Source organism: Canis aureus, chromosome 13 (assembly GCF_053574225.1).
Source record: "Canis aureus isolate CA01 chromosome 13, VMU_Caureus_v.1.0, whole genome shotgun sequence".
NCBI classification, from domain to species: Eukaryota; Metazoa; Chordata; class Mammalia; order Carnivora; family Canidae; genus Canis; species Canis aureus.
In genome coordinates, this window is record NC_135623.1 from 9,191,865 (window position 1) to 9,263,953 (window position 72,089).

Sequence of the window (72,089 nt, forward strand, 5' to 3'; positions counted from 1 at the left end):
TGCACCTGTTACTTGCTGTTGCCCAGCCACAAGGAAATTGTCCTTCTTCCTGTTGGACTATGCAAACTGTGACTAGTGGTGCTTAAGTGAGGGCCCTCCCTTCATGGCTTCCCAACTCCAATTTGAGTTAGGTTTCCTTAACACATTTTCACAAAGTTATATAAATATATCGTGAGCCAGTGCCTGTTAGGTACATGCTCTCACAAAGTATTTGTGTTCCAGAAAGATGAAGTCATTTTATCATCTTGAAGAGACAAATGGGGATTCTTCTATGGGAAAACCGATGAGCTTCTGAGTGAAACAGAAGGTGTTTTGAAATCATTGCCCATCTCTTCATGGAACTGAGAAAAAAGGAGAATTCAGTGACCCACTCTCAAATGACTGACAATTAATAGCTGCTGTGGGTACTTGTCAAAAATGTTCATCGCCAGGTCTCCTTGTGCATAATAAATATATTTTATTCAAGACATCGTAACTGCTCATATTTTCATTACAATTCTCAGTTCTATCTCTTAGAAACACCTTTTTTTTAAACCACCGATTTATGATAGAGTCAAAAGGAAATTAATGTTATCAATAGTCAGGCCCCATTCCAATTTACAATGATATAGACTTTTACACATTTTCCATGACAAATGATTGTCAACTTCCAGCAGAAGAATGCTGAAGAGAATGCAGAAGAAATCCAGGCTAGCACTCAGAATCATCTATACTGTCCACACTTCCAAGCTTTTTTGATGGAAAATGTAGTTACAGTAGCTAACGCAGTCTGTGTCCTGTGCATATTCTTCAGACCTTCCAGTGTGCTTCAGTGGATGTCAGCTGCCAGCGTCTGCACCTCTGTGCCTGAAGCTGGGCTGCCTCCAATGCCGGGGAATTAACACTGACTACCCTCCCAGCACCCAAACACTAGCCCTCAACCAAGGACTCTTGGCGTTAGTAAGAGAATGCCCAGTCTGCTCACCACTAGGTGGCATAATTCTGAGGTTTGTATTTTGCAGTTTCCCAGAGTTTTGGTGAGACTAAAACTACAGTGGTAACTAGCTTACTAGCATGATGTACTTTACTGTAGGCTATCTTCTTTGCCTGTCTGATTCCTCCAGCTTCCCGATTGGTATTTCCTGTGCTTCCCAAATACCCTACTTGCACTCCACCCTTGTCTCAGAGTCTACTTCAGAGAGAACCCAGATCAGTCATTGAAAGCATGAACAATGATCCCATAAGTTACACAGTCCTTGTAAGGTGAGTTATCATGCCTTATGAGGCATGATTACCCTAGTTTCAAGCAATACTCTTAGAACTGCCTATATAATGTACCAGTTCTAATTCTTCTAGTACACATTAAAAAAGATACATACACAATTCATCAAGCTATACATTTATAACATGTGTGCTTTCCTATATGTAGGATACACTCTAATTAAACAGTTAAAAAGGTTAATAATAACAGTTAAGATTGTCACAGTACCCCTAGCTCTGATTTTCTGCTTCCAGTGAATTCATTCAGCTTATAAGTCATCTTGTCACCCCACTTAAATACTCCAGAATTTTGCTGAAGTCCTTTCTTTTCGGGGAACAACCTTCATTAATATATGAGAGTAAACAGAAGTCATTATCTCTTTTCTGATCTTCTCTGGAACAATCTCCAGAGTTTTATGTTTACAGCTACTGGTTTCACTAGAGGTGGGTACTCAAAGATAATGCCCCTTTTCTATCCTTGGAAACAATGGGACGGAACAAAGTCATCTTCATCTTGCTTTCCTTAAGCCCCAACCCCCAAATGAATAAACCAGACACTATAGTTGTGACAGTTTTTATGGAAGAGTAAGGGAAATTCAGAACTCAATTTGTAATTAACTTGAAATCTCTTAAAGAGAAAGTACTTGACAACATGGGACTTCTCAAGGACTGTGGTCACAACCCATCCCGCCGGTGCCCTTTGTTTTGAGGCTCTAAGTGTGCAATTAATTCCCTCCCCTGAGAAAACAACACACCAACACACCTTCACAAAAAAGGGTCTCATCCCCTGCTTTCTACCTCCCCAGTCTTTGTCTCTTGGTCTTACAGTCTAGCTAAAGGCAACAGATGCAATGCATGTATTTGTCCCCACTCCCTCACAAGATCCCAGCATAACAAAGAGAAAGGGATTTGAAACCAAAGCCATAAACTCACAGGGACAAATTGAATGGAAAAGAGAAAAACAACAAAAAATTTTCAAAACTAGAAAACAGATGGATGAATGATGACAGAGTTATGAGTTCTGAAAAGGCTGGATCCTAGGCAAGCAGTGGAGAAAGCCAAGAAGCAATCCAATTTATATTGCAGAGTCCCAAAAAGCAAAGCAACGGGTTGCCTGGGGAACTTCTGAAAACGAGGAGTAAAAGTGATGCTAAAAAAAGAATATTGATTGCAAATCTATTGCAGAGAGAGTTAGATTTCCAGCACTCCTACGCGATTTAGTCAAGTGACTATCCTTCTTTCACCTCTCTGCAGGAGACTGGAAGAAGAGTCTCAGAAGAGGATAAAACAGAGGGGTCTTTGGACAAAAGGACACCAGGCACACCTGAGGCAATGGAAGAGGAAACGGGGCAAGGATATATGAAAATGTACACATTGACCTTGAGAGTCCCAACCTTTTTTCCAGAATGCTTCCAGCCAGGTCTATACTCTCTGGGCAACAGATTGGGGTGGGGGAAGTCTCTAGTGACTCCAATCAGCCTATGAGAAAAAGATCTAAGTATATTGACATTGAAGGTTCCCCAAGGATATGGTTCAGGCAGACCATCGCCCAGTTCACGCTGGGCAGCTCTGGTTCCATGGCACCTAGGTCTCATGATCTGGGAATCAATCCCCACCAGGGCCAGGTGGGGAAATAGTCACTTGCCAATCAGGGCATAGCTTCAAAAACCATAGTTGCCTCCTTGGTGGTTCTTTAATTGAGGTGGTGAGGGTCTCCACACAGATCCTGATCTGCTACTGATGTAATGAATCATAAGGGCTAAGGGCAGAGCTGCCTGTAGCATAAACTAGAAGAAACATCTCTTATTCTGGGTTTTACTTGAAGTAGGACACTTTTCAGGTCAGTCCAGTAATTGGCTGGGCACCACACCCAACCACAATATCTGTGTTTATCAAATCCAGAGACTCACCAAGTACTATACTTCTCTTTTAATACTGAGGGTAGAGAGTTCAGAACTTTATTATTTTTTTTATTTATTCATGATAGTCACACAGAGAGAGAGAGAGAGGCAGAGACATAGGCAGAGGGAGAAGCAGGCTCCATGCACCGGGAGCCCGACGTGGGATTCGATCCCGGGTCTCCAGGATTGTGCCCTGGGCCAAAGGCAGGCGCCAAACCGCTGTGCCACCCAGGGACCCAAGAGAGTTCAGAACTTTAAAGGGGTCTTCCCAACATATCTAAAATAATTCATTGATGTGGCTGGACTTCCCTATAAATTGGATTATATTACAGACTACCTATTACTTCCTGCTTAAAACAACAAGAATCATTTACAATCTCTCATAGTTTCTATGAATCAAGAATTTAGACAGGGCACAGTGCAGACAGTTTCTCTTTGCTCTATTACATTGGGAGCCTAACTGAAAAACTCAAAGGCAAAAACTGGAATCATTTGACGTTTTATTCATTACCAAATATGGTGGCTGAGCTTGAAGGGCAAGAATCCTGAGGGAGGGGTAGGGAGTCATAAGCCATATTGCTGTTTTATAATCTAACCATGGAAGTCACATTGGGTCATATCTGCCGCATTCTATGTCAAGGCAGTTATAAAAGTCTACTCATTCAAAGGGAGAGAAAATGACCCCACCTTTCAATGGAAGAATACCAACATCACCTTATAAGATGAACATGTGTGATGGGATATGCACTGGTGTGGCCACCCCTGGAAAATATAATCTACCATAGTTATGCAGTCCAAGCCTCTATAGACTAAATTTGGCATAGATCTAAGAACCGGCATATTCTCCAGATGGGATGGTAAACTTCTATCAGGTGGAGCCAAACTGCTTCTAATATTTTTATAAAAAAATATACAAATAGGAAAAATATATACACAAATAGGGATAGATACCCCCCTCCCAAATTATCATGGTAATAGATGTCTATCAGGTGTCAGGTGCTATCCTGATTTGATTCAATAGGGAAATGACTTTCTGGAATAGCAGCTATAATGGGTATCACTGTTTGGAGCTCTTAGTATGATTAAGTTAATGATAACCTATTGCCATTCTCCTAAACCCATCCATCTGCTGCACCAGCTAGACTGACAAGTTAAATGGACATATAATAGGAATCATCACTGCTGCATCTGCTATGTCTCTCTGGTAACACTAATCTCTACAACTCCTCCCAGAGATGTACTACTGTTACTGATTCATTAGTTTGGCAGAGAAGAGCTCTAGGAGCTTCCTCTTTTTTATTCATTTCTTAACAGTTCTTCACAGATCAGCAAACCAATGTGGGAATTCCATCAGTTGATAAAGACAGCTTTTCCAACTAGACACCCAAGAACTTAGGGACTTAAGATTCTACTAGGCCCTATGGTGAGGTTGAGTTGGGTCAAAACTCCATTACTTGATCTTCATATGCTCCCACTCTAACTTGTGGACAGTGACATTTTGGGGACTTAGGAATTAGTGAGTTAACAGCTAGTATCCAAATGCTGCCCAAGTGCATAGTTGCCCCAATAAAATGGTAATGGGTCCCTTTGGGGAAAGCCAGAAATATACACTTACAGGGCTCTTATACTTAGCTCCCTCCTCAAGGATACCTGGCCTCTGCATTATTCAGTAGGCTCTAGATCTGTGAACTAGAGCAGATCTAACAACAGAATGCGGGGCTACATTTCTATCTTGATGACATCTGTCTCTAAGCCTGGAGAAATGTTGGCTAAACAAATAGGACTTAAGTGTGTGGCCATTTATTATCAATTAATCACCTCCAAAGATCTTGGTATCCATTCTGATTATCATAAACTGCAGACAGGTCACTATTAAAGACTTCTGTTTTGGAATATCTTAACTTCACCAAAAATAGGAAGTCATGACACTACCATTTTTGACCTACAGGGAACACCTAAGTCATGTTTTAATGATTCTAGTACTCCTATAACAAAATATGCCTCAAGCTTTTGGTAAAGGGAGTATCTCCAGGATTCTTATAGGGATAGGTTGGGAAAAGGGGTGACATATTTGGTCCAGAATTCCTCAAATCTTGGATTCTTTTCTCCACAGTAGACAAAGAAATTCCATCATCTCAGCTTCTTGGATTGGTCAATATTATGTTTAGTTTTTATCTATAAAGCATGCCCAGATACTAGATCCATGACATTAAATCTAAAATCTGTGGTAGGTGCATCCATATTAATAAATACCCCCATACTGTAAATTATATCCTTCTCTTCTTGATTGAACACTCTCAATATTTTCATATGAATGCTTTTTTTTTTTTTGCCAGTGACTATACAAGTCCATTCTTTTGGGTATTATTTTCTCCCTGGTGTACTAAGGTGTACTCAAAACAAACTACAAGATAGTCTCACCAACATATTTAACCTGAATCTAACTGGGCCTCTAGACCTAATTTTTTTAGTTTCCAGGTAGATCAAAAATATAGAACTTTCTACCGATTGTTTTGAGCCCTTCAAAAAGTCAATGCCATGGGGGAGAAAAGCTGGCACTGTTCCAAACTAAAAGAAATCAAATAGACATAGTAATTAAATGCAATGCATAAACCTAGATTGCATCTTGATTTTTAAAAAAAGGCAGTAAAAGACATTCTTGGGATAAATGGCAAAAATTGAATATGGACTGAATTGGAAATTTTTGGAATATGGACTGAAATATGAACTATTAACTTACAATGGTATGAAAATGGCATTGTGGTTATATAGGAGACTATATCATTCTTAGTGGGCATGCTCAAATACCTAGGGGTAAAGCATCACTATGCCTACAAAGCATACTTTCAAATGATATAGTAAAAAATGTGTTCAACATGAAGTTTGTGAGATTCCTTTCTGTGGCTGTATAGAACTGTAGTTTGATCATTTCCATTGCTGTTTAATATTCTGTTACATGAATTTACCACAGTTGATTCATTTTTCTGCTGATGGACATTTGGGTGGTTGTATCCATCTATACCCCCACCAGCTGCATAAGAGAGTTCTTATTGCTCCACATTCTTGTCAACATTTGTATTATCTTTCTCCATTTTAGCTACTCTAGTAGGTGTTTAGTAAAGTCTCACTGTGGTTTTATCAGTATTTCCCTAATTACTAGTGAGATTGGGCATCCCTTCACATATCCGTTAGTCATTTAAGTCTCTCCCTGAAGTGGTGTCAAACTTCCATTGCTTAGTTTTCACTAAGTTGGCTGTCTCTTTATTATTTTGCAGGAGTTTTTCATATATTCTGGATACAAGCCCTTTATCATGTGTTTCAAATATATTCTCCAATCCTGTGGAAAGCCTTTCCACCGTTTTAATGGAATCTTTTGATAAACAGTTGTTATTTTTAATCTAGCCAACTTAAAAAAATAATAATCTAGTCAACTTTATAAACCTCTTCATGAGTAACGCTTTTTAACTCATGTTTCAGTGTTTTTCCTTCTGCCATGAAGAAAATATTCTCTATTACCTTTTAGGAGCTTTACCATTTTGTATATCACATTCAGATGTGCAATCCATCTAGAATTCATTTTTGTTATGGTGTGAGGTAGAGGGCCAACCTTCACTTTTTTTCTATATGTATATCTATGTCCCAGCATCCTTTATCTGAATGACTTTTCTTTCACTGTTTTGCATTGCTACTTTCATAAATCAATGTGTATGGGCCTGTTTCTGGGTTCTGTATTCTATCCTGTTGGTCTATATGTCTATTTTGCAACAATTCCTCACTGTCTTACTCCAGTTTCATAACAAATTTTAAAATCTGGTAGTAAAATCTCTCCAAATGTTTATTCTTTTTCCAAAATCATCATGCTATTCTAGGTCCTTAACATTTCCATATAAATTTTAGAATCAGGCTGCCAGTTTCTACAAAAAAAAAAAAAAAAAAAAGCCTGGTGAAGATAGTTTTATGCAGTGATGGTAGATTGTCTCTTTCTCCTTGAAGTTCTATAAATTTTCGATTCTGAGGTTTTAAAAATGCATACTGGTTTAGAATTCTATTTTCCTTCTCAATTGAATCTTTATTACATAGAAATCCTGTTTCTAATAATGCTTTCTCTCTTAAAGTCTGTTTTGTCAATATATTGATCTCTGCTTACTTTTGATTATTTGTCTGCTCTTTCTTTTCGTTCTTTTATTTTAGATTTTCCCATCCTTATGCTTCAGGCAAGACTCAAAGAGGCCTTCACTAAAGGAACTTCCAAAAGATATACTCCAGTTGAAGGAAAGCAGTCTTAGAAGAAAGGCCTATGATGCCAGAGAATGGATTTTAATTATCCAATTTGATCATCTCAATATTTTCAATATTCTATTTATTGTATTTTAATTTTTAAATTCTATTTGTTCCACTTTTTTTTGTTCCACTTTTCTATGCTTACTTAAAAAAAAAAGTTTTATTTATTTTAGAGAGAGAGAAGGGAAAGAGAGCACGTGTGCTCAAGTGGGGGGGAAGAGCAGAGGGAGAGGGCAAGAATCTCAAGTAGACTCCATGCTCAGTGCAGAGCCCAAAGCCAAGGATCAAATGCTTAACCAATTGAGCCACCCAGGCACCCTTCTATGCTTACTTTTTATTTTTGCTTTGCCTGACAGCTTAAGGAAGAAGTTTGATATTTTTGCTTATTTGCATTTTCTTTTTTTAAAGTATTTTATTTATTTATTCATAGACACACAGAGAGAGGCAGAGGCACAGGCAGAGAAGCAGGCTCCACGCAGGGAGCCCAACGTGGGACTCCATCCGGGGTCTCCAGGATCACACCCCAGGCCGCAGGCGGCGCCAAACCGCTGAGCCAGCAGGGCTGCCCGCTTATCTGCATTTTCTTATTCCAAACCTCTTCATTGGTTTGTGATTTACACACTCTATTTCTATTCTTAAGAGTAGCCCTTAGGGGGCACTGGGGTAGCTCAGTGGTTGAGCATCTCCCTTTGGTTCAGGTGTGATACCAGGGTCCTGGGATTAAGTCTCACATTGGGCTCCCCACAGGGAGCTTGCTTCTCCCTCTGCCTAAGTTTCCTCCTCTCTCTATGTGTTTCTCATGAATAGATAAAATCTTAAAAAAAGAAAAAGAGTAGCCCTTAAAACCTACCATGTATATTTAACTGAATACAGCCTGTTTCTCTACCTTCTCAACTCCTTCAATTCACTCTTCAACCCACTATTTCCCAGCTTCTGGCCCTACCATTCCACTAAAACTGCTTCTCCAGAAGTTTCCAAATGCTGAATTCCACAGTCCTTTTATAAATCAGTATCTCAATGATTCTCCTGCTAACTTGATACTTGTGATCATCCCTCCTTCTTGACATTCTAATACCTAGGGTTCCTTGACACTGCACTTTCTTGGAGTTTTTTTGTTTTGTTTTGCTTTCCATAATTCTCTGACACTTCTCATTCTCACACCACCTCCTCTCCTTCTTGGGCCTTTCCTCCTTAATCCTGATTAGGAATTAATATTTCCCCCAAGATTCTGTGCCTAGCCCACTGCTCTCATTTTAAAAATCTATCTTAGGGTGCCTGGGTGGCTCAGTTGGTTAAGGTCTGCCTTGGCTCAGGTCATGATTCCAGGGTCCTGGGATTGAGCTCCACATCCAGCTCCCTGTTCAACAGAAGAGTCTGCTTCTCCCTCTCCCCCTGCCCCTGTTCATGTGCTTGCTCTCTCTCACTTTCCATCATAAATAAATAAATAAATAAATAAATAAATAAATAAATAAATAAATAAAAATAAATAAATAAATAATCTTTTTGAAAATCCATCCCATATGATCCCCTCCACTCCTATGGCATCAATTATCACCTCCAAGGGGCTGATTCTGAAATTCAATTCTCCATCTTAGCTTCTTCCTTGAACAAACCTCACACTCAATTCCATTTCCAGCTGGTCAATCAGACCTAAATATATCACAGGCATTACAAATTCAACATGCTTAAAACCAAACTTCTAATTTTCTATATTCCTCCCTTGTGAGGTAAAAACCAGCTTCTCCTCCTGTAACTTCTCACACAAGCTAGAAACGTGGGAGATTTGATTCCTTTCTCTCCCTCCATCCCACATCTCATCCCTGTTCTACTTCCTAAAATATTTTTTTTCTGGTTGTTTTTTTCCAAATAGTATTATGTAATTGTTAGGTATTCCAGAAAAAAATGGATTTCATGGAAAAATATGTCTTGATAAATGCTAGAAAACCATGGGGAAAAAAGGTCTTTACTCAAGAGAATGAGAAGACAAACCATAGCTTGGGAGAAACTCCTCAGAAAAAAAAAAAAACACAACTCTGAGAAACACTCTTTGGACTGTTATCCAAAATACAGATAACCCTTAAAATTCAACACTAAGAAAACAATCTAATTTTTAAAATAAGCCAAGACCTGAACAGACACCTCACCACAGAAGGTATACAGATGTCAAGTAAGCATCTGAAAATATGTTCAACATCAGGTCACTAGGAGATTGCAAGTTAAAACCATGACATACCACTACACACTTCTTAGAATGGCCAAAGTAAGAAAACACTGACAACATCGAATGCGAAGATGCAGAGCAATGGGAACTCTCACTCACTGCTGATGGGAATGCAACATGGTTCAGCCACTTTGGAAAAGAGCTTGGTAGTTTCGTACAAAAGCAATCATACTCTTAAACTTATATCCAGTGATCATACTCCATATATTTACCCCAATGAATGGTATAGTTGTGTCCACACAAAAACCTGCACTTGGATGTTTATAGCAACTTTATTTATAATTGCCAACACTCGGAAGCAACCAAGATGTCTATTGGTAATTGATAAACTATGGTACATCCAGACAACGAAATACTCTTCAGTGCTAAAAAGAAATGAACTCTCAAGCCATGAAGAGACATGGAAAAATATTAAATGCATATTTCTAAGTGAAAGAAGTAGATCTGAAAAGGCTACATGTTCTGTGACTCCAACTATGACATTCAGAGAAAGGCAGAATTATGGAGACAGCAAAAAAAAAAAAAAAGTGTATGTGTGTGTGTGTGTGTGCACGCGCACGTATCAGTGGTTGACAGGGTCTAGAGAAGAAGGAGGGATAAACAGGAAGAACACAGAGGGTTTGTACCACTGTGGCATGGGATGAAGGTCAACAGTGAAGGAGGTTGTGGGAATGGGGAGCAGGGGGCATATGGGAACTCACTGTACTTTCTACTCAATTTTGCTGTAAACCTAAAACTGCTTTAAATCATGTCTATCAATTTTTTTGAAGCCTTTACCACAGGACTTTCCAGAGCCATTACTATGTGAATATTATATTCTAGATGCACAAGAGGTGATAGAACATGCAGTCTTTCCCAAACTTATTTCAGGGTATTTGTGGAACACCTTTTAGCATCTCATATGCCTCATAAGCAGCTCATGAGCTGCTGCTCTGAGCCACTCCATTCTCCCCTATCCTTCACCTACCAGGGCCCTAGTCCAGCTTTTGCCATCTCTCTGGTCCCCTAGGTCTGGTCTTATTCCCTCAAACACATCATCCTCAGCAATGCAAGAGTGAGCTGCCTAAAACTCAACTCAGATGATGTCACTCCACCATCTGTAACACTAAGGCCAAACCCCCTCCTAGGGTATGGGAAGCACCCATGGCTTGGCCATACCTGTCTCATCTCTCCCACATCAGACCTTACAAACATTGCACTGCTTGTGCTTCCCCAAACGGGTTATGCTCGTGCAGATGTCTTTGTCTTTGTTCTCACAGTGCTGTCTGGAATACTCCTTTCCCCACTCCCATCCAACCTGTGGGTTAGCTCCTACCTCTTCCTTAGGACTCAGCTCTAACACCCTTATCTTTAGCGAAGTTCCCCTGACTGCGCTAGGAGACCCTTAGCTCCCATAATTTACTGTATAAGCAATTCTAAGTCTGTTGCCCTGTGAGACTGTTTCTTGAGAGCAGGAACTATGTCAGATTCATTTTTCCTCATCTGTTCTTCCCAAATTCTAAAAGCTGATGGGCCCCCAAGGCTCCATCCTCTTCTTTCTCCTGAGGCATTTCATCTGATCTCACAGCTTTACATACCATCCATAACTCTGATGACTCCCAAATGGACACCTCCAGCCAAACAATTTCCAATGCAGACATGTACACTTGCTCCATTCTTTTTCCAGATCTCTATGCAAGTGGCTGCTTATTCAGGTTTCAGTTCAAATGTAACTAACTTCCTGACTACTCCATCTCAGCGGTCCTATCTTGTATCTGAAATTAAATAGTTTACTTATTTATTTGTCTCTCCTACCACACCATCCCATGAAATTGGGGAGTATTGATTCATTGCTTTATTCCAGAGCCTATGACAGTGTTTGGCACATTGTAAAAACACTTATTAAATATTCATTGAATGAATTAATGCCCAACATAGGTCTGGCACATAATAGTCAACATTTGAATGCCAAGGATCCCCTACTGTGCAAAATGTACCACAGGAATAGCTTCATTTGACCTCCAATATGACCATAAGCTCCATTTTACACTGAGACCCAAAGGTTCAGTGGCTTGCCTGGGAGGGGACACAAATACTGGCAGCCTGATCCAGAGCTTACTTTCTTCACCACTACGCTATCCTCTCATTTGCCTCTGGAAGTATTTAAAAAGTACACTCAAAGGAAAGGAGGGGTGGGGATGAAGGGAGGCCGGTCTCAGTTTCTCTATCTGGTGGGGGAGAAAGGGGACTTCAAGTTTCAATGTTCTGTGGCTCTAGCAGGAGCAGATATCCACAGTTCCCTCAGCTCACAACTCCAGACACCACTGGACAAAGGACATAAAAGGTGCCCTTTCTGACTGCCTGAGCCTGGGTCTGGTCCTTGGCATTTTCAGTATAAAATTTTTTAAGATACAGGAAGTAGGGGACCTGTTCCTGGAAAGCAGAAAACGTAGGTGCAACTCATCCTCCATGAGTGATACACAGTAACAGCCAAGCAAAGGGTCCTTCCCTGCAATATTTATTAAGGAATATACACATACACAGGAGAAAGGCAACCAGGAATTGTGGTTCCCACAGGTGAAATCTTTGAAGCAAAGTTTTCTTGTTTTAATTTTCAAGTAGGGTGAACAACGAGTGAGAGGAAAGCTATCCAAGCTCTCCACCTCATACACCTGCAGAAGGTGGGGAAACAGCAGCCTGGGATACATAGGCATGAAAGAGTGATTGGCAGACTGGGAGAGGGAGGAGGAGGACGGGAGCTATCCATGAGATTACAGTTTTTTTTTAAACTATAAGAAAAAGTCATAACAGTTTTAGGCTGTTGATAAATTAACTCCTCTCTGTGTAAACCTAAAACAAAAACAAAAACACCCAGAGCAGATGGGGAAAGAGTGGGAGGTGAAATACACATACACACACACGCACACACACACAAGCAGTACACACGTTAAGCTCTGCATTCCCACTGGAGGGGCTGGTCCTCCAGCCATAGAGCCAGATTCCACTGCAGGGAGGATGGAGGTGGGGCAGGGTGTGTGTTCTTGTATGGGACCTTCATAAAGTCTTTGGTGCTAATAAAGGCTAACTGAAGCGACAAGTCCTGAAGCCTCAGGTCCAGAAAGCAAGTCAGGGCAAGGAGAATATTTTTGCTCATCCTCACAGGAGAGGGTTTGCCTCGGCCCAGGGCTAGGGCCAACCTGATCTAAAACCCAAGGTATATTTAATCTGATTTCAGTACTTTCTTCATTCCCATAATTATGGGAGCATGACGTCTCCCTCTTCAACCAAAAATTTAAACATGTAGAAATAGCTTAGCAACACATACAGAAGTACCTCTAAAGCTTCCCCACTTTGCCTAAAAGAACCACACCTCCAGACCTTTCTGAGAGTCTGATAGGAGGTTTAACCTAAAGGAAAAGTACTCAAAGGTGTGCACCTTTCTCCCACAGTGTAAGTGCCTTCTGCCAACAATTCCTAAGGTGCTGGTGCCAGGAGAGGACTGGGGTTGAGGCTGCAGAGAGAGTCGGGATGGCTAGGGGACATGTACAACATAGAGCAACAGAGAGGTCTGCGTGTCCAGGAAGTGGCTGGGCTGGGCAGAATGCCAAACCCCAGGCAACAGATTGAGCAATTTCTAAACCAAACAGAGAGGTAGGAAAGGGAATGGGATGGGGAAGTTGGGGAAGGAGGAAAACTGGGAGAGAGGGGGCTGAGGTGAGTGGGAGCCATACAGGTGTTTTGTTTTTATTTCCACATCTGAGGGCTGAGAGTCTGATTCGCTGCCTGTCCATTTCCGCCGTTCATCGACTGTCCATAGCTCAGCATGCCATGGGCTCCACAGAAGTTCATCCCAGCCATCTGCTGGGTCATCTGAAAGGGAGAGAGGAGACTTTCAGACCAGGCTGTGGGCATGCAGCCAATTACTGCAAAAAAAGCAGGGTAGGAGTCCTCCTGTCTGTGGGGAGGGGGAGAACAACAGGACAAAGGGAAACTGTTATGGCACAGATCTGCCCTGAACCTTAATAATAGATCATTTTGAGGGCTCCAGACCACGTAAATAAATGAAGGACTTCTCAGAAGGGAGATGTTGACAGAGACTAATGCTCAGGGAGGGAAAGGAGTCCTGGAGCTAGTCAACATAAAAGCAGCATGAGACGTTATTCTCTTCTTTTCTGGTCTCTCATCCTAAAAAGAAGGGGCCTATTGTTAACTTGCCAGCCCTGAGAGTACACAGATGAGCCCCTGTGGCAGTGCTCCTGTCTTATCTCCAGCAGAGTTATTACTGTCAGGGCCAGTGAAAGTGCTCGTGCACGCTCAAGCGGAGAGAAAAGGAAAAAGACACTGGGCTGTTCAGAATGAACAAAGGCAGGCAAAAAAAGAAGAAAAAAAAAAAAAAAAAAGACCAATGGGCCTTCAGTGTGTGAGAGGGGAAGTTGCTGGGAGAAAAGAATCAGTGGAATAAGGTCTGGGTGGGGCCGGGGCCTCTATGAATGAGACTGAAAGCCTGGCCTCTGGCAGTGAACAGAGGAAACTATTTATCAAGAAAAATGCCTTAAATCTCCCAAGCCCGGTACCTTTCTGTGTAAGTTCTTTTTCTTGAGGAGAAGGTCTATTTTTCAATCCCACCAACTTCTTTAAAGAAAACCTCAAGCTTATAGAAAAGTTGAAAGAACAATAGAATGAAAAAAAAAAAAAGAATAGAATGAAACCCATATATCCTTCTTTAAATTCTCAGTTGTTAACACCATGCCCCATTTTCTCTCTGAGATTTATGTATCTTGTGTGGGATCTTCATACACATGTATGTGTAAATGTTTGGTGAACATGGAAAACTGCAGGTATCCTGACATTTCACTTCTTAGTAAGGCAGGAGGCATCTCGTAGGAAAGAGTACTTTCCTAAAATCACAATACAAGAAATTTAACATGAATACAATATTCTAATATAGGTTACATTTTATTTTCATATCCCCTTTGTCTCCTAAGTTTAATATAGAACAATTCCCCCACCACTTTTTCTTTCCTGACATTGTTTTTATAATCCAGGCCAGTTATTTGGAGAAAATCTTTCAATTTGGATTTACCTCATATTTTCTCATGATTGGATCCAAGTTAAACATTTTAGGCAGTGATATTGTGTCCTTCTTAGTACAAGATACCAGGAAGCACATGATGTTCATTTGTCCCATTGTTGGTAATCTTATGTCTGAGCACTTGGCTAGGGTAGTATCCACTGTGGGCTTTTTCACTGTAATTAGTAATTAATCTAAAGGGTACTTCTAAAAGAATATGTGAATATCCTGTTCTTTCTACAATTACTAGTTGCCATTCTTCTATAAAGAAGGCTTTCCCTCCCTCTCTCCCACACTCATTTCAAAAAATATATCACTATGGACTCATGGATTTTTTTTTTCCTTTGGTGTTATAATTCATCAGTGTCATTCCTTTTGATGTTCAAATTGTCCCATATTTGGACAGTGGGAGCCTCCAGAAGTTGGCCCATGTGTCATTTTGACATGTTCTCATCAGTTTTATAGCACTTCATTGCGTATACAGATAAACATGGAGGACTGAAAATAAGTGAATTAAAATCCCAACTATGAAAGCTAGAAAAAGATCAAAGTAAGTCAAAAGGCAGCATACAGAAGGAAATAATAAAGATAAACCAGAAATTAAGGTCAAAAACAAATAAAAAATATAGAATAAATAAAACAAAATCCTGTGGTATATATGTATATATATTTTTTGTTTGTTTTAACAGAATAGACCACTAATTAACCTAGTTGAAAGAATGGACAAGGAGGAAGGAGAGCACAAACATACAAAATAAGACATGACAAGGGAAAAATAACCACTGAAACAAGAAACTTTAAAAAAATCATGAGATAGACTGCTTGCTTGGCTTAACCTTTGATAAATGAATCTGAAACCCTAGATGAATTAGCTAATCTACGTAAACAGAGTTTTCCAAAGCTGTCTTTCATAGAACAAAGAGAGAATGCAATCAAAGAATTACTACACAAAAAAGCACAAGGCTCATACAATTGCACATAAGAATTCCACTCAATCTCCAAAGAACAATACTATATAAATCATTCCAGACTATAGAGAAAGGAAAACATGAAAATAGTTTTCATACAGCGGGTGAACCTTGTCACCCAAGCCTGAGAAAGACATGCACACGTGTGGGCACACACATAAGCCATTCCAACAATACCTCTTTGTCCATTTCTTTTTTTTTAAAGATTTTATTTATTTATTATTTATTTTATTTATTTATTTATTTATTTATTTATTTATTTATTTATTTATTTATTTTTATTCATAAGAGACACAGAGAAAGAGGCAGAGACACAGGCAGAGGGAGAAGCAGGCTCCATGCAGGGAGCCCAATGTGGGACTGATCCTGAGACCCCAGGATCATGCCCTGAGCCAAAGGCAGACACTTAACCTCTGAGCCACCTAGGCGTCCCTGTTTTCAGACTTTTGAATCACTTTGTTTCAGCTGGCTTTGTTTGTATGTAGTATAAAATTAGGCATTGCTTTGTGAGTCAATTTAAACATCTTTTTCTTTTCATAGGAAAGCTACCTGATGATATGACTGATATGTTTGTTCTTAGTTCTATCACATTACATTTTTACTGTGTTTATTATATTTGTTATACTTCATAGTCTATGTATTCCATTTTATTGTAAAATATTCCTTAGGTATCTATAAAGTTTTGTTTTTTCTTCTAGTGGATACCTTTATACTAATAATTTCTGTCTTTAGTTTCCTTTATCCTGTCCTCAAGCTTCTACCATTTGGTATGTCACCTTATTACATCGTTTAACTTCCACCTTTTCCTGTACAATAATCAATTTATCCTACCTCTTCCTTCTTACCTTCTCCCTTTACCTTCTCTTGTTATGTTTGTTTGTTCTAAAAAATATATGCACAACATATATTTTTTCTATCCTTTAGATTCTCAAACATTTAGTCACCATCAGTTCTTTTGCCAAAATGTCCTCAGTCATCTCTTAAATGGATGTAGCTTAAGTTCTGGTACATTCCACAAGAAAGATATAAGTATGATATTCTCTGATTTCTTGCATATTTAATATTTTTTAAAATAGCATCAATCCATACTTACCTGGCAGGGGAGATACCATGATCACAAAATAGCCTCAATCCTTGAAAGATAGCTTGTCTGGCTATACTTGTCTCACATGTACATGAGTATCTTGAAAATACTACTCCCATTGCTATGTTTTATGTTGCTGTTAAAAGTCCAATGTCCAAAAAAAAAAAAAGTCCAATATCAATCTGGGTGTTCTTTTTTCTTTAAAAATAGCAGGGGGGCACCTGGGTGGCTCAGTGGTTGAGCCTTTGACTCAGGTCGTGATCCTGGGGTCCTAGGATCAAGTCCTGCATCGGGCTCCTCACAGGGAGCTTGCTTCTCCCTCTGTCTCTGCCTCTCTCTTTCTGTCTCTCATGAATAAACAAAATTTTTAATAAATAATAAATAATAAAAATGGCAGACCTGGGGGTTTGGGAGGTAAGGAGATGGTTAGAGCTCTGAGAATTTTTCTTGTTCCATAAAGTTTAAAAGTTTCCTGGAACGTATGTTAGAATTTACCATTCTGGGTCAACCCTCCATACATACTCAATGGACTCTTTCAATATTATATTCAAGTCTTTTATTTATAGGAAGTTTTCTTGTGTTATAGATTTAAATATATTAATTCTGCTTTACTATTTTGTTTTTCTTGGAGAGTCTCCAAATATATTTATGTTAGGCCTTCTTTGCTTAATATCTGTATTACCTTCACTTGGATTTATTTTCCTGCTTCCTATATTTAGTTTCCATTCTCTGACCTGAGTCAAACATTTCTTCAATGCCAAATATATTTTCAGTTGAATCTATTCTCTTCTGGCTAATTTGTAATTCAGACATTTCTAAGACAATTGTGTCTTTTTTCAATTTCTTTCCTGAATTCAGTAAAGTTTCATTTCATAACTTCCAGTTTTTTGTCCATCTTGGTTCTAAGTTTTTAAATTTCTGATTGAAGCTGTTTTGTCTTCAAGTGTTAAAGGACATTTCATTCAGGTTGGTGGTTTGTATAACAGTTTTCTTCTGCTCATGCCTGTTTGGGGGGTGGTGAGAATTTTCTTTCTTAATATGGTTTGATTTTTTTTTAAGATTTATTTATTTATTTATGATAGACATAGAGAAAGAGAGAGAGAGAGGCAGAAGGAGGAGGGAGGCGGGAGAAGCAGGCTCCATGCCGGGAGCCTGATGTGGGACTCGATCCCGGGATTCCAGTATCGCGCCCTGGGCCAAAGGCAGGTGCTAAACCGCTGAGCCACCCAGGGATCCCTGGTTTGATTTTCATTTTCTATTTAATTCTCATAGCAGTTCTGTATAAATGTCACCCGCCACTTTCTGTATATTTTGTAGTGCCTTATTTTTCTGAATAAGGAATAATAGAAGGTGTGAGGGTTTGGGGAGGTTTACTAGATTTCTTGGTTCAAGAGCGCCCTCTTCTGTTGGTATAATAATATGATTATATGGAAGGAGGGACGAGGATGGTTTATCTTCTCATTTTGTGATTCCCTTTTCCACTTCTCATTTCTTACTTTCCTTTCATCATCAGGTCCCCCCAGAGCACCTTTTCCTTCTAAGTCATCCCCATAGGAGGCGCCTGAGTGGCTCAGTCAGTTAAGCATCCAACTCTGCGTTTTGGCTCAGGTCATGATCTCAGGATCTTGAGATCAAACCGTGCATCAGGCTCCATATTGCTGGGTGTGGAGCCTGCTGAAGATCCTAAGTCACTCACATGACCCTAAAAGCAAAGCTTTTTCCAGAGCTATCATCTTTAATCCTACATATTTCAAGCTCCTCATTTTCAATTCTCCACATAACAAGAGTTCTAATTGCCAAGTCTCAGACCTCTTCTCATCATGCTTCTGGTCAAGGTAGGTCTTTCCAGGGGGTGATTTTGTCTATGCTCTGTCACCTTCAGCCCCCTGCTCCCTCTCCTCTTTCTACGTAGTTTCTCTGATGCTGGCTCTGCTGGATTTGGGTGTTTACTGCCATGTAATTTGAAGTTTGCAGTATTATGCCTACTAGATGTGGCAGTCGTAGGTTATGAGGGGCTTTATTTGCATTCCTTATTTACCTATATAAGTTGCTTTTGTTTTTGAAGATTGTGTGAAGAAATTTAGATTGAGGCAATTACCCTCATTCTACATAGTAACCCAGAACTCCTCAGAAAGTTTGACATTAGGTAGATCTTCTACAAAAAAAAAAAAAAAAAATAGAGAAAGAAAGAAAGAAAAGAAAAGAAAAGGTGGGGTGGGGTAGCAAATCTAAGAATGTCTGCATTATCACATTTACACTGTAAGGGTTCAAAGGATAAGGGAAAGATGAGGTGAGACAGCCTTGAGGAAGGCTCAAAACTCTTGTCCCAAGTAAAATGGGGTAGCTTACCTGAGTAAGGTTCCACTGCAGCTGCTGAGCTGGCTGAACCCCATACATGGTCTGGGGAACAGCTGCCATGCCTGCCATGTAGCCAGCCTGCTGGGTGGTCATCATTCCATTTGGCACACCCATCATTGAAGCCTGCATGCCACCCATATAGCCTGCAGGCATGGCCATGGGGGCAACCATCCCAGAAGCTCCTGGCTGAGCTACCATGCCTACTGGTGGGGGCATCATGCTCCCCATTATGCTGTTAGGAGGTGTGACCCCAGGGAAGCTGGGATAGGCCGTGGGATAGGCCATCTGAGCTGGAGCCATGAACATTGCTGCCAAGAAAACATAAATAGAGTACTATTTAAGAGGAAAGTGTCCATCTAAACCCTCACTGGCTACTCCTTTCCAGCTAAATTTCTCAGTAGCATTTCTACTCAACCCAGAATGCTCTTCTACACAGCAAAACAGACAGATTCCCTACAAGACTTGCAATGGCTTACCAGTGGGCTGCTGACCTAGCCACTTTCCTTTCAGGCTCCAGGTCCAGTTCTTCAGTCAGACTTCACAGAGGTGTGACACCAGACCCCACAAAAATATGGCTCTGAGTTACATTAATATCTATCCACTGACACTTTGTAGCTTCACAAGAAATATCACGTTCAGGCCTGTTTGGAGAATAATGTCCTGGCCCCCAAAGCAACTGCCCCCATTACAACAAATAATTCCTGCATGTAAGTCCTCATGTTTCTATCTGACACAATGCTACCATCCCCATGAAATCTACCTTGGGCAGGCATTTGAGGTGTCTGGGATCCATACAGTGAAAGGATGGAGTCTTTAGAGAGCTGTTTCTTGCCTGTTTCTTCTGATTTGCTCCCTGGCTCTGGAAACAGGTTCAGGTTTTCAGGAACAGAGCCGGCACTCCCTGCAGTTGGCATGGAACCTACAACCTGAGGGCAAAGAGGGCAGGAAGAGAGAGTAGAATTGGAATGGTCCTCACAGAGGTCTCGGTAAGGACCACCCCCTTTCTCTGCTGCTTCTAACATCTCCAATAAGAATTCATGGGCAAGTTAATAGCTTCCTGTTATTTCTACCACACAAATATCTGAAAATACTAGACAGTTAAGCTCTGGTACAATTCTTTGTCCTACAAACAATGTGATTTAGTGAAAAACAAACAAAAACAACCTACAAATGATGCACCCACAGAGAACTGAGTTTAGATCCCCATGCAGCCATTTACTAGTTGCATAACAAGAGGCTAGTCATATAATTTTTCTGAATTAATGTTTCCTCATCTATAAAACACCCATTTTGCAGGGCTGTGGTAAATATTTTAAGTTATAAAAGAAATATGCAAACTGATATACAAAATCACCTAGTGCTGTGCCTGTTCATAAGCAGGTATTCCACGAATGGTAGCCATTAACAGTTTCAAGTCTTTCCCATCTACAAATTCTCTGGCAGTAACCCTCATGCTGAGGAGCTAACCTAAAATATCAGCCTTTACAATGGGACACATCTTCAACAAAAGCCCATCAAATGATCCACTTTTTTTGGGTGGGAGACAAAATGGAATGAATAGCAATCCTAGGTTGTAACAGAGATGATGCAGGGTGAAGGGAAGAATTAAGAAAACCAAAGTCCAATTCCACCAAGGAAGTATGACTTGCTTCCATACTATCAAAATTATCCTTTTTAGAATGCTCTTTAATTCTAAGGAGCCCACATGACTCACCTTTCTGGAAACTGAAGAAGAGGGGGATGGAACAGAAGCCAAAAGATCTAAATCCTTCTCTAGGGTATTGCTGGTCTTACTATTTGCAATGGAGCAGGACACAGGAGCATCTGGAGAGAGAGAACAAAGCTCAACTGTAGCACTGCTCATTAAGCCTATGCCTTCCACCTATTCTAGACACAAAGAAGAAAAAGCCTCTATGTTCTATCAGGGACTTGGAAATCTAGGCTTCTGCAACCATTTAGCTTGGATGGGGCATCTCACCTTCCCAGGAGCATGCTGGAGAAGTGTGGTGGCCAGCTATCAGGGACAGGGCAGCAGAAACCCAGGCCTGGAAGCTGTATTAGCCCCATACCAAAGGGGCTGGCTGGCTATTTGAGGGGTACAGTTGTGTAGCTTTTATCTCTTTTTCAGAGATAAACGGAAGGTATGGAAATCATAAGTCTAAATAGCTAGTAACCTAAATCAGCAGAAATGCACTGAACCTAAAGTACAGCCATGAGATCTGTGAAAGGTAAAGAAAAGGCTCTATTTCTGACAAGGGCAGAACCACTAGTTCAGGGTTTCAAAAGTTGAAGAAAAATAACCACAAGGTCATCTCAAAGACAGGCTGCACCTGAAAAAATGAGAGGGATGGGGGCATGGCTCATGGCTGCTGGTTTAGTGAAACTTGCTAACATTTACTGAATGCTTAGTTCGTGCCAGGCAAGGGGCTAAGAGCTTGAGAGGAACTATCTCATTTAATCCTCCCCAAAACATTTTTGAAGTAGAGATGCTTATCATCCTTACTACACAGATTAGGAAAGCAATGTTCAGAGGTTGAGTTAACTACCCAGGTCACATAGACACTCAGTGGCAGAGATGGCACAGATGGCACTCTAACTCCAAAGGCATGCTCTTAACCACTACACTATTGCTCTGAAAAGTGTAAACACTTCTTAGACTAACTGCTCAGATGTAAAACAACAGGAAAAACATAAGAGAACAATCTTAACGATGAAGAAACAAACTAAAGAATCCCAACAGTACCTATCTTCCCAGGGTGACAGGGAATTCATCATAATTTGTAAGATTATTGGAGTGGAAACATCTAACTCTTACCAAGGCCCAACAAATCCATGACAGGTGCTGAGGATTTCGGGGAGCTTTTCCGAGGTAGCTGTGGATCTTCTTTTTTCTGTGGCTAAGGTGAAAATATGTTAAAGAAAGAAATAAGCAGGTGTTTTTGAACATTTTTTTCCTTTGTCACTGTAAGGACACAGGTGTTCTTGTGGTCTGGCCACCATTATTCAAGGAGTTACTACCAAAGAAAGAAAATTCAGGAAGTGTCAGGTAAAAGAATCAAGTCAGGAAACCAAAGTGCATAAACCAAACCTAAAGTGAAAAAGAAATCATCTGTGCTTGTTTGGCTTTCTGAAACCAAGGCAACCACAGATCAAAAGATCCAACAAAAATAGCAGGTTTTGGTCCCAGGAAAAGCAAAGAATAAAGGTAAGTGTCTGATGGTACAAGAGCCAAGAGCCAACAAATCTCCCAGTGATTAGAAAGCCTTTAATACCAAAAGGGAGATCGATTTAAAGATTACCTAATTCATTCTGCCAGTATCATTAATGACTGTGTTCTGCAGACAGTGTGATTCAGAATAATAAAAGACTCTTCCTTAAGCAAATAGTAAAAAGTCCTCTCTCCCAAGATTGCAAGCTCTTAAGAGTATCTACTACTACAGTCACAATGTCCTGTGAAAAAAGAAAGGTGTCTACTTCAATATGACATAGTAAGAATACAAGAAGGATTAAAATGGGTTAGTATGGCCAGACTTCTGGACTGTTCTTAACTGTAACAGGAAAATGAGGTAAAGAGGGCCTAATGAGAGAACGATGCAGGTAACATCTGCTCAGGAGGTATCACACAGTCACCACATTATGGCATGGAATGTGCCTCTTGCTCAGACAGGACAAATACAGTTCCCAAACTCCCAACTGGTCCCAAAGAGAAGTGTCACAGAGCAGACTGGGCAACAACAAGGTAATGGGAAAGCATGAGAAATGGCATCAGTGGAACCCTTTGGCCCCAGGTAAAATGGTGCAATAGGCTATCGACCCCACCCCACCCACCAGGAGGCCTGCTACCCCCTCCTTCCACATAAAAACACACCTGAGGCCATCCACCCAGTGCAAGGACTTTCCCACTTACCATTTTAACTTTCTCAAAAACAACAGGTTCCATTTTTTTCTCTGGAGCTGGTTCACTTCCTCTTTTCCACTTGTCATCTTTTTCTTTCTATAATGATTCAACAAAATAAGACAAAGAACACAGGCCCCATGGTAACAAATTATAATTCCAAATGTGCAAAAAGGACACAAAAAATTATTTTTGAATCTTATTAAGGAGTCTGACAAACTCGGGGGTGTCTTTGTATGGGGCATCAGAACTACCTCTTCCACATTAGCCTCAATGCTTTAAGAGGCATCTTTCACATATCATTTAGTATCTCCTCGTTCTGTCTGACTTACCTATGACTCCTGAAATGTGAGCCCAGGCTACCTACAGAAGTTAAAAATGTTTCACCAGTTTGCTGCCCCTCTGTGACCCTAAGTTAAACCTGCTCATGCTTTGAGGGGTCCTCCCTCATCTTGGTACACCAGTAAATAAATTCATGTTCATCTTACTTGACATACATCCTTTGTGATTTTAAATTCAACCATAAATTCTCTCAATCTTCATCTCCTTTTTTTAATATCAGAAACTATAATTTCAAGCTTAAAGATTAGGAAAACAAAAATTAAGGAAATAAGGCCCCCCCCCCAAAAAAAAGAGTTAAAGGATTAAAGTATCCCTTCTAGAGTGTCCTAAATGAGTTGTCTGAATAAAATTTTAAAAAAGCACATCAGAAATAAAAGATGAGAAAGTCTCTCTCAGTTTTTGTTACTTCCAGAGGCAGTTTCATAATACTGTCACAGATTATAATGCTACTGGTCTCATTTTTAACATCAAATAAACATCTAACTGCAAAACAGAAACACTGAGTAAACTTAAAAACACAGGCATATAAAACGAAGTGCATTCAAAAAGATGTTCAGTCTTGCCAATGATGAAAAAGTGAAACCTAAAATACTTTTTTGAGGAAAGAAAAATCTCAATAATACCTAATGTTGATAGGGATGGAGTAAAACTAGCACTCTTATATAATGCTGAGAAGACAGTATAAACAGTACAACCTCCAGAAAGTATACTGGCAAAAATAGGAAGAGACAAATAATGAAGCCCTTTGACCTAGATAATACTATATCTTGTAATGAATCTTTAAAAAATAATCCAAAATGTGGAAATATAACCTATGCACCAAGAAGTTCATCCCAGAATTATTTATGCTGAAGAAAAATTTAAACAACCTTTCTTGTCTTCTATATTGTCTCCTCCACAGAAGGAGAATGGTAAAATATATTGTGATCTAGTTACTCACTGGAGGATGCAACAATTCAAAGTTATAATGAAGGGCAGCCTGGGTGGCTCAGCGGTTCAGCACCTGCCTTCAGCCCAGGGCCTGATCCTGGAGACCCATGATCAAGTCCCGCATCAGGCTCCCTGCATGGAGCCTGCTTCTCCCTCTGCCTCTGCTTCTGCCTCTGTCTCTCTCTCTCTCTCTCATGAATAAATAAAAAAATTAAAGTGATGAATGCTACATAAGTAACATAAAAATACAGGATATGCTAAATTGAATGAAAATAATAGTTATAACTATATAATTATGCCTCCTAAAAGTAACTACAAAAAAGAGGGAATACACCAAAGTGATAATCACTGGTAAAGATTATAAAGGTAGACATGGATTTTCCACTTTATTTCTTGAAGTTAAAAATGCTTTACTGTCCATTTAAAAATAATACTCTAATTAACAGAGCCACTTTTTTTCAATTTGATATTAACTGTCTTCACTTAGCAAATATTAATTCTTGGCATATAAATCTTCACAAGAATATTTTTAGAAACTAAGTACACTAAATAAAAAATTCTTGGAAAAGCTTTTTGGTAAACAGGAGCTATTTCTTTCCTAAGTGAAAATATGCAGTGAGTAGAACAGGCTGTTTACATGGGTACAGTACACCTGCAACATAATTATGAATGGACACTATCTTCATTTGGCAACTCCTTCCTCCTCCCTCATCTTTTGGATTATCTCAGATACTCTTTTCTGACCTCGTTGTGATTTCATATCTTTTGGTACAATGAACAAAAGCTAAGCAAACAGATCACAGTTTTCTACAAAGCAAAGGAAATGTGTGTGCTTTGGTTCCAAACTTTTCTGATGATGCCATCCAAGCTGTGGCTGTACACTGGGTTGATTATTTCACAGAACAGTTATGACAAATTCCACGTCCCTTTTCTGGATGACTATGAAGTAAGAGTCCTTCACACTAAGTTGGGAAGGAATTATCTTTACCTAACTAAATGTACTACCTTGCACTTACTTGCCTACATTGAAACTCACCTACCAGTTGATGCCCCTTTTCACAGCCTAAAGATCAATCTGGAGCAGATTCCAATTAGTTTGACTTTAAGTTACCTGGAAGGACTTAGAGGCCTGTATATCCTCTGTTAAAATACAAAACAAGATAGATGATTGATAGATAAATAGGTAGTAGGTAGGTAGGTAGATAAGACTTGCTAGAACTGGATAATCCTATACTCTCTGTACTTTTATAGCTAAAGAAATAGTCAATTATTCCTAAGCAAATTTACTGTAGAATCTTACTAAAGGCTTTCTTAGGTCATCATATTGGCAACTCTTTAGTTGTCATTAGCCAGGCACCTTTTCTTCTTCCAGGAATAATTTGTATTTCCTCCTGTATATTATACTTGTCCTAGTTACCAGACTCTGTATTTCAGATTCTAACCACATGCCTAAGATGGAAAGTGGTAGTCCCCTTTTAAAACCCTTCTCAGGAATAGGGTCCCATTGGCAATTAGTCCATCAACACACTGGAAATATATGCTGGTCAAACTGAATAAAACTCTGATGATTTAGTTAATTTTGTAGACTTCATTTACAGATAAAAATACATATATACACACACATTTATACACATACATACACACATATCACTGTTTGATCTAGTATGGCCAACGTGTCCATTTGAAGAAATAATCTGGAACTGGGAATCACTAAACCTAAATACAAACCAAGGCAAAGAACTCACTGATGGTTTTCCCTCTCCATCCCTGACATGAAAGTCTGTTCCATGATATCTTGTAGTCTTGATTCAGTAACTGGCTTTCTTTCTACTTTTTTTTTTTTTTTTTTTAATGTTTTTGGAGTATTTTGGTAGCACTTCTCAAATTCTTCCCTGGCCTGATGTAAAGCAAATTACTCATTTTGAGCAAAGCTTGAAAGATTTATAACCAACCCTAAAGGCATTGATGTCCAAACTTCGGTCCATGTATTTCTTCTTCTCATATTTATCCCGAATAAATCCCTCGACAGCTCTGGAAAAAGCTTATTAAGGGTAAATCAAACAAATCTTTCCCACAGTATGACTATCACAGGTCGATCTGTATTCAATGGAATATTGTTCTCTCTCTCCCTCCTGGCTGGTTTCTCCATATGGCTCCTGTATTTCTTCACATGCAGTTCCCTGACCAAAACTTTAAAATGCCTCCTTCATGGTTACTGCAGGGAATCACTACTTCCTATGAGTTTCCTTCAGGATAATCACAGCAGCAAATGGGATTAGTCTTCATAATGACATAAGAGGAACCTGTGGCTCTTCTAGAATACAGGTAAAGCAGGAAATTATCTATTTTAAAGTCTTTAGGTCAACAGGCCTTAAATAAATGCACTTGAGTACCCCTTAAAACTATAAACCCTTGTGCCCCGCTACCAGATTCTGATTGGTGTGTCTTCTGCAGGGTCCCAAATCTGCATTTTAACAGGTTCCACCTGCACCCAACAAAAAAGCAAACTCTAACAAGACAGTCTATAAACCACATTTAGAGAAGCACTGCCTTTAGGAGGTTTGGTTTTGTGAGTAGGGCGCTATCCCCTGTTGAAAGGATGAGGGAAGAAAGTTACTAACTAGTCAATAATAGTTCATTCTTTCACACAGAACATAGAAAAGGCATTAAAAAGTGAATGGTAGTTTTGCTGATTCAATACAGCACAGTAATCTATTCTTTTTAACACACAATAGTTTCAAAGATCCAAAAACTATCAGAGATGTCACTTTATGGGAGAATTCACAGTGAACCACTGCAGTCTTAATTCCTGAGCGAGTCTTCCTCGTGTGACAGCACTATTCCGACATTAGAAAGTATACTTTTTGTATGTGTTGGTGGCAGGAAAGGGAAAAGCAAGACTTTGACTAAACCACATAGAGAGGGCCCAGGCAGATCAAGGGGCTTGAGTCTTGTGTGACTCTCCCAAAACACCAAAATACCACTCAGCCTTCTAACTTGCTCCAAAAAAGATACGGGTCTATTTGAGGTCGGCGAAAAGTCTCAGGAAGGTAGGCTTCATAAAGTCGGTTTGCCTTTCCATTCCCCATCTCTTGCATGCACTGCAATCAGAGAGATGTGGAAACATGGAACGTCAGATGAGGAAAGACTTGAAAAGTTTCTCGCCCAACTGCAGCATTTTATAACTGAAGAACCAACCTGACAGTGGCAGAACCAAGATCTATGTGCATACTCTGATTTCTAGCCCACGATGGTCTCTATTACCAATCATTTGCCCTCATGGTTGTCCTTCCTGCCCCCTCCACCTTAGTTCTTTTTATTGAAAAATTTGTCTGACAGGATACATTTAATTCAGTAATAATTCAAGACCCCATTTGAAACCCCAAGACACATAACTACCAATTAAAATGTCTACTTGATAGGCAATAATCAGTACCTAATCAGGCAGGCAATAATTGAGCAATAACTACAATTTTGAGTTTATACTATTAATTAAACTATTCAGCTTTATTACCAATAAATGTGTTTCCCATTTGGCCTTTGAAATAGACTCCTTAACACTTGTGAGGGGCAAATCCCAAGGTTTTTTAAATTTTCAAATTCCCAAATACCTCCATGGCATGTAAATTCCTTCATAAGATAAAGTATAACTGAAAAATATAACTAATCTTTTAGACTTTTAGTGAATCTATAAAAGCAGCCTAATGTAATTTCTAAAGCCATTTTCTAGCTAAGAATAACCTCTTATTTCTATCACCAACTTTAGCAACTGTTTTCTTTAGACCCTTTCTCCCATCCCCACTTCTCAAAAAAGAAAAAAAAGTTTTAATTACTTCTAAAAGTTTCTATGCAGGAAGAGAATAGAGAAAAATGAAGCCATGTAGAGGTGCAGATCTTAAGTCCGCTAGACTAACTTACGTGTTTTACTCCCAGCCCACCAACCTAACAGCATGCAAGATTCACATACACGTTTTAGCAATAAAATATTATGTCTGTAAGTTGGAGGATTTGTGTGTGACTATCTAAAACTACAAATGTTAGATCTGCAAATGCCAGGGGCCTTAGAAAATAATCCAAAGATCCCCTTTAGACATTGGGGGTACATTCACGGAGTCCTAGACCACAGACTTTGTGTTCTGAAGAAGGTAAAATATGGGTGGAATAAACTCATATCTTAAATAGAAAAAGGAAAAAAATTCTCTATTAAGGTATAAAAACCTGACATAAGTGTTTCACAACTAAATTTTTCCTTTATCTTCATCTTTGTGCCCAATTTGACTGAAAATTCATATGGAACTACTCTTACATGGAAATAGAAGCAGCTGACTCACTGCTGGGCTATGTAAGTACCTGAATTTGTTCTTGAGTCCACTGGTCAAGGTTTACTGATTTTACCCTGGAAATGTGTACCCCCAGATTTCTGTGGATTCCAGCACATCGAATGCAGATGAACACACCAATGTTCCAGGAGGCCCATCGTGGCCCTGTGAAGGTCAGGAACAGGGCAATAAAATACAAATTAAAACAACATTCAAGACCCAAGCTGGTATATTTAGATTATCAGGCAGTCATTCTGCTAGAACATAAATGAGAGAACGGTTACCACATTCACCTTTTTTATTGGATTTGTTCATTCCTCCATGGATCAGCGCTTTTTTTTTCTTTTAAGGTTTAGTTTAAATTTAAGGGAATAGACCGTACAGTGGCTTTTCAGTATATTCACAGATTTGTGCAATCATTACCACTATTTAATTCCAAAACATTTTTATCACTCCAAAAAGAAATTGCAAACCTAATACAAGGCACTCCCCATTTCCTTTCAACTCCTCCCCACCAGGCCCCTGACAAACACATGTCTCTGTCTCTATAGATTTGACAATCTGGGATATTTCATGAAAGTGGAATTATACAATATGTGGGCATATGTGTATGGAGCAGCTTTTTACAGTGTCTGATAATATGACTGCTAAAAGGCAGATGTTATAATACTGTTATTTATATTTTTAAAAATCCCAGAAGAACAGTGCAAAGTCATGTCACATTCTATTTAGTATCTTGCATGAATAGCCTTCTCTCAGGAAACTTTTCAGTGGTGCTGGGGCCTGGATTCAGTTTTCCTACCTGGAAAAAAAGATACATGGCTTTGCCATGCCAGCCCAAGTCTCAGCCTGAAATTTAAAACTTTGTTTATCTTCCCCTCCCCGCCTGGCCTATAAAATATGCATCCTGATTAACTTAATAAGATCCTCTCCCCTTGAGCTGGTGTCCCTACTTTACCCAACTACAGAATTATCTCAATTCAAGATTGTCAAATAACAAAGATGCCTATTGCAAATAAAAAAGAAATCTCAAATATATATTTTAATAAAAAACTGTTATGTAATCTCCCATCCCTTGACAACTTTGCTCATTCTAATAATCACTCCGGAAAATTATCAAACTTCTCTTCATAATTTTTATACAGGAAAAAAACAACTTGCTTTTATATGATACCTGCCAAAAAATACTGAAAAATCACTAATATTTCTTTCTCTATCATTCCACTAGGCAGAAATTTACCACATAAAATAAGTATGGTATCAAAATTAGAGGTTGTAATAAAGAGCGAAAAGACACCAACTGATTTTTTACAGAGATAAATAGGACCTGTTGCAGGAGCCAAGGGCACCAGACTTCAGTTCTGCCAGACACAATCACTTAGTTGGTCTGCAGGTTTTGACAACCATTTTAATGAAGCAATGCTAGAATTGTATGGCATAAAATCATTCTTAGAAATATGAATTCATGATTATTATAAATAATGTAATTTTTTATATCATTCTGGTATTATGCAAATACAATGAATACAGAAAGCTCAAATTCTCCCTATAACCACCAGGTGGTGATCTCTGCCTGAAATTTTATCCAAATACCTTCTTATTGCTACTCTCTTGATAGGCTCAGATTTATCTTCTAAAAAGACTTTCAAATAAATAAATAAATAAATAAATAAATAAATAAATAAATAAAATAAAATAAAAATAAAAATAAAAAGACTTTCAGTCCCTTGAAATCCCTATATAGATTGGCATAGATCTGCCATATAGTTAACACACAAATGATTAACACACATCTTTCAGTGGTAGGGAGCTATATAGAAACAAAATGAAAAGCCTAAACGGATATGAATGAGGTTTCTTATGGTGTTGTGTGTCTATGTGCTACAGTTTTCATAAAGGGATACGCAGAAGATTTACGTTATATAGAATTAAAAATGGACCAAAAGTTAGTATTTCATGTTTCTTTACCATTTTCTCTTTGTCTAGATTCTAGAACTCATGACGAGATAGTTAAAATATATTTGTTTGCTAATACAATCAGAAGGCACGCTAACTAAGAGTTGGCTGTAGAATGTTACGCTGTTTGCTTCCAGGCCCTAAGTCCAGAGAAGGTGATTTCCAATCATCTAAGTCACTGTCACAGCTGTGGAATTTCTCCAGCTCCCATTACAGAGTATGTAAAGTCCCTTTGCCCTCTGAGGAATACAAAACCAAGAACTGATACTCTGGAGCCACAAACAAGGCCTCAGTACAGAAATGCAGGCAATAGGAATGCCTGGGTGGCTCAGTGGTTGAGCATCTGCCTTTCGCTCAGGTCATGATCCCTGAATCCTGGGATCCAGTCCCGCATCACACTCCCCACAGGAGAGTTTCTCCCTCTACCTATGTCTCTTGTCTCTGCCTCTCTCGTGCACACAAGTCTCAAATAAATAAATAAATAAATAAATAAATAAATAAATAATAAATAAAATATTAAAAAAAAGAAATGCAGGCAATAATAGGTTTCATTATTACGAAACTCCTCTGCTCCCCTCCCACATCCATCTGTCCACATCTTCCCAGTGAAATAGTGACAGTTCTAGCTCAGACACTCAGCCTCCTCTAGTTTTAAGCTACTAGATTGATTAGTCAATAACTGCACGCTCCATAAAAGATTATGAAATGGGAGAAGAGGAAAACGCAAAAGATAAAAGTTACTTTATACAGCTGAAAGTGTGGGAAAACAGCGTCATTATTAAAAGTACAATTTTTGCAGCCAGAAAAAGCTTAGGTTTGAATGTCAGTTCCATCAATAATTAGCTGTGTGACCTTCAGAGAGCTACTAAAACTTTTTGTTAGTTTCCTCATCTATAAAATGTGTCCCTCACAGAATACAGAGGGACGATAATATAAGAGAGCTACATGTAATGATATGCTGTAGAATGAGATTTCCAGAACCCGTTTCCCATTCATCATCTTCCCTGTAAAGGCTAGTTAGCTCATTAATATGCATATGCCAACAGTCCATGCAACACCACAGAATACTTCTTTTTAGACAGGAATATGAATTCCAGTTCTAAAATGTCTGAACCAAAATTGACTATCTATCTGAAAGAAAAAAATTACCCTGGATCCAATTTCAAATCTTCTAAAAACCATTAAATTTTATAAGCAGATTCCTTTATTTGCCTGAAAATATTCCTTGAAAAATATACTACCTAAAGCCCCACCCATTCCCCTTCTCTGCTGTCCTCCCCCACCCTGCCTTTGTGCCCACACAGGTATTCACAGAACCTACAAAGGCCTCAAACTGTCAACCTGACATACTTGAATTCCACAGTACCTGGGATTGCTGCAACAAGGCCAGCCTACTTAAATCTGGTAAGTTTGCCAAGATAAAACAATTGTTCAATACACATGGGTCATGGCAATGGAGGAGGAAATACAGAAGATACCCCTTCGAAGCTGAAAATGTAAAGAGACTCTGGGAGGCAATATTCTGAACTATTTTGAAAGCAAACAAGCTAGAGAAATGATATAAACTGGTAGCAATTAGCGCAACACAAGAACAAGGTCATAGTTAAGTGAACATATTCCTCAGGTGCCTAAGAGCAGGCTCCAGAAGCATTAAGTAATGTTAAAACTAACATATAATCACTCTGCAATAAGCAAACTGAAAAAATTTTAAGTATTTGGATTTGGCTGATCTGTCAAGAATCTGGCTGTAGTAAGTACCAGCCCAGGATCAGGGAAATCTGGGCTTACACTGACTAGTTGCATGTGTTCTGACAAGTCTCTCTAGGGCTTATGTTTCCATTTGTAAAATGGAAAGCATGTAAATAAATCCTATTTACATTCAACTACTGGACCACTTCTACATACCAACTACTGCTGCCCTGCTGTACATTTCCTTTGCTGCTACAACTTCCCCCACCACCAGAGCTGTTAGCTTTAAAGGGTTCTAGGCTTGAGAGGTCAATAGAGAGAAGAAAACTAGAGTAACAGATAGCTTGAAACTACTATTATAATAATTACAGCTTCCTGATCTCTAACCTATAGAGTTCTAAACAAATAAATATTGAGCAAAAGAAAGACACACTGATAAATCAAAGGCTACATTTACTGAGACTTGCCAGAACACACACACACACACACACACACACCTTACATCCAAGCCCTGTTGAAACTCCCCAAATCTATCAATCTCTACTTAAATCTATCTCATCTGTAAGTACTCATTCCTTGAACATTATTTACTGAGTACCTACTATGTGCCAAACACTTTGCCCTGCGTAGGTCCTAGGGATACAAAGGCAGGGACAGTAGAGATGAGATCCCCTGACTCAAAGAGCTCATGGACTAACTGGTCTCCAGCCTCCTACCAGAATAATCTTTCTAAAACTCAAATCTATACAGATCAGAAGCCCGAATATAAACCTTACACAGGACTCATATAGAGATATGAAAATGAAGACTGGTGGGAATTTTCTGAATGGCATATTCCAAACTGAGCTCTCAATCTCTTGCCACAAAACTTGCTCTTCTTCCATCCTTCTCAGGATCTTAGTCAATTACACCTTCACCCATTTATCTGTATTGGTCAGAAATGTATAGCTTTCTCTTTCAGCCCCAATATCTACATCATCACCAAGACTGAAATATCTCAGTTCAGTATCCCTCCTCTCCATCAGCAACCCTATTTCTCTAATATGAAGTCTCCAGATCTAGACTTGTGCAATAACCTCCTGATGTCTCTCCACTTTCACTTTTATGTTCTCTGTCCCTCTAGCCCTAAACCAAAACCATTCTCCACAAAACAGTCAGCTTGAACTCTTAGGGAGGCACAAGCGATCTTGTCATTCGGCTGCCCAAACCTTTCTGTGAAAGGCTTCTTCCTATCATGTTGGGTTAAAGAATAAAATCCTTAACACAGTCTCCAAAATCTAAGTGATCTGGCCCATGCCCACTTCCCCAGCCTCTCTAACACCAGTCTTCTTTCATTTCCTCAAAGCACCAACATGTTCCTTACTTAGGGCTTTGGCCTTTGTACACACTGACCCCACTGCCTAAAAATCTCCTTCCCCAACCACCATCCGCCACTAGTGGCCTGGTGGACTCCTATGTGTATCAAGGTCTCAGCTGAAAAGTTTCTTCTTCAAAGGAACCTTTCCTTGGCCCCCCCAATCTAAACCAGACGATAATCTCTCTTCCATCTTTTTCTCTAGTTTTTGCATTTTATTATGGAAAATTTCAAACACACAAAAGCAGAGTATAATTAACCACCACCTTCTGCAATTATCAACCTCTGGCCAATGGTTTTTCAGCTCTACTCCCACACACTTTCCCTTCTCCCAACCTTGGAACATTTTGAAGCAAATCTCAAATATCATACCATTTGATCTGTACATGATTTGATGTAAATCAGTATGAGATAGGACTTATTAAAGGTTACAAACTTTCATTTATCTTTTACTTTTTCCTAAATCGTACCACACTTTATCATTTTTGTGTGATGTTTTAACACATCTTTCCCACTAAACTGTGAGTGCCACAAGAGACAGCAGACCTGTGATGTTCACTGTCATGTTCCCAGGGCACAGCACAGTTCCTCACAGAGGCAAAATTTATTTAAAAATTATTTAAAAATAAGTAAATCCTTTGACTCCCCCCTCCAAACCCACTCAATTCAACAGAGAAAGAACAGGTAAGAATTCATCAGGGAAACAAGAGGTCAAGAAGCCAAAGAAATATATTAAAAACATTAATATATTAAGAATGATTTAATAAAATTAGAAATGACAGATTATATAAATATAGCAGAATAAATATTTCCATGTTATGCTAATTTTTAAAAGGATTTTTATTTTTTTATGTTAGCTAATTTTTTAAAGAAAATTGTAACTCACATGCAGTTGTGAGAAATAATACAGAGAGATCTTGTGTACCCTTTCCCCAGCTTTCCCCAATGGAAATGTTCTATATCCTGATTGTATTAATGAAAATATCTTAACTGCAACATAAAAGATTTTAAAGTAATCTCTACACCCAACATAGGGCTCAAACCTAAAACCCCCACATCAAGAGTTGCATGCTCCATCAACTGAGCCAGCCAGGCACGCCCCCATGTTATTCTAATTTTAAAATCCAGTTTTATAACAGTATATGCAGGGCACCTGGTGGCTCAGTCGGTTAAGTGTCTGCCTACGGCTCAGATCATGATCCCAGGATCCTGGGATGGAGTCCAGAATTGGAATAGAGTTCCCTACTCAGTGGGGAGTCTGTTTCTCCCTCTGCCCCTCCCCCCTGTTTATGCTCTCTCTTTCACACACATTCTCTCTCTCTCAGATAAATAAAAGCTCTAAAAAAAACTGTATATGCAGAACAATTCCATTTTTGTTTAAGAGTGTGAATAAATATATACATATGCACAGAAAAAAATGTCTAGAGGAACATATGTAAAATAACAAAAGCTATTACATTTCTGGGTAGTAGGGTTGTGAAACATCTATTTTCTTCTCTATATTTTTATAGATAATCACTGGATTATTTGCAATGAGCTTGTATTACTTTTATAATAAGAAAAAAACAGTACAGGTATTTTAAAAACAACACAGCCATCCATGACTCCTTATTGGCTGCAGGAAAGGCAGAAATTCCTTAACATGATTTATAAAGCCGTTTAGGAGCTTGTGCTTTACGTATGTTGAGCAAATCATCATTCTGAAATTTGCCATGTACTCACCTCACACCTGTTTGCCTATGCCATTCTTCCTACCTGGAATGGCTTTCTCCCCATTTCCTGCTTCACAAACATCAAATCAATGTTACCTCCTCTGTGAAGCCCTCAAATGGAATAAATCTTGACCTTCATGGCTAATTGTCAGAGTACGCTTTGCTCTTCTAATACTTAGTATCTTATTATAGCTAGTTGCTTACAAGCCTCTCTTGCCCTAAATAGACTGGGCTCTAGAAGGCAAGGACCATACTCCTTCATCATTTATCTCAAATACTTAGCAGGATGCTTGCAAATGGTACATCCAAAAATCAATATTTGTAAAGTGAAGTCATCAATAAGATAAAGGTATACGTTTTTTCCTGTTTTGCAAAATGAAGGGAGAAGATGTTTTCAAACACCTTAAAGGTGAAGCTACCACACAGAAAAGGGACTAGGTTACTTTGGTGAGGCTCCAAAGGCAGAACTAGCACCACTGAGTAGAAGTTAACCTTAGCACACTCTGAGGAAGAAATCTGTAACAATTAAGGCTGTGTGAAAACAAATGCAGCCTCTCCAGAAATGGGAGAATCCAGTGAGTGCAGGTGTTCAAGCAGAGGCTGGATGACTACCTCTCAGGGATGGCCAGCAGGTGGGCAAACCACAAGCCCCAAGTCACTTCTACTACCACAGTTCTACTAGCTGATTTGTAGGTAATTTGGGGAATCCCTTCCTGCTTGATGTTCAATGGCTCTGAAAATGCAACATGAGATAATCAATTTATGAAGATGTTAGGTCTTGATGAACCTAAAGAACTAAATCAAATTCAGTTTATGGACCCTGTGACTGGCACTGAAAACTGGTATGAATGTGAAAGACACATGAGGAAGAAGCTAAGTCAACAAACTCTGGTTTGAAACAGGTTATTTGGCTCGGCCTGTCATTAACTCCAACATGAAATTTGGGAGTCAAAGGGATGAAGAAGCAATGATTATATGAAGAACAATTCTAAGCTAGTTACCTCATTCCACTCATCATGTCTCTTTCACCCCAATTCACTACAAAGAATACATAGAAATGCCATCTTGGAGAAATTAAGTAAGGCTGTTGAGAGGTATGTTTACCAGCCTATTTTCCTCTACACAAAAGAAAATTCACTTACTTCTCTATTCCAAAATAACAATAAACAGTAACTTTGAACTTCTGTGTGTATGAACATTTTAAGGAACTATCAGATCAAAATAAGGGCTTACTCAATCAACCTCTGCTCTCAGAATGTTCTGCAAGAAAAGTTTCTTTCCATCCGGTCTGTCTTGCAAAAATGCTGTTTCCTTTTACAAAAAAAGACACTGTCCACGTTCATGTATTTGAAAAAAGCAGAAGTTAAGTTTTTAAAAGTCTGAGAAAAGCAAGTTGAAATATTTCTGAGATTGATTAGAGAATAAAGGTAAACACTACAAGGAATTTTTTTTTAAGATTTTATTTATTTATTCATGAGAGACACAGAGAGAGGCAGAGACACAGGCAGAGGGAGAAGTAGGCTCCCTGGAGGAGGGAGCCCACGTGGAACTCATCCCAGGACTCCAGGATCACACCCTGAGCTGAAGGCAGACACTTAACCGCTGAGCCACCCAGGCATCCCACTACAAGGAATTTTAAATTGGAAAATCAGAGGTAGAAAGAACCTTAGAAGTCACTGAGTCTAATAATCCCTGACTGAGTATGGGAGATCTTTCTACAGGAGACCATCTGGGTCCTCCTTGAACAGGTCCAGTGCTAAGTAAGTTATGTACCTTTTTAAAAGGTAGTCACGTAAAATAAATAAATAAATAAATAAATAAATAAATAAATAAATAAATAAATAAATAAATAAATAAATGGATGGATGGATGGATGGATGGATAGATAGATAGATAATAAAAATAAAAGGTAGTCACGTTTACTGTTGGTTGGTACTATTAAGAGATGCCTTCCTTATACTGAGTCCCATTATTCTGCATTTGAATCTTCTGGTGCTGCTTCTAGACTGCTACTATATTTATATAAAATAACAAGGTATGCAAGATAAAGATGGAAGTTTGGAGATTCTAGCAGAAGATAGCAGCTAATCATACACTCAACCAAATAGAGGACAATGAGCCAACTCAACCCAGGAGGTCAGTGATAGAACAGAAATAGCAATCAGATTGCTAGGACATCAGTGGAGATGAAGCAAAGCAACATTATCCTCCTACCAGGTAACCTGAAAAAGGTTAGTGAAGACTAAACCTATTTCAGCAGTTAACTTGTGTTTTCTCTAAAGACATTAAGGCTAAGAAATCAACAGGCAAGTAAACATTCTTCATCTTTCCATAGGTGTTAGCAGTGCTTACAGACCTGGATATGCTTTAGTGTGCTCAGCCCTGGGCAAGAGAGGGACCAAAAAATTAAATACAACTGAAAAAGAGCCTAAAGGAATAAGTCCAAAATAATAACATAGGCAAAGGGCCAGGGGCCAAAACAAAGCACATATCTACAGCTGCACCCAGCTGTAGCTTTCCTCAGCAACTTTATACACTGGCTGTTCATTTCCTTGATATCCTAGCAAAACCAGTACTTGCTCTGAACTAGTCTGAAACATGCTTACACACGGCTTATATTATTTACTTAGCCCCTGCTATCCACACAGCTAAAGATAGGGGTTATCTAAGCTGTGCCACTAATCAGCTGTTTGACTTCAGGCAAGTCAATTCATTTCTCCAAGAGTCAATTTCCTTACCTAGATTAGATTATCTCTGAAACCTACCTCTTCTCAAAGGTAGTAACAGTATCTCTAAAATTCATTGAGCTACTCTGAAAAGACTAAAGAAAGGGAAGTTAATTTTCAGCAAATTTAGGTCCACACTACTCTGATTTTCCTGGTTAGTAGTAGGTAGGGATTCACTGTAGGTTACACTGTAACTCTTCATTTCTGTCTGTGCCAGCTGTGGATAGTAACCAGTGCATACCTAGGTGATGTTTCTGGTAATGAAAACCTACCAGATCAATCAACCTGCATCATTATTACTCAACTCTTCAGATTATTTCAGAAGGGAAAGGATGGATCCTACTATGGTCTCTCTTTTTTTTCTCTCTCTCTCTCTAAAAAGAACATTCTGGCAAGGTATGTTCTGATGTTATCACCTCATTTAAAGACATATAACTAAAAAAAAAAAAAAAAAAAAAAAGACATATAACTGGACCCCCATGGTCAAGTGAATTCCAAACTCCTAAGTATGGCTTAAATTCTTGTCTGATCTGGGCCTTTCTAGAATCAATTCTTATTACTCCTCTCTTCACTTCTATATACCAATAAAGACACCAATTCCCCTTAAAACTGTGTGTACCAGTGCCAGCTGGTATTTCCAGCCACAGAGAAATGTCTGAGGGTAAATCCTAACCACAGACACCCAGAGGCCTTTTTCACATTCAAGAACAGGACACAGACAAGGGGACTCCTGGGCGAAGTGAATTCTTGATTCCAATCAGAGGTCCTCCAGCCTGTCTTGGAACAGCTGTGCAAGGTTCTTGGTGGTGGTGTCTGAAAGCTTGAAACAAGGTCCAAGTCTCTTGGGGTTTCCTGAGAGGTTCTGGTATGTGCTGCTACGATTGTTTTTATAGTAAAGAGCCAACATATTTTAAGGAGGGAGAAAGAGCTAGTCAAAAGATTTTCAGCCTAGGGTTGGAGAATCTCATAAAGTCAATGAGAAGATTACGCTGGTTACACAAGCTGATGCCTCCAATGGAGGCCAGTCCTCTGATGTTACACAGAGTATGGCAAAAAACAAAAACAAAAACAAATCTGAACATGTTCACCTCTTCACTTGAAGACACAGTAGCCTTTCTCAAAAAAAGAACAGAAAAGTGAGCCCCCTAAGCTTTCATTTCATGCAGTGATGACAGTTTGTCTTCAAGGACATACATGGTACTCAAAGATACATCAAAATCTCTCCAATTCCTAGTGACTGGTGCCAAAAACACTAAAAGCATCTCAGAAGAATGTAGAACAACTTCAGAGGAAAAGAATGGATGGTATGGTTGAAAATACTTCTCTTCAGGAAAGCCTAGAGCTGCTTTCCCAAGAAGCTGCAGGGTAGAAGCAAAGTGTGGGAACAGAAGGAAAAAAAAAGCTTGAAAACTCAAAGACAAAAATGAAATAGGCATAAATGATACAGAAAGCCAGCTAAAAATCTATGACTGAAACTGTCCTGAGATGGTATACATGCCTGCTCTCTTTAGAGATTACATGAATGATGGCAATTTGGGATTAGACAAAAAGAGTGGATCAGAAAACAGAGACCATCTAGACGAGTCCAAAGTTGATTTGAAGAAACTCATCCATGCTGTTAACTTAAACATCCCCTTAAAAAAGCTTGAAGAAAAAAAGCATGGAACATTTAAAAAAAAAACTATGTGAAAAAAATCAAATGAAAAAAGAGTTTACAGGTCCAATGAGAAATTTCCAAACTGAGCAAGCATCTTTGCAATTTGAATATTCATAGCTTAAAAGTAAAATTCAAGAGCTTAAGCTGAAACTTCAAACACTGACCTAACTATAGCAAGAACACATAATGAAAAGTGCAGAAAGCTAATCAAGGGGATAACTTAGAAATAAACAGCTTAGAAATAAAGAAACTTCCCAAAGTGCATGAAAACAGCAGCAGCTCCTATGAAAAAAGGGCCAAAGACCTAGAGAGAGAACTGGAAAGAAACACTTCCTCTGCCAAAGACAGATTATGTCCCATGAGAAAAAAAAACTCAACAAAGTTGGTTGGCGCCCCTGTCGACTGAGAGGAAAGCTCAATGAGCTAAGAAAAGAAAATGGTCACAGCAGACAAAACTTAGCCAAAAGAGTTTAAATTCCAACTTCCCCTCAGTAGCCATTCAGCAAGCAGAGGCCTGAATGAGCCAGGGCATCCCTCTCCTTCATCAGGTTCCCCAGGAAGGAGGAGGGTTAAATCGTGAGGCCTGAGGGACCTAGGGTCACATGCAGGTTTGATTTTTTTTCTACAGGAGCTGCCCCCTGATCATCCACAACCATCCATGGGACATTTGCCCATTCCTCTCTTTAAAAGTAATTTTGGGGATGCCTAGGTGGTTAAGCATGTGCCTTTGGCTCAGAGCGTGATCCTGGAGTCCTGGGATAGAGTCCCACATCAGGCTCCCTGCATGGAGCCTGCTTCTCCTCTGCCTGTGTCTCTCCCTCTTTCTCTCTTTCTGTGTCTCTCATGAATAAATAAATAAAATCTTTTAAAAAAGTAATTTTGATTTATTTCTTTTTAGGAAATGGGTGTTATTTAATGCATGCTACATTTGCTCTCATAATTTCAAAGATACTGCTTAATATCATTCTTAGGTAATTGGGTGATGGCCCTTAAGGAAGGTATACAATGTGATGAGCACTGGGTGTTATACGCCACTGATAAATTATTGAACACTACAACTGAAACTAATGATGTACTGTATGTAGGCTAAATGAATTCAAATTAAAAAAATATCATTCTTAGGAACATGTTATTAATAATTCATTGGTCCAAATTGGGCCATACAATTATTGCACTTTGATGGAAATAAAATATTCACTATCACTTAAACTATTAATTGAAGTTTGACACAATCATGTAGAGATACCTGAAACAATACAGGAAATGCAATGAGCTGTTATTTTAAAATCTATGAAAGTAACGTAGTATTTATCTCAATAAATTTTTATTAGTTTTAAAAACAGTGCAACACAGATGCCTGGGTGGCTCACTTGGTTGAGCATCTGACTCTTGATTTCGGCTCAGGTCATGATCTTAGGATCGTGAGATCGATTGAGCCCCTAGATGGGCTCCAAGCCCAGCAAGGAATCTGCTGGAGATTCTCTCTCTCCCTCTGCCTCTCCTCCCTCTAAAAAACAAACAAGCAAAAAATAAACAACATCCCCCCTCCCCCGGCTAAACTTAGTAATATTTATATCCATTTAGCCCTATATTTATAGATTAATTTAGGGGAATTAACATTTTGCAATTATTTCTTTCTTAATTTCTAAATTTCTTTTTAACCACTGTTACTTCATTTAGAATGTGCTTTGCTATTAAAAAAAGAATGTACTTTGCTGTTTAACTGTTTTTACATTTTAATGCAGTCAAAATAAAAGTTTTCCCTTAAAAAAAAAAACACAGTATGTACACAGTTCTTGTTAAATAAATCCTCCCATGAGAGAGTAGTATACAAGTTGTGGTACCTACTACTGGGCCTCCAAGTGGAAAGCCTCACTCTTTCTGGAGAACCTTCATTTCTACTTGGAGGATGAGGTCTCTAATTATGTCGATTACCTCAGGAAGAGGCCTAGATGCCTAACTACAGAGAAATGAGTAAAATAGCCCTACAAGAGCAGTAACACAAGAAGACAAATTTGGTTTTACCTCTAGGTCAAGTTCTCTAGAGAGTAAACTCCTGGGTGGTGGATCCTATGATAGCACCTTTCACATAGAGGAGAGCATGATGTTCAGCAAAAACAAATCAAGCAAAGTAACCAGGAAGCTACACTGGTTCTATAAAGCTAAGGCACAGAGACTTTAGGATTAGGAAGTAGAACAGGGACTAGGGCACGAGCCAAAGCAGGATCAGCAATTAAGCTTTGAAATGGTGATTATTGGGGAGCCTGGGTGACTCAGTGGGTTAAGCATCCACCTTCAGGCCAGGTCATGATTCTGGGGTCCTGGGATCAAGCTCTGCATCGAGTTCCTTGCTCAGCTGGGAGCCTGCTTCTCCCTCTCCCTCTGCTGTTCCCCCTGCTTGTGCTCTCTCTCATTCTGTCAAATAAATAAATAAATAAATGATTTTTAAAATGAAAGGGTGATTTTTAGTTTCATATATTTCATAATAAATTCATTTTTTGTTCTCCCTTTGTACTCAAAGTTCTGAACAATTTTAATAGGGCTAAGGGGAAAGAATCAAAGGAAGTGATTTGTGTCTCTATTTGAGCCAGAGTTTCAGAACAGAGACAGCAACGTGATAAAGCATTGATAATCCAGAAGAAGCAACCCAGAGAGGGAAAGAGAAGCAGGACACATTGGAGCTGCCTGGGGAACCTATCATTTCTACTTTGGGCTCTCCCTCCTAAATTCATATTTTGGATGTTCTAAATTTTGGTATGGAAAACTGGACTACTTATACTTTCCTGGTCAACTTTGGATCTCAATACAAATAGCTGTACCTGGGCCACTACTTGCATTTGCAAAACATCATTTTGTGAAAAACTTGCTCTATCCACTTTCCCAATCAGGCCTCTTCTCCTTCCTGCCCTGATTCCCAGAACATCTTATTGTTGTCCTGTGGCACTCATCTATCTATGGTTGTTTTGTTGTTGGGTTTTATTTTTCTTATTGCTTAGTTCTGCAAGCTCCTTTATGTACAACTAACTTAGTATATTTTTTAAAATCTAGTATTTGGAGGCACCTGGGTGGCTCAGTGACTGAGCGTCTGCCTTCGGCTCAGGTCCTGATCCCAGGGTTCTGGGATCAAGTCCCACATCGGGCTCCCTGTGGAGAGCCTGCTTCTCCTTCTGCCTATGTCTCTGCCTCTGTGTGTGTGTGTGTGTGTGCGCGCGTGTCTTATGAATAAACAAATAAACGTTTTTTAGGTTAAATAAATAAATAAATAAATAAATAAAAAACCTAGTATTTTTTTACATGGACTTGAGGTTTAAATTGCCTATTACTCAGAAAATCACACAGAGTTAATTTAAATATCCTACATAAAAAGTTAGGGAAAGGGTATCCTTAATGCTCTTTGTCTCCTGGTTAGCCCGTGATATTTTGGCTCTAGCCAATTTCCTCTGCACAAAGACTCTGCTTAAAGCATTTTTGAATAAGATAGAAGAGGGGCGGCTGAGACATAGCGTCTCCAAAAAGGGAGGGAGGAAATAAAAAAATAGCTGCTTTCATTGAGGGCAGGAAGGAGATTGTTTCATTAGGAGCTAAACAGTGAGACTATCTCAGTACGAACAATTGTTTGGCTTGCAGGCTCTATGTGGGCAATTACTCCAGCAAAGGCTCAGCTGGGATGGAACGTGGAGCCTGCCAGGACCGAGGGACAGGGACTGACACAGGCTTAAGTGTCTCAATCATGGCTTTGGGATCCCACAGCATCCCAGCAAGGATGCTCACAAATCATACTCTACCCAGTCAGCAAACAGTGTCATTCTGTATCCAACACAGTCAAGACTGTGGATTTACAAGAAATGAGGAAAAGATCACACTGAGGGAAAATGCAGAGTAATTCAACCTAAAACCAATATATTACAGCAAAAGTAACAAGTATTAAAATTAGATCTCCTAAGAGAACTGGCACATTCCAATCACTACCTCAATGGTTAACAGCAGGCTATGGGAAGGAGGTGTACACGCAGGGATCGCTGCGCTAAAAGCTAGGCAACCATTTCAAAGTTGACCAGGCGGACCTGATATTTCAAAACTTGTTATTAAACAAATTTCCTATCACTCATGACCTCACTTCAGGTAACAAAAGCTCACTTGATTCATTAGAAGTCACTGTCTTCAACCCCTGGGGACATTTACTTCTTTATATATTTTTAGGTGGTTTCAGGTTAAAGCCTTAACTTCCTCTTGGCAATAATTAGTATCTATTCATATCCTGAAAAAAATACTGAGGATGCAAAGTTAGGAAAGGCGTATCTTGAAAAGAAGCTATTAAAGAAGAGTGATATAGCTCTTGACCAAAAGGTTGCTCTTCATTCAATCCAAGGATTGGTAATAAGCAGAAGAGGAACAATATGAAAATAGACATTAAAAATAGCCCAGATTCAAAAAGCACCACTCTTCTCTCTCTCTGAAGCAGTGCTTCTCAAAAGAAGCAATATCCCCCCTCAGGGGCAACATCAACATCTGAAGACATTTTTAGGTGTCAGAACTGGCGGAGAGTAGGAGGAGAATGCTACTGGCATCTAGTGGGCAAGGCCAGAGATGCTGGTAAACATACTACAAGGCACAGGACAATCTCTCAACATAGAAGTATCCAAAACATCAATACTGCTGAAGTTGAGAAGTCCTTCTCTACAGGTATCATTTCCAGGCCATTTAGTTTGAAGCATGTGAGATATAAGAATATACCAGTTTTGTGGGAAAATCTCTTCTCTTGCTCTGTAACAAACAGATAAACATTTAGATATAGAATTCCAAAGTTGGAAAGAACCCTAAGGGTTATTTAGTCCAAGCACATCCGGAGAAACTAAGGCCCAAAGAGGTCATTACCTAAGCTCAGAGAAGAAATCACTAGCTGGGATGGAATTAGAATCATCTCTACACACCCCCAACTGTATGTTACACATAGATGTTCAATAATGGTCCCTAAATTGATATCCTGTTCTTTAGGTGGTCTTTTCTATTACAACATACAATTCACTCTCTGCTGCTGGGAAGCCCAACATCTGAGACTGGATATGAAGGCTTATTCACATCCCTTCCTACCCACATTCTTCTTCCTCAAAGGAAGCCCAGAAGTAGAGACGAGTGGAATATACTAGAGCCCAAGAACAAGTGGCCAGGCAGATTATGTCTTTCAATTATTTGAAGGGAGGCTCATGTCTTTCAGCCAGAGGAGGCTTTACCCAAAACCTGAGTCCACAAACAAACCCCTGTGCAAGCCCACAGACACATGACCTCTCTGCAACTGTGTGTAGCAACTTTCCTAATGCACAGAGGAGCCCCCAAACAATGGCAAACAGATGGAAAATCAGTGTCAGTTTAATTGAATCACAACCATACCCAAACAAGCTAGAAAACTTCCATTTCCAAACAAACAGCAGACTAGAAATGAATTCTGGGATCAAAGTACAGTTAGTCCAGTGGCATGCTGAATGTTAGTCATCAAAACAGCCCTGGCCTAAAGTGTTTCAAAACGAAAACACTACCATGTTTCAAAACTAGATGTTTCAGAATTGAGTATAATGAGATTCAGGTCAGAAGGTGTGGTACTAAGGGAGTGGGGCAAATGTCAGTGGTGTGGATAGAGAAATCCCGCAAACAGAACATTCTGTTGAGGAACCCAGGGCAGGTCTCTAGGAAAAAAAAAATCACAACTTCAAAAGAGCCAAAGCAAGGTTCTTCAAATTAAACAAACTGTTCCAGTAGGTATAAGAAGAGCTTCTAAAACCGCTGCAAGGTTATTAATTTCTGCAGCACCTGAGAACAGTGTCTAAATATTTACTTCCATTCCACAAAAAGGCTAAAGGAGTGCTTTTTCAGCCTCCTGTTTCACACTCCATGCTACATTTCTCCCAAGATGCAAGATGATGTGTCACACTAAAACCTCTGAGAGGGCAGAGTACTAGCTTTGTGACTGGCTCCAGGTTTCAATGCGGCACATGTGTCAGAAGCACAAAATAAAAATGGTATGAAGAAATTAATTCCAACAAAGCAACCAGGAAATTTACCTGCTCAGTTTCCCGGAATGTCACAGATCTTCAAGTATCTGAGTTTAAAAGCATGAGGATGACTTTCAGAAAACAAAACAAATAAAGTATATGATCTGGGAGTGCCTGGGTGGCTCAGCTGGTTAAGCGTCTGCCTTCCGTTCAGGTCATGATTCCAGGGGCTTGGGATCGAGCCCTGCATTGAGGTTCCCTGCCAGTGGGGACCCTGCTTCTGCTTCTCCCTTTCCCCCTCCCCCCACTTGTGTGCTCACGCTCTCTCTCTCTCTCTCTCAAATAAATAAAATATTTTTTAAAAAGAATATGATCTGAGATGCCTGGGTGGCTCAGTAGTTGAGCGCCTCCCTTCGGCCCAGGGCATGATCCTGGAGTCTCAGGATCGAGTCACACATCCAGCTCCCTGCAGGGAGCCTGCTCCTCCCTCTGCCTATATCTCTGACCTCTCTCTCTGGGTCTCTCACGAATAAATAAATAAAATCTTTACAAATAAATAAATAATAAAAAATATGATCTGAACACACATTAATAAAGTAACAGGGTTCATGATGTAGGCATAGACACTATGTGCCAGATGCTGTGCATTATGTATACAGATACACATGGAACACAGTCCCTGTCTTGATGTAATTTATAGTCCAAAGAAAGGTCTTATTGAAAAAAGAACCAGGGATGCTTGGGTGGCTCTAAGCACCCAACTCTTGGTTTCAGCTTAGGTCATGATCTCAGGGTGCTAAGAATGAACCCTATATCAGGCTTTGCCCTCAGCATGGAGTCTACTTAAGACTATCTCTCCCTCACCCTCTGCCCCTCCCCACTGCTCTCTCTCTCTCTCTCTCTCTCAAATAAATAAATAAATCTTAAACAAAACAAACAAACAAACAAAAACCCAGTAGTCTTAATCTCTTTCTACCAATGTAGGACCTCTAATCCACCTTCCCAGTGGACTGGTTAAGTGAGAGAGGAGAGTGTGAACAACATTAAGATGCTGATGAATACACAATATTTCCATATTTCAAAGCATATAATGTGAAGATTGTGCATGAGATATGAATATATCTTGGCCTATCTTGCTGTGATCATGTTCCATAAATCTGTTCCTTATGGTCAAGCCAGGATTCTCCATACTTCAACACAATATCTCTCCATTGCCTCAACAGATGTCCACTACAGTGAAGCAGTTCAGAATGACAATCCACAGCAAGGCTGTCTCTGCATGGGCTCAGCCCAGAGGACTCCCTAACAACCTTTTAAAATTAGAGGGCTCACGTGACCACTCACCTCTGATCACATGAATAACCCATAAGTCTAACAGCAACACAAAAATTTACATTGTACCATTATTTATGATACTGAAAAACTAATAATTTGAATGTTCAACAATGGGCAAGAGTTAAATAATGACATATTCAAATAATGGAATATAATAAAGGTATTTAAATGTCATTAATGTTATAAAAATGGTTATGATAAATGTTAAAACAATAATGATATAAAATTATTATGGAATAAGTACAAGTAAAAAAAAATTGGATGATAGGAATTAAGTGAAATATCTTCTGCATCATTATGCTTTCTCATCCTTCCCAAAGATTTTTTTCACAAATATAACTTTCAAAATCAGAAAAAAATAAAGTGTTTGCTTTTCTTAAAGATTTTATGTATTTATTTATGAGAGAGAGCACAGGGTTGGGGGGGAACAAGCATACTCTGTGTCGAGCATGGAGCCTGATGGGGTGATGAGGTGGGGTGGAGTGGGGGGGATGCTTGATCCTATTGACCAAGATCATGACCTGAGCCAAAATCAAGAGTTAACTGCCCTACCAACTGAGCCACCCAGGCATCCCAAAGTGTTTGCTTTTTAAAGAAATAGTATTTAGTGATTTTTAGCCGGTAAGTATAAGGAGGACACTCATGCATCCCCACCCCCCAATATCCCACAAGAGAAAAAATAACTGGTCTATGGTAATGAATCTTTTTTCTTCCTTAAATGCATTAAGAAGTCTAATGAAACTGAGCCCTATTTTTACTCTGCCCACAATATGGGCGCCCCTGATTTGAGTCAGTTGTATCAGACTCCTGTTCAGAAACTAGGCTCAGAATAAAGTCAGAATGCTCAGAGGAACTGCTTTAGAATCTTCCTCCCAATGCTGCGTTTAATGATTCTTCCCTTCTCTCACCTACAAGCTAGGATGTTAACACAGCACTCACACTTCGGTAAAGAGTTTTTCCTCACAATTCTCCTTGGTCTAAAACAGCTCCTCTAACAAAATTCCTCCGGCCTACCTTCAGACAGACAGGGTCTCATGCTCAACAGCTATTCTTTCGACAAACATGTTTCAACATAGCAGAAGAGCCTGAATCATTTCACTCTTTCTTTCCCAAATCAGCTGTCACATTTAAATTGGTTTTTTCATTAACTGTGCTGTTTTACTGCTATTTTGAACAAAAGCATCATGGTAAGAACAGGGAATTTCCTTCCTATTTCTCATCAAAGGGCTTGTGTTAGTTATACCCCAAGTGGTAAAGTATCAACAAGAAGACACCAGCACCCTCTCCTTTATGAGCTTTATGTTGCAGCATAAGATGTTACCAGCTCACACAGAAAACTCTGTAAGAAATTATTTTTTAAAGGCATAAGAACAAAAGCAACCATCTAAACAATATTAAAAAGTTTAACTCAACGCTTGAAACACTAGAGAACTCATTTCTAAATCTACACATTGGGGGACTTCCAGAAAGGCAAGGAAAGAGGAAGAAGGTGAACAACAAATGTATTTTGAGGGCACTTCAGGAAGTAACGTTGTAGGATTAATATGTAAACTTGAATCTAAAGATGTAAGCTCTGTGGTAGGGGCTTGGGGATTTTATGGTCTTCCCAACATTAGCTGTTAAAGACAGCATGTTTGTTTGGAAAAAAAAAAAAAAAAAAGGTGCTCTGTTCTCTCAAATCACTCTAGGCCAAGCTTATTGGCTACAGCTGAGAGATTGTCCCTCTTACTCCTGTATTTGTTTTACTATTTTCAACACATAATAAAATGGGAACATTACACATTTATTTTTTGGGTGAGGAGAAAGGACATGGAACCTGAGAGATCCAGTTCTCATTGTTTCAAATTAAGAAATTTCTTTTTGAAAGCTCTGACTTGAAATTAAAAAGAAGAAATCAACAAAGCATTCTCTAATTGGGCTTATGAAATTCAAAACTTTCTAAATAAATTATATCCTATATGCGTTTAAAAACAAACCAGAATACCCATAGGAAATATGCAAATGGAGTGGGGGAGGGGCAGGGAACACAGGGCTATGGTCAACAAAAATGGTCAGAGAACTACTTCACATTACTTGAAAATGAAAAGAAGCATCGATATTAAAATCTTATTACTACCCAGTGATATGTTAAAAAGGTGGGATTCCAGGGCAAGTTTCAGCTACACAGGAGGGAGAATGGGGGAGGGGGAGTAGAGCAGAGGAGTGTCGGACAAACTGAAGACAACCACCAGGGCAACCTTACACTGATGGATGGCCACAGCTGAAGGCAGATTTGGCTCATCTCTGGGGTTTTCCACTGGGAAGGGACCTCCAGTTCAGCCATCAATGGACCTTCATCCACAAAGCCTGTGGAGAAATACAGGAGCCAAAAGAGTGGGGTAGGGAAGGAGAAAGTTTGGAAAATGGAGGAGTCAAATACAGTAGCAAAATATTGTAATTATTAAACATGAGGCTTCAAAAATGCATAGATGTACCTCTTAAATTGAAATGAACTGGCTGAAAAGAACTGGTACTCTGGGAAGCAGCCTCATATGCTTTTTAGAACCAAATTACTTTTTAATTACATCTGTGAATTATACCTGCCAAGAGGAAATTAAATTTTGGAGGAAAGGGAAAAACAACCAAACCTATGCAATTTTTATAGATGGCAACTTTACTCAGAGTCCCCTACCTGTGGCCTCTGTGGAAAATAACAGCCTAAAGAGAAACGTACTCACACTCCACTAAAAACCTTGGCTGGCCTAGTTCCACCAATTCCATTAATGTAGCAGGGGCCCAAAGGCAGGTGACCTGATTGACAAAAAAGCCCTTCTAGAAAGTGCCGAACTTCTATCAAGTAACTCATTAAACACTTTATAATCAAGAAGAAAACTACTAGCAATAACTTAGAAAGCTTTGCCTTTCAATGGAGCAGCACCAACCTTTCTTGTAAGACAAAAAATATTTTTCAGGTCCAGTAGAGAAGAAAGTTGGTCCAGTGGTCTCACCTCCCTCCCACACTGCTAACCTAGCTGAAGCTGTGGGGGAAATACCCCAACAAACCAATGAGACTAGTTAAAATGATATGTGGCACAAAGAAAATTAGCTCTACTGCAATTACCTAACTGTCAAAGAAAGTCTAATCTGTACCATGAGGCTGCAATCCTCAAAATTGTCTTTGTACATCTCATGTGTTGACTCAAGTCTTTCAGTTATAGATAGGACAAGCTCAATGTATGTGTGTATATACACATACGTACATACACACACACACACACACACAAAATCACACCCAAGGCATCCCAGGATCAACAGGGTACGAACTTATTTCCTGAGTAAACAAAATGATAAACTACCAGTAGAAGCGACCAATGATAAATTGGTCAGAAGATTCAACAGGGGATCCCTGGGTGGCGCAGCGGTTTGGCGCCTGCCTTTGGCCCAGGGCGCGATCCTGGAGACCCGGGATCGAATCCCACGTCGGGCTCCCAGTGCATGGAGCCTGCTTCTCCCTCTGCCTGTGTCTCTGCCTCTCTCTCTCTCTCTCTGTGTGACTATCATAAATAATAAATAAAAAATAAAAAAAAAAAGGAATGGGGAAATCAAAGACCACTTCAAGGACAACTCAGGGGAAGCCCTTCCTTTAAAAAAAAAAAAAAAAAGAAGATTCAACAGAAGCCAATTTTCCTGGTCACATCCTAATTATTTAGGCAATGACTGACTTGTTACATTACTTCCAGGGACTAAGTATTGTTTCAGCAACAGTTAAGATTCTTTAGAAGCACAAAGGGTTGTATCTGTCTGAAAACCCTTCTTATCTCTTGTCCAAAATAACTACTGACCTACAAGGAGAAAGAATTGCATCTTGGGAGATTTTTTTTTAATTATTATTATTATTATTATTTTTTATGATAGTCACAGAGAGAGAGAGAGAGAGAGAGAGAGGCAGAGACACAGGCAGAGGGAGAAGCAGGCTCCATGCACCGGGAGCCCGACGTGGGACTCGATCCCGGGTCTCCAGGATCGCGCCCTGGGCCAAAGGCAGGCGCCAAACCGCTGCACCACCCAGGGATCCCTTGGGAGATTTTTTTAAGTGTCTTTGGGCCTCTGCCTATTTCCACTTAGATCCTATTCTTGCACCACTCTGTCAGTGGGAACTACATCTCCTAGGCTCCCCCGCCAACTGGTTTCTGAGTAAGTTCCATCAATGGGAGGTAACCGATAAGGGTAAGAGGTAGGAGGAGAGGGAAGCCAGGGTAATGCTCTCTTAATAGGGTCACAGTTCTAGCTGCCATCAAACAGCTTTTCTTTCCATGCTTCTAGCTCACACCAGATAGCTCAGACTTCTGGCCTTTAGTGACACCAGCACCTTCTAATTTCCTTAGGGGCACACTAGCTCCCAGGTATTGCTAATCCCTCGGTTACCTCACCAGTCCACTTACCTTCTAGGCTCTTATATCATCAGTGTAACCTATTCTGTAGATTAAATTCCCTCTGCTTCTACTACCTACAGTGGTTTCTGTTTCCCTGATAGGTCCTGGACTTTAAAATGTTTTAGAGGCACCCTATGTGGCTCAGTGGTTGAGTGTCTGCTTTTGGTTCAGGTCATGCATGATCCTGGGGTCCTGGGATTAAGTCCTGCACTCTGTTTATGTCTCTGCCTCTGTTTATGTCTCTGCCTCTGTGTGTGTGTGTGTGTCTCATGAATAAATAAACAAAATCTTAAAAATAAAAAAAATGTTTTAAAACTTAGCTTTCTTAAGAATTAAACAAATATTCAGGGCAGCCCAGGTGGCTCAGCGGTTTGGCATCTGCCTTCAGCCCAGGGCCTGATCCTGAAGACCCGGGATCAAGTCCCACATCGGGCTCTCTGCATGGAACTTGCTTCTCCCTCTGCCTGTGTCTCTGCCTCTCTCTCTCTCTCTCTCTTTGTATGTCTCATGAATAAATAAATAAAATATTTTAAAAAAAGAATTAAACAAATATTCAGATAACCTGTTAATGATTTCTTCTAATAAGAAACAAAGGATTTATAGATGACAAGATCAGTTCATTCATTCAAACAAATATTTACTAAGAGCTACATCTATACCAAGCACTACTCTAGGTTCTAAGAATACTACGTGAATGAAACAGGCAAACCACCTCTGCCCTCATGGAGCTTACAATCTAGGGGGCATGTTAACTGTGGCACATTATAATTTTAAAAAATTTATCAGTACAGGAATATTTATTTAACAGTAGAGGAATTTGGTAAAAGTGAATTAACTTTAAGGTGTTCTATTCTACATAGATTTGATTCCTACCTTTTCAGTGTAGTTAAGCTGAACTGTCACATTCCAGGGGCCAATACAGAACTTCTTCAAAATTAGTATCTACTTAAACTGGCCACTTGCTCAAACAGAAGTACAACTGTGATAAGGATTTAAGCAGACACAATAACAGAAGTTAGGCACTGCATGCTTAGAATATAAAACATAAGTGTGTTTTATGCAGATTCCTGCTTGCCATCTTTTTTACAGGAGAAAACATTTGGAGCAGTTGAGTCTGAGTCCATTTAACAGGTCACTTTGTCCCTTGTCTGTGGCATAGGTAGGGTGCATTAACATAACATACAGAGCCAGCTGCCAATGTGCATAATGAGAGAAGTGTAGCAGTCACTAATTGCATGACATCATTTCCAAGATGGAATTTTCAGGCAGAAGAATAGAAACAGACAATGACTCATGTGGTGAACAGTTATATAGACAACTGTGCCCAAGAAAGCTGCCACCTACATTTCATAATGACATCAGAGGGAAAATGCAGAAAGTAGTTTTCTGATTTATTGGAAAGCAATAGATTTGCTGAAAAGTATACTGAGAGATCAGGCTACACTACCTGCTTATACCTCCTAAGCACTGAGCAACTAAGTGCACACATCAAATATTCAGCACTCCTAGGCCACTTGAGTATATAAGCATGCTTAGCCTCAAAAATCAGTATCAACTCCAGAAATGACATAGTATCTACTGCTGGCACTTCACTAGACTTTTCTAAGATAATTTAATGTACTCATGAAGGTACACTTCATGTTGTCTTGTAGGCACAACACTGAGACCTTTCTAACTATTCATCAGTTAGAAAACATCTCATGTCCGCAATACTTATAATTTCATTTGAGTAGCAGGTAGACTTCCAATCGTATGGACTTCTTACACAACAGAGAGTCTAAAGCATATTTATCTCAATATGATACAGCAAATCAACTACAGGGCTAGCATTTTTACCTTATTGGCCCCTGCCTACCTCCTCCCTTGCCACTCCCCAACATGTAGTCAAAATACTAGATAATCCCCCCCACACTGACACACACTCAATACCTTAGAGGCCTTGTACATTCTGCTTTCCTCTGCTTAAAATGCCAAGTCCCTTAAATTCACCTGGCAAAGTCATGCTTATCATTCAAGACACAGCCTACTTGTCTCTTTGAAACCATGACTTCCTTAGGCAGACTTGTTTGCTTTCTCCAGCGCTTTCATATCTCCCTGCACGCAATGCCATCATGATAATACTACATTGCATCTTTTATCAGTTTACACATCTGCTTCCCCATTCAACTGTATGATCCCTCAGACCAAAGACAGGATCTGAATCTACCATATATCCTGATACGGTGTCTGACACAAAGTAAGTGCTTAACAAATATTTTCAGAACGAATATATATAGTGTGGGATTGCAGGCTTGCAGAGTTCCCTCTAAGTGATAAGGCATTTTATACTCTCTATCCCACTGCCACAGAATGATATTTAAAGGACAAGGAGAACAAATAGGAAAGTATCTCCCAGGGAAAACAGGCTTAACAAGTTCATATTAAAAGACAATCTAATGAGGACTTTGATAAATTACATTCAGTGTAACTGTGTCAAGCTAACCATGACTGTTCAAGTTAAGGTGCATTAGCTGTAAAAACTCAGAAAGTTACTTGATCTTGGCTGGAGAAGGATGTTTAACAATGAGAGATGGACACAAAACTTCTGTTGTCTAAATCTGATGGAACTGTTTTAATCTCTCAAAAGGTGCCACAGATATAGGTAAAGTAATCAAAAATTGATAGGAAAGTTCATGTTTTAAGGAGTGCTACTTAACTAGCAATGACTTAGCTATCAACACAAAATAAATATAAAACAAAGCTAGAAATTAATTTACTGGAGTTAAAATTTAGGACTACTTTAGAAAATTTCTACACAAAGATTTCCTCGTCTAATCTTTCATACAAGTTTAAAGAGTGAGGAAACATCCAGAGACCATCCTCAAAAGTACCATAAAGCACATCTGCAAAAATGCCAGAACCCCCATGTATAGGAAATGGTTTTGGCTTAAAGACTAGGGAATTATTGAGTGAGTCATACTAACCATGGCTTCCAGTAACCAGAGTATTTAAGGGAATAAAGTCAGAAAGTGAAACAAATAAAACCAAGATAGAGTAAATAAGACCAGCAATCATGGTAATAAGTAATCTTAAATTTGTATGACACTTTAGTTTACAAGGCACTTTGATTTTTCAAGTGAGGAAAATTAAACTGAGAAACTTTGGTACAGTGCTGAAGGTCACAAAGCTAAAATAACCTGAGTGAAGGAGTTTAACTGGACATTTCAACATCAAGTCTACAGCCCTTTCCATTACTTTGCTTCTTTCCCACCTGAAGGGTAGGCTTATACGGGCTATGGATAGGCCTAGGACACTTTCTAAGATACCTTCAACAAGAGCAGATGTTTTCAAATCCCTTAAGCATATCTTTCAACTTAATCAAGATAACCTAAGGGATAGCCTTAGAAAATCCCTTGAAAGAATGAAGAACCCCTCAATGTGCATTGAGACAGCATTTTCACGTTTTCCATGTTATAATGCTGATTGAAAAATGCAAGGTGCCATGAACCGTAATATACTACTTCCATAAAAACACTGCAGAAAAATACATTTAAATGTAGTTGTTTGCCTGTGCATATATTATCTCTTAAAAGTCCCATAAGAAATTACCAAAAGCCATTCCTTCTAGGAAGGGAAGGAAAATGGTGGCTAAGGGATCAGGGAACAAGAACACAACTTTTCATTGTACATGTTCACCTCTGCGCCTTTTAAATTTTGAACACATGAAAGTGCTACCTTTTCCAAAAAGTAAATTTAAATTTAAGAGTATATAATGGAAATTGGAGCAGAGGCAATGGTTAGGTAATTCAAGGTAAAACATTTCAGGTAGGATGTAGCAGAAAAGCACAAAATATTACAAAGTTTCTGTCAAACTCCAGAATTCCAGGTGGTGCTTCACAGCCTGAAGTAAATATTCCACAAGACCATCAAATCTCTTGAATTTGAATTCTTTGCTCATTGAAAAGCTCTCAATTTTTTTTTATAAATCTCAATATGGAGGAAGTAATGTCCCAGTAGTGGACACAGGTATTCAAGTCATGAGAAAGACAGAATTCTTACATGGTAAATAAGATAGTGCCTAGTTTAAACCAGTCTCTGAAGAGGTTAAGAGTTATTCCAGGCACATGGAAAAAATATGGAACCGCAGAGCTAAAGATTAAGCTTCGGCCTAGTACAGCTCCACAAGGGTCTATCCAAAAATTGGTCCCAGCCTAAACTAGTTAGAGTTACCACTGACATATCTGGAATTTTCAGTATGTTTGTCCTTTGTCCTATCACTATGTAAGTCAGTCCAAAAATTTACCCTAAAGGTCACGATATCTTTGGGTGATGAGGACACCATATCTTTAGGCCTAAAAGTATGTCAAAGCATTTTTTTAAAGGCAATACTTAAGCAGCTCTCTTTGCCACGCAGGAATCACTTCAATGTCTTAGGGGTCCCAGAAACTGGTGAGTCTTGTGCTTAAGAGAGTTAAAAATCCCAGGACCAACAAAACTCGTACTTCGTAAAGAAAACACATGCTTGTTCTCTACTCTGATGTTCGCATTACATAGCTGAAGATAATAACATTCTTAAACAAGTATAAGATTTTAAAAAGAAGAGCCACTGCCAAAGGGTTATTTTAGAACATCAAAAAAATACTGCTCACAGGTCTGCAGTCCAGGGCTACATCATCTGATTTAATATTAATAGATCAGCAATCATTCATCAGGTCCTGTCCAATTAGCTCTTAATTTTCTAAGTAAGAAACAACATGAGAGGGGCAGAAAAAAAAAAAAAAAAAGAAAAGAAAAGAAACAACATGAGACACAGGGATGAATAAACTCATATCAAAATCTCATTTTCCAAACCAAATAGCTTTTAAATACCTCCTCCCACTACATGTGTTTTTTACCAGAGCTAAAACATAACTTAATTTGATACAAGTGTCTCTTCCTTCCATGATCCAATAGTTGCCTGTATGATCATTATAACAACCAAAATTAGGGGAAAGGAGGAGGAAAACGAGTGAGAAGGACTGAAAGAGTGCAAGGAGCCAGAGAATTCACAAACTGAATAAACTGAGACCTAAACAACATGTTATTTAAATAACTTGAAAGATGATGGACATCTTGTCATCTCAAGTTTAATACAATGGCCAAGTTACTGAAGCTACCAAGCCAAAATGTAAAACTAATTTGTGAAAATAAATAGTTTCAGGAACCAGGATTCTACCATTAATAGCCGTTGATAAAGTTTACAACCCAGCAGTTAGTAATTCTCATCAAGAATTAACTAATGTTCATTACCTGATCCCCAGTGATGCTATTGATAAAGAGCAATGGAAAATTTGGCGGAAGAAGTGGTGAATCAAGCTCTCCCTTCCATGTGCTATATTTCATTGGAATATGAGTAAGTATGAGTGGTAGGAGAAACGGAGAGCTGGGGGTAGTACTAATCATCAAAATGGCATTTGATTCCCCAAATGTGGGGAGTCACTCTAGTGGGTTGCTTCACTGTGACTCAAGATTTGTTAACTGAGGACATAAGGGAATTTGAGTAAAGCCAGTAGACATACTCCTAAATTTTACACTGAAATGTTCCAATAAGTCTAGGACAAGATTTAATAAGAGTCACCTATAAGAAATTAACCTACTCAACATAATCAGATTCTAAAATACTTTTTAAAGCAAATTCTTGCTAAGGCAAAAATTCAGGAGAGAAGTCTGGGGACGTACTTTCCTAAAAGTACATGCCACTTATCTATTGGAAGAGGACATTAAAATATACTATTAGGTGTTTAAACCAATGTATCATTCCCCTGTTCTTAAGAAGAACATAACCTTATTTTTCTAAAATAAAAGGTAATTACCTAAGAGCATCAATTAGGCATGTACTTCCCTTCTCAATATCTATAAATACAAATACATTTGAATCTTTGTTGTAGACCATGTGCCCAAATGTTATATGGCAAACAACTGTGGTAAATCCACTGCATTATGAACAGGAGCAAATTAACAATAGCTCCCAAAATGGGAACTATCCCCTTCTCCCCAAAGGGAAAATAATTTCCCCAACTTCTCCAATTACATCCCAAAGAATGCAGAAAGAAGGGCAGCCCCGGTGGCTCAGCGGTTTGGCGCCACCTTCAGTCGAGGGCCTGATCCTGGAGACCCAGGCCCGAGTCCCACGTCGGGCTCCCTGCATGGAGCCTGCTTCTCCCTCTGCCTGTGTCTCTGCTTGTCTGTCTGTCTCTCTTTCTCTCATGAATAAATAAATAAAATCTTTTAAAAAGAGAGAAAATTAAGGAAACAATATTCACAGAAGTTTGAATCTATAAATTTTCAGTGCTAATAACCCAGCCTTCACTTATAACCAAGCTTTCCTATCATACTGATTTTTTATTGGATCAAATCATGCGTCTTGGAGGGCACAGCAAAGACTAAAATGGCTCTAACAATTCACAGCGCTCATATTTCACCATTTTCGCCTTTGTAATGACCCCAGAAGCGACAAATCTGATGCATCCACCCCGTTTCTTTCTCTCCACTGATTAAACGGATCCTGCACTCCAGCCACGATCTGCCGCTAGTTTCTCCCACCGCACGTGCCCTGCGCCCGCGCACGCGCGCGCACACACACACACACACACACACACACAGCCTCCAACGCACTTCACGGCCAGGGCCAGGCTGTCTAGAAATCCGCACTGTGTCACTGCATATACGGCAGGTTCCCACTTCACACATCCAGGAAGAAGAAAGCCCCCCACCCCCACCCCCACCCCCACCATGCGCTTGCCAGGTCTCAGCAAAGCCCGTAACAGGACAGAGGAAGCTGCTCAGCCAAGAGCGGGGCAGCAACCATCACCGCCTTAAAAAAAAAAAAAAAAAAAAAAAAAATTTTTAAGTGGTTTTCCTGCCGTCATGTCACCTCCCCACACACACACACGCACACACACACACGCACACGCACACACACTGCAGTTCATCCCCCAGCTTTGCATGTGGAAGGCGGCGAGCTCCGGGCTGCCCCTGGAAGGACAGCCGGCCCGCAACTCACTCGGAGCCCCGCGGCGCCGACCGGCTCACCTGCGCGCCCCCCGCCCCCGCCCTCGCAGCCCCCCGCCCCCCGAGCCGGCGCCGCGGAGCGCCCAGCGGCCGGCCCAGCCGGAGGGGCACGCGCCCCGCCACCTGACGGGATCGGCGGCCCAAGCCCCAGGAGCCCCCTCCCCACACACGCCACCTGCGCGGCGCGGCCGGAGGCCGGACCCCTCGCCCGCCGGGAGGGATGCGCTACCTTTGGACTGGCAGTCGGCACAGAACTTGTTGTCCTCCTCCAGCAGCAGGTTGGCCAGGACCGCCTGGTACCGATCCACGTCCTTCACCGACTTGCCGGTCATGGCCAGGGTGCCGCCGGGGGCAGAGGGCGACGCGCCCTCCCCGCCCCCCCCGAAACCCCTGCCCAGTCGGGAGGTGAGGACTCCCGGTCCCCCGCCCAGGGGCACCTCCTGAGCGGGGGTGAGGGGTGAGGGTGGGGGTGGGGGTGGGGGTGGGGAGCCCTCCCTCGGGCCGGGCCCTGCGCCCCTCCTCTCGTCAGCCGCGCCCGCCCCCCACTCTGCAGCCCCTCAGCGCGGCGCCCCCTGGCGGGCTCAGGGAAAGGCCCGAGTCCTGAGGAGGCTGCCGGACTTAGAGACCCTCAGCCCGGGCAAACGGGGCGCGCAGAGACGCCCCCCCGCCCGCCCGCCCGCCTGTCTGCCTGTCTGCCTGTCTGTCAGTCTGCCGGCAGCGAGTCCCGCGCCTCGGTTTCCCTGGCAGCTGCTGCCCGCTCGGCCACCACCTCAGCCGCCTACTTCCGGCAGCTCTTCCTCTCCACCTCCGCCCAGCCCAGCCCGCGCATGCGCCCCGCCCCTACCGCGTCGCGCCGGGCTCTTCCCTCGGCTCCGCCTCTCGGGAGCCAATCCGGCGGCGGCGAGGGGCGGGGCTTGGGGAGGGGGCGGAGCGGCCACGCCTCCCGCGCGTCCTTGGAAAAGAATGAATGGAGCCGCGCGGAAAGCTAGTGGAGGGAGTGGAAGCAAGGGAAGGACCTCGACAATTAACACTTGCGGAGTTCTTGCCCTGTGCCAGGCTCTGTGTTAAGCGCTTTATACGAATTATCCCAGTATAATCCTCAAAACGTGTCTGTGAGTTAAATATTTGTCATTCTTATGTAACCTGAAGGTTGTGGCTACTCCAAAGTCATCCAGCTTGTCCTTTTCCTCAACAGCCAGATGGAGGGCCCAACCCCCTAATCCGGGATAACGGGGACAGCACATCCTCCCCAAGTTTTCAGAGGATCCTGGTCACCTCTCACTGTTCCCACTGAATTCTGGGTTCCTCTGTTCATTAGATTTCCTGCCATCTTAGGGCATTGTTTACCTGGTGCCTGGATACTTTCATGTCTTAAATCCTCCCCAAACAGCGCAGTTCTGTGCGGCAGACGTTCACTAAAGGTCATGTGGAGGGATGTGCTAGAGAGGAAGGGTGATTACAGCAAAACACACGATAGGGAACTACTTAAAATGATTATTAAGCATCACTGTCCAAAGCCACCCTCACTACACAGAACCCCTCCACAAAAATCCTCTTCTTGGGGAGGCTGGGTGGCTCAGTTGGTTAAGCATCTGACTCTTGGTTTCACCTCAGGTCATGATCTCAGGGTCCTGCATGGGATTAGCCCTGCATGGGGCTCTGTGCTCAGTGGGAAGTCTCCCTGAGGATTCTCTCTCCTTCTCTCCGCTCCTCCCCTCACTCACTCTCTCTCACTCTCTCTCTAAAATAAATAAATAAATCTTAAAAAAAAAAAAAGTAGTTTTTCTTTAGGGATTCACCTGCTCCCTGGCTAATGTTTTCATTCATTCATTCACTCAGATAATTGTTACTGAGAAACTTCTAAGTATCAGGCACTAGGCTAGGGGAAAGGGGAACAACATGATCCAATTAGTGGTTTTAAAAGATCACTGGCTGCCGTGGGAAGAATGGGTCAAGGAAACTGATTAAGACCAGATGCTCATAGTTCTCTCTAGTAAAACCCTCCAGGCTCCCTCAAAACTTTCATTTCATCAGAGGGAAACCAATATTTCCTATTTATTAATCAAAATTATTTAATTCTTTGTCGAAACCTCTTCCCTTCTAGGCGTGCCTAGGAGACCTGACTTTCATAAACACATAAGTTCATTAAGGTATTTTTCCTAAACAAAATCTCACTTCTTTCTCTAGAAGGAATTCTGCATTTCTCCTGAGCTCGGCCAGGAGCATAGCCTGTAGCCAGCGTGTAATCATTTTTCTTACTTTAACCTATTTAATGTTTGTGACTTTAATATGTGTTTTATAAATGAGCAAACTGAGACTTAGAATAATGAGCTCCCTCATCTAGTGAGTAGTAGAGCTGGGATTTTTAACGTAGACCTCTGTAATTCCAGAGCCTTAGTACTGTCAGTTTTGCTTATGTTATTTTTTATAATCCTCAGAAAAACCCATTAAGATGGGTATTACCATAATCATGTTTCAAGAAATGATGAAACAGAGGCTTAAGTTGATGGAACGGAGGCTCAAGATTAATCGTTGTAAATGTGCCTTAGTTCAATCCTCCTCATTCCATCCCTTCACTATGTAAATAGCCTCATAGCCTTAGTTCAATTTGATTTTTCAGCCCACTCTCTGGAGAAAGCTTTCTCAATAGCAAATCTGATTGAATCGCACCCTCCCACTTAAAAATCTTTTAGTGGCTCTTGACTTTGATCAGGTTACTTAAACTCTCTGTACCCCAGTTATTTCATCTATCAAATTGGGGATGATGATGATATTAACAGGACCTATTTCATAGAATTATTACAAAACTTAACTAAGTTAATGCCTATAATATATTTAGAACAACTCTTGCCACAAAGTGAGTGACAGACTATTAATTCTCTTCAGTAAATATTTCTGACTTTCTGCCTTCTGGCCACATGATAGATTTTATTTCCTGGCCCTCTTATGGTTGGATGTGGCCAATGAGTTTGAGCAGAAAGGATATGTGTCACTTCACACCCAAATCATTTATTTGCTGCTTTAAGACTCCTCTGATTCTCTTTTCCTCTAGTATGACAACAATCAACGTTCAAAATACTGGTTGTCTTGGTTCAGAATGCCATAACGGAATATGGTAGACTGGCTAGCTTATAAACAACAGAAATATATTTCTCACAGTTCTGGAGACTGGGAAGTCCATGGTCAACAGATTTCATGTCTGGTGAAAGCCTACTTCCTGGCTAGCAATCTCCACAGCCTGACACTCTTGGAAGAGCCATGCTTTTCTGTTGCTGATGGAGCCCACTATGAGAAAGCTGGTGTCTATGTCAACAGCATTCCTTCTTGATGTTCATAGCACCAGGACTCCTTGGGATTCCAGGAGATCCCTTGCAAAGAGGGATAGAGTGGCCTCTCCCCAACTCTGTGTCATACATCGTCATTTGGGCCCCAAATTACTTGTATGTAGTCTCACAGTCTTTGTTAAAGACAGCTTGCCTAGCTTTTGAACCTCTCCCTCTAACCTGGGGGTTCAGACCCATCACCAGGGACCCAAGGAACCTGATGGGAACAGGCTTGTATGTCAATACAAACCCACCACTTTCTTCAAAACAGTTTATGCTCCCTACTCTTATTAAATATCTCTGTCTCTTCCCTCCTCAACCCTAGTTTCACAATATAACTGCCTATTACTGTCAACCAGCATGGATCTGGGAGAGGAGACATAGTTGTCTGTATTGGTAATATCTGAATCCCAGCCTCACTCCCCACCAATGGGATTGTGTTGTGTTGTCCAGAGGTGCATAATAATGACCAGACATCACACATGATTGGTGGATTGTAGCTACATAACAATGCACCTATATTCACATTTCTTGCATTTTCAGGGCTCAGTCAGGAGGCACTGAGCAAGGATACCTGGCCTGAGCCTACTCTGCGGACCCTGCTGTACAATGATAGAAACTCACCCCTTACCATCTTGCAGAACACTGGGGGGAAAGACAAGATCTTAAGTTTCCAGGAAGGAAAAAAACAAGTCACATAAAAAGGATCAGGAATCAGAATGGCACAGAGTTCTCAATAGCAACTTTGGAAACCAGGAGACAATAGAATATTGCCTTGAAAATTCTGAGTAAAAAGAGTTGCCAACCCAGAATTCCATATCAGCCAAAGCATTGCTCTAGAGGCTGTGTTGAAGAGAGACACTTTTAGTTACACTAGATTTCAAACTCTTACCTGCTGTGCTGGCTGTGACTCATTGCCCCTCTATAACCATTCCACTTTTCACCCCGTTCTTGCCCCCAGAGGCAACTACTGAGCAAGACAGCGACTCAGCCCCGTGGCAGGCTGACATCTGATTGGCTTCAGCCAATGGTAGGCATGAATGGGAAACCAGAGGGCAGAGGTGGAGAGAAGCTGAGTTATTTTCTCTGCTTCCTTCCTGCTGGCAGAATCATCACACCCCTAAGTGACAGTCCTGTGAGTCCTGTGAGGGTGGCCCTCTCCTCCAGCTGTGGCCATTCTGGGACTACCCCCTCTTTTTGCCCTGTCAGGCTTGAGAGACAATAGCTTTTTGCTGTTGCTAGCCCAACGTACATCCATCATGCCCCTTGTTGGTGTTTTTAACCCTGCCCATAATTTTTTGAATGGTCCTTTCTTTAAGGACGCCTGGGTGGCTGAGTTAAGCATCTGAGCATCTGACTCTTGATTTCGGCTCAGGTCTTGGTCTCAGAGTTGTGAATTCAAGCCCCACACTGGGCTCCATGCTGGGCATGGAGCCTACTTAAAATAAATAAATAAATAAATAAATAAATAAATAAATAAATAAATATCCTTTCCTTAAACTCTCTTCGACTGCCTCTTTTGCATCGGCCATAAGTTTCCTCTTGGAACTCTAATCAGGTCACCTCCCCTGCTTGTTTTGTCAAAAATGACCAAATAAACCAAGAAAAGGGAAAACACCAAGTCCAGAAAACAGAGCATTTAGCACAGGAAAAAGACAAAGGTCATTCCCAGTGTGCTGGTGAAGGGGAATTCCAGGGTGATGATTTTGCAGAATGCCTACTCCAGATTGGAGCCAGAGGACAGAAATTTTAGAACAGGACAGAGCCAGGAAAAAGGAAACGTATAGATGAGCTGATGTGTTGGAACTAAAAGGAAGTTCTCTTTTGTCAGAGGATGAATGGATGGATTAATCAGATATTCATAGAAGATGAAGCAAATAAAAAATGGGGTGAGTATTGACTGCAAGGGGAAGAAAGTCTAACCAGAAAAGAAATGTAATCAGAGTTCATCTGTCAGTACTAGTTAGTCATTATATCACAGGTATTGAGCATTAATTTAACAAAACATTGTTACCTAACTATATTGGGAAAATGTGGGAGAAGAAGTTTATGGCATGGAAAGGAGGGAGGATATATAAAGAAATCTAAATTCTTATCTTACATAGCAGGAAGTGAATAAACAGAGATGAAAGGGTATATAATGGTCTTATAATCATGTCGTTTAGGTAAATTCATAAATTCTAGAAGAAACATTGCAAAAGTTGAGAGAAGTAGGGATCAGTGAGGGGTAGAGGGTAAGGGTGGGCCAGGGCATTATCATGTGTCATTATAAGCCTTGTATAACTACTTGGCTTTTAAGCTATGTACAAGTTTTTGATTTAAAAAAAAAATTTAGGGATCCCTGGGTGGCGCAGCGGTTTGGCGCCTGCCTTTGGCCCAGGGCGCGATCCTGGAGACCCAGGATCGAGTCCCACGTCGGGCTCCCGGTGCATGGAGCCTGCTTCTCCCTCTGCCTGTGTCTCTGCCTCTCTCTCTCTGTGTGACTATCATTAATTAATTAATTAATTAATTAAAATAAAATAAAAATAATTTAAAAAGTTAATTAACCTAATACTTTTCAAAACCCCATAACCTTAGTATATCAACACTCACTGATGCTAAGAGATATTTCAAAATATTTCCTGTTGAGGCAGTTTTTATTCCATTCCAAATTGGCCTTGAATGGGCACTCATCTAGATTTTTTTTCTCCTTTTGCCTGTTCCACAGTGCCCAGCTCTCTGTAAGTTCAGAATGCTTTTGAATGTACATCATAAGAAAACCCAACTAAACAAATATCAACAGAACAAGAAATACAGAGGCAGAGCAATTATATACATTTATTCAGCTCCCTGACAAGGCCGTCAGCATTTACACTCTAGCACCCTATTTTGCCATCATCAGCCTGTGGAATTTTCATCCATGTTCAGTAGATCTTCTTTTTTTTTTTTTTTTTAAGATTTTATTTATTTACTCACGAGACACACAGAGAGAGAGAGGCAGAGACACAGGCAGAGGGAGAAGCAGGCTCCATGCAGGGAGCCCAGTGTGGGACTCGATCCCAGAATCCCAGGATCACACCCTGGGCCCAAGGCCAAGCTGCTGAGCCACCCAGGGATCCCCTTGTTCAGTGGATCTTAAAGTGTGTTCCCAGCCCAACAGCATCAGCATCACCTGGAAATTTGTTAGAAACGCAAATTCCCAGCCCTGCTCCAGACCTAGGAGTCAGAAGTCTGGGAGGGAGGCTATATAAAATTTATACTATAAAACTTAAAATATAACACTTATATTTTAAGTAGCCCTCTGGGTGCTGCTGATACACACTCAAGTTTGAGAACCACTATGCATGCAAATCACCTCATGGTCACAAAATAGTTGCCACAGTTCCAGACATCACAATATCTTTGAAGGCAAAAAGGAGGAAAAAGGAATGTCTCCAGTGTGGCTGTTCCTCTTATCAAGAATTAAAATGTTTCCTAGAAAGTCCCAAAAGACATTTCCCTTAGAACTCCTGGGCCGGAACTAGATTTCATGGATCAACACCTAACTATGAAGGTAACTGGGAAAGTATGGACCTAGCTTTCCAGCCCCTCTGGGGGGAGGCAGCAGGAGAGAAAGGGCTGGGAATGGCTGGGGCCAGCCGGAAAACAACGCCTGCCGCAGTGCCTTTGGTGGTCAGGGCCACAGATACCATCACTCCTGACGCCCACCTCGGAAAGCGGCAAAAGATCCTAACACTTATCTGCAAAAGTAGGCTTAGAACTTCCAAATTCTTCAGCTGGGAGAATTGAAGACATAGAAATCTCATTCTTGCTGTCATCTGCCTCTCATGGAACAGTGGCTCTGATCATAATTCATTATGTTAAAGGAACCCCTTTCCATCAGAAATGAGCGGGGGAAAGAACAAGAGAGAACAGAGAAACCCATCCTGCCCCAGCAGCTTACAGCAAACTTCCTACACTTTAACATGGAGATTTGACGTTGTGGCTACTTTGATACCATTGGCCAAACAGCCCAGCAAAATGTCCTGAGTGGGTACACATCACACAAGAAAAGAAGTGCTTCACTCTGCCTTCATAGCGTTCATCACGGTTTCCAGGCAGCCAGGGAGAAGATTCCAGGCAGGGAGATTAGCATGCAGAAGTAAAAAAGAAGAACCACATGTTGTTAGAGAGGATGCAGGTGGTTAGCATCAGGAAAAGCTGGAGAAGGGCAGGGATCAGATCACAAAGGGCCCTGTGTGCTGTGCTGAGGAGGTTGGACTCCACCTTTCTCCTGGTACCATTAAAGCTTGGAGAGCATCTTTACCTAGGGCCACAAATGGACTTTGGCACTTTGTCAAGGTTCTGCAACGATCTGACAAGTTTCATGGCTGTGTGGGTATGTGTACTTTTCTGAGGAGTGGGTGCTACATGTGTAACCCAGACTAATTTAGGAATCGCTTCTCTCAGGAGTCAAGGAATTAGTCATTAACATTTTTTTTAAATCACCAGAATACATTCAGACTCTGGTTTCTAGATCCAGGTTAACTGGAAAAGGATAGAGTTCTGACTAGACCCAGGATTCCATTTTCCCATCCAGAACCTTTTTCTGTGCAATGTCCGCAATGGACAATCTCCAACAAGTGCCAAGAGAGGGACAGGTTCTCCTCAAGCATGGGAGAAACGCTTGCCAGTCACAGAGGTCCTTCTCTCTCCAAAAACCTCTCAGTCCTGTCACCATTCCCATACAAGGAGAAAGGAAGACATGGGATATCTGTGAAGAGAGATCTACCAGCTTTCCATCACAGCTAGGGCGCTCCAGGATGGCACCCCAGGAAGGCACCAGAAAGTGGAACAGGTGTGGATTTTTCCAAGGGTGGGGGGGCAGGGGTGGAATGAATGCAAAGGAATTTGCCTATGATTTGCCCGTGATTCCTGGTAAAAAGTAAGATCAAGGGACCTGCTCCCCACCTTGAGTCTTAGAAGTCTCAACCCTGGAGGCTCATGATCATTATTTTAATAAGTGGGCAAGCATGGTGGGGCCAAATAGTATCACTCATTTTTCTTGACTCAAAAAGAAATCACTTTACAAAAATCAAAACGAACAACAAAGCTTTAAAAATGTTTGTTTTAGAAGAGGACACAGAAATGTTCTTCACGTGACCAAACCTGCTCCCCCATGGTGTTATTTTGGTTCTTTTGGATTAATCCCCGAGTTTAAGAAGACTTTTATGTTCTTGGCCATTTAAGTACCACACACTGAAAATATTCACCCAAGTAAACTCAACAGACCTCAACAGTTAGCACCCTTGATTAGGTAGGAACTTCCCTCGACCCAGCTTACAGGGCCCTACTTTCCCAAACATATGACACAACTAGTGCCTAAACAGGAAGTGGTTCAGATTTGCAAACCACCACACAAATTCGGTTTTGCACCAATGATACTGTCTTCCTCTTGGCTTTATTTCTTCCCAGAAAGAGACATGTCAGCCCAGTTTCCTCTTTTCCCAAAGTCCTCACTGATCCCTGGACCTCTTCCGGTCATGCTCTTACAGTGTCCTTGGGTAGGGACACTGACCTTTGTAACCTTTGCTAATCTCCAACACCGTGTGACGGGTCCGATCTGAGCCTTGCACTCTGAGGCACAGGCACTCTGAGGTTCTGTTTGGGTGTCTGCTGAAGGTCATGGCTGGAGAAACCAGTGATTTCTCCGCTGGCTCACCTGGCCTGGTCTCTGGTACTAATGATGTCCAACCGTTGGCTTCATCGTGTGGTGCATTCATTGAATTCAGAGCACCTAGCTGGGCTACCATTCCACGGCTTTTTGAGATGAGCATCTCATGGCCACCTACCTGCCCCTCCTCACGAGAGGGAAATTCACCCTCACAGCCTCTTAGAGGGCTGGAGAGCCCACTCCACCAATCTTGACTCTATGGAATGGTTGGAGACAATGCTTGTCTTCTTTCTGACTTACCAGTCCTCTGTCATTTCCAACAGCTGCCTACGAGCTGCCACATTGGGAAAGGTGCTCCGGTAAGTGACCTTAGAAAGGATGAGGAAAGGGTGCTTGGACTGCAGAGAAAATAACATGAGGATTAGAAATAGTAAAGAGCTCTCCACTTATTCACTGCATGACCTCAGACAAGATACTCAACCTCTATATGCCTCAGGCTCCTATCTTTAGCATGGAATTAAGGGTGGTTTTGGGGGCACCTGGGTGGCTCAGATGGTTAAGCATCTGCCTTCGGCTCAGGTTGTGATCCCATCCTAGAATCCAGCCCCTATCCTGATATCCCCCTGGGATCCCAGCTGAGCAGGGAGTCTGTTTCTCCCCCTCCCTCTCCCTCTGCCCCTCCTCCTGTTCCGATGCTCTCTGTCTCTCAAATAAATAACTAGAATCTTTTAAAAAATAAGAGCTGTTATAAAAATTTGAGATAATGTATGAGACGTATCTGGAATATTGTAGGGTGTTTAACAAGTGGTGCCTATCTTTATTATTAATTATTAATTATAAACAGCAGGGCTATTTTGACCTTCACCCTATCACTGAAGTCATAAAAGTCTTTGCAGTAAATAACATAGCAGCAACATCGACCACAAAAAGCAGAAATAGTAATCTCAGAAAATTTTACAGAAATGCAATTGTGAGAGAATTTAATAAATTGAAAGTCCCAATAGAAAAACAGGGTAGGGGATATGAGCAAGTGCTTTGATTAAAGAAAAACAAAATGATCAATAAATATGAAAAAACTTTCCTCTCACCAGAAAGAAATACAAATTACTGGAATAATCAAATTCAGTTTCATCTGTTATGTTGGCAAAGCTTTTAAAATTATGATACCCTCATTTGGGCTAGGGGTTGAAAACCAGTAATACTGTATAAGGCTGGGAGGAGGGGTATGTGACTTATTAACCCAACCTCCCAATCCTGGGAACAATTCAGGAATATATATTAGATGTCTCAGAATAGTGCATATCCTATCATGATGATTCCAGTTTCAGGAATTTATCCTTAAGCAGTAATTATAGCTGAATGCAAGGATATTCTTTAAGCATTATTTATAATACTGAAAAATTGGAAACATACCAGAATCAATCCGTAAAAGGTGACTTTCCAGAGGTTACCACCACAGAGTTTCCTAAGCACAAAAACATAAAAGAATTCACATGTACAAAATATTTAAATCTGTATGTTAAAAAAATAAAAAAGTATATTTAAAAGCAACCACAAGCTGGGAAAATATGCACCACAAATTGGCAGAGGGTTAGAATCCTACTACACTACAAATAAAAAAGCCTTCCAAAAGAAAGATAAAGAGTTAGTTAGCTGAAGGCAATTCACAGAAAGAGTATAAATGGTGAATAGACATAAGAAAAATATTTAGCCTTATTGGAAGAAATACATCAAGTCAGCAAAAGAAGTTTAATTATAATACCCAGTGTTGTTAAGGATATAAGGAACTATATATTTTCACTAAGTGCTGTTGGAAGTTTGAATTGGTTTAATTTTTTTTTCTGGAAAACCACCAGTGGTATATTAAATACCTTAAAAAGAAGAAGAAGAAGAAGAAGAAGAAGAAGAAGAAGAAGAAGAAGAAGAAGATCAGACCCTGTGCTCTAGGGTCTGTGCTTCTAGCACTAGGAAGGAAATGACTCCAAAGGAAATGATCCCCAAAATCCATAAAGAATTATGTATTGTAAAAAAAAAGAATTATGTATTGTAACTTTCTTCACAGATTTATTCACAATTTTGTGAACATATAGGCTAGTTGAGTAACGTATTTCTGTAGAGGTGGGAGGTTAGGGCAGGGAAATCAGTTGCATGGGTCCCATTGTTTAACTCCTCATGCATACTCTGGTGGACACCACAGATGATACAAAAATGATTTGAGGGGCACTGGGGTGGCTCAGTTGGTTAAGTGTCTGCCTTCAGCTCAGGTCATGATCCCAGGGTCCTGGGATCAAGCCCCACATCAGGCTCCTTGCTCAGTGGAAAGCCTGCCTCTCCCGCTCCCTCTGTCCCTGCTTGTGCTCTCTCTCTATAAAATAAAATAAATAAAATCTTATTAAAAATGATTTGAAAAGTATAACATATAGAAAAATACCAGGTCTGAAGACTATTTTTCTAATATGATCTATAAGAGGAGGAAGAAACTTTGACTTCACACTTTTCTCTCCCTCTGCCCTCCAGCCAGATACAATTTCAGTTCTTCTAAGTCAGGATTCTCCTCCCCTCTGGGCCTCCATTTGCTGTTCCCCCTGCCTGGAAGATCACACCTTACTCCACACCCCTCATCCCCACTTCATCCCTCCTCTTCCTTTGGCCAGCTCCCACTCAGATCTAGAACCCAAATCATGAGAGGAAACCCTAGAAACATAAGGGTTGATTGTATTTTTTAAAAAAGTCAAACTCCTCTCAAGGAGTGGGAATGGAGCACTGAGACTCCAAAGCTTTGCTCAAGAAACCCCTGAAGGTGATGCAAACAACTTTATTTTTGATATTTTTATTTATTTATTTGAGAGAGAAGCATGAGCAGGAGGAGGGGCAGGGGAGAGGGAGAAGCAGGCTCCCCACTGAGCAGGGAGCCTGATGCGGGTCTTGATCCCAGAGCCCGGAGATCACAACCTAAGCCAAAAGCAGGCGCTTAACCAACTGACCCACCCAGGGACCCTGCAACCAATTTCTAAAAAGGATGGATGAGTCTAGTCAATAGCACAACTTTTGTTTTGCAAGTCTGGGGCCAGAGCTGAATTGCTTAAGATATAATGAGAAAGAAAGAGAATACATCCCCCAATAGGCTTTCTTCTCCAACCTTTATTTATATAGTATTCATCCTCTCTGCTAAATAAATTTTGAATAAATATTTAAGGACTATTGACTTAAGGACTGCCAAATTAATATCCTGCCCTAGACATTCAAGGAAACATCCAGGTGTTTCTGCCCATCTACACAGTGCAGCTGAAACATCACTTTCACTGTAGCAGGCTCAGTACCGAGCACTCTAAAAAAAAGCTTATAGGATGAATAAGTAATAGGATACAATAGAACAGAGAAATTGGTTCTTTCAGAGAGATTTAAAACTCAGAACCTAAAAATAAGATCATGACGTAAGCCCACTTTGTAAACTGGGGTGTTCTGTTCTCCACCAGCTGCTTCCTGCTGGGGGCGGGGGTACATGACCCAGTAGAAATAGTTCACAACTGAGATTCAAGGAAGCTGATTTCTTTCTTTTTTAACATTTTAATTCCAGTATAATTAACATACAGTATTATATTAATTTCACGTGTACAATCTAATGATTCCACAATTCTATTCATCAGTGCTCATCACGGTAAGTGTACACTTAATCCCCATCACCTATTTCCCCCACCCTCCTACCTACCCCCACTCTGGTAACCACCAGTTTGTTGTCTATAGTTATGAGTCTGGCTTTTGGTTTGTCTCTTTTTCTTTGTGTGTTTTCTACCTTAAATTCCCAGTGAGTGAAATCATATGGTATTTGTCTTTCTCTGACTTATTTCACTTAGCATTATACCCTCTAGATCCATCCATGTCATTGTAAAAGGCAAGATTTCGTTCCTTTTTATGGCTGAGTAATATTCCATTGTGTGTGTATACACACACACACATACACACACACACATATGACAAAAGAGACTTTCTTTATCCCATTGCATACTCCTGCCTCCCCATCCTGTATGTGTATGTGTATTTATGTATACCACATCTTCTTTATCAGTTCATTTATCAATGGACACCTGTTGACTCCATATGTTGACTATTGTAAATAATGCTGCAATAAACATAGGGGGAGGCCTTTACCTTTTCAAATTAGTGTTTTCATATTCTTTGGGCAGTAGAATCACCAGATCAAATGGTAGTGCTATTTCTAACTTTTTGAGGAATCTCCATACTGTTTTCCAGTGCCTGCACCAGTTTGCATTCCCACCAACAGTGCACAAAGGTGCCTTCTTCTCCAAATCTTCACCATCAGTTGTTTTTTGTGTTGTTGATTTCAGCCATTTTGACCAGTGTGGGGTGGTATCTCATGGTGGCTTTGATTTGCATTCCCTTGTTGATGAGTGATGTCGAGCATCTTTCCATGTGTGTGTTGGCCATCCACATGTCTTCTTTGGAAAAATATCTGCTCATGTCTTCTGCCCATTTTTTTTAGTTGGATTATTTGGGTTTTTTGGTGTTGAGCTGTATACGGTTTTCATATACGTTAGATACTAACCCTTTACCTGATATGTCATTTACAAACAACTTTTCCCATTCAGGCGGTTGTCTTTTAGTTTTGCCAATTGTTTCCTTCGCTGTGCAGAAGCTTTTTATTTTGGTGTGGCTCCAAAAGTTTATTTT

The 72,089-nt window shown here is 40.4% G+C and overlaps 1 protein-coding gene across 7 annotated transcripts; it reads right to left on the reverse strand.

Annotated features, from left to right (window-relative positions):
- Positions 1-12,123: 12,123 nt before the first annotated feature.
- Positions 12,124-59,269, reverse strand: SMAP2 (small ArfGAP2). Of its 7 annotated transcripts, XM_077844563.1 has the most exons (12): positions 58,675-58,819; positions 52,290-52,395; positions 49,247-49,350; positions 28,620-28,753; positions 27,285-27,370; positions 26,222-26,300; positions 23,010-23,096; positions 21,918-21,999; positions 20,817-20,926; positions 19,863-20,028; positions 19,094-19,410; positions 12,124-13,491 (listed from the first exon to the last, which is right to left on the reverse strand). In XM_077844563.1, the coding sequence occupies exons 5-12, from the start codon at positions 27,365-27,367 to the stop codon at positions 13,366-13,368; spliced, it is 1,050 nt and encodes a 349-aa protein (XP_077700689.1). In that variant the 5' UTR covers positions 27,368-27,370; positions 28,620-28,753; positions 49,247-49,350; positions 52,290-52,395; positions 58,675-58,819; the 3' UTR covers positions 12,124-13,365. The 7 variants fall into 7 exon arrangements, with proteins under 7 accessions (XP_077700689.1, XP_077700688.1, XP_077700691.1 ...); XM_077844562.1 differs by lacking the exon at positions 49,247-49,350; XM_077844565.1 differs by lacking the exons at positions 49,247-49,350; positions 52,290-52,395 and adding an exon at positions 58,177-58,248 and having other exon boundaries at positions 58,675-58,815.
- Between the last annotated feature and the right edge of the window lie 12,820 nt (positions 59,270-72,089).

Coding starts and splice junctions, on each gene's coding strand:
- SMAP2 (XM_077844558.1), bottom strand. CDS start 58,777: ATGACCGGCAAGTCGGTGAAGGACGTGGATCGGTACCAGGCGGTCCTG. Junction 28,754..58,674: donor TGCCGACTGCCAGTCCAAAG/GTAGCGCATCCC, acceptor TGACCTTCACAG/GGCCACGATGGGCCTCCTGG. Junction 26,301..27,284: donor CGCCGACCTCAAATAGACCC/GTATCTTTTTTG, acceptor AGCTTTTTCCAG/AGCTGTCGAGGGATTTATTC.